General features: G+C 39.3%; 1 protein-coding gene across 1 annotated transcript; it reads right to left on the bottom strand.

Moving 5' to 3' along the window:
- Positions 1-29,856: 29,856 nt before the first annotated feature.
- LOC150079115 (NACHT and WD repeat domain-containing protein 2-like) lies at positions 29,857-59,090 on the bottom strand. Its single transcript, XM_090382956.1, has 9 exons — positions 58,695-59,090; positions 57,665-57,803; positions 47,194-47,367; positions 45,823-46,022; positions 44,334-44,649; positions 42,458-42,838; positions 36,122-36,462; positions 34,233-34,436; positions 29,857-31,395 (listed from the first exon to the last, which is right to left on the bottom strand). The coding sequence occupies exons 1-9, from the start codon at positions 59,088-59,090 to the stop codon at positions 29,857-29,859; spliced, it is 3,690 nt and encodes a 1,229-aa protein (XP_090239082.1).
- Positions 59,091-72,089: the final 12,999 nt, after the last annotated feature.

Genomic DNA, 72,089 nt, shown 5'->3' with positions numbered 1-72,089 from the left:
ATGACACCGCAGTAGAGTTTCTAGCCGCAAGTCTTTTCTTGAAAACTGCCGCAGAGAACTGTTGGAATGTAGTGAAGACATCAGAATTTTCGACGAGCAAATGTACATTATTTTCTGAGAGATTATTTATTTTACTCAGTAGTACCTGTCTTTCATTCGAATAATCGTTACATTCAAAGAGAACGTGCTGCCATGTCTCAGATGCTCCGCAGTGACAGAAAGGATCAGGCTCAAGGCTCCTTTCGAAAAGTTTAGCCCTGAGCGATCCGTGGCCAGTCATTAAATATGATGTAGTCATGCTAGGCACAAACCATTTTGAGACTGTGGGTACTGATGCGAATTCAACATTTGAAATGTATCTTCGTGTGACTTCACCATGTTCACTTTCAGCCCATCTTTGCTGCCAAACAGCGGTGAGTTCCTTCCAGAGTCTTCGTTTTTCCTCTTTTATTCTGTTCGTAGGGTCTGTTACAATGTTAAAAATATTTACAGAAATTCCTTTTTTGAGATTGTAGATTATACCCCTGTAGGAGATATAAAGGTCCAGAGGCAGGGTTCCTGCTAGAACTTGTAGGGCATTATTCGACACCGAGGAGCTTGTAGAAGTGTGAGCAACACCGAACGCTGTAATGAAAGAAGTTTAGTCCTGGTCTTAGTTTTTGAGACCCTCCAGAACCAAACACCTGCTGCGTACGCAGCAATTGGTAGGAAGATAGTCTTATAGTATAAAGACAACGTCTTTTTGCTGAGGCCCCATTCTTTTCTGGAAATCCTTGCAATTCCAGCCGTGAAGTTTTTAATTTTCTCAGAAATTTTGGATACGTGAGTATGAAAGTTTAGTTTGTCATCGATTGTAAGTCCCAAGTACTTGGTGCTGGATACGTAGGGGATTTGTGAGCCATTTAGGATAACTCTGGGAGGTCTGCCATAATTTAATTGCTTTCGAAAAACCATGAAATTAGTTTTTGTAGGGGAAATTTTGAGCTTATTTAGATTGGCCCAGTTGGATAAATCATCCAATATTGTTTGGATCTTTTGTTCTAAGATTGTTCTCGACATTCCAGTAACGCCAACCGCCAAGTCGTCTGCATATGCAATTTTTTTGCAATCTCCATTTTTCTTTGTCAGCCATTGGTCTAAGACTGCATTCCAGAGGAGAGGCCCCAGGACTGAACCCTGCAGGCACCCTCTGGAAGCAGTCGTGCTGTAAGTCAGGTGTTTGGCACAAACCTTGATCTGTCTGTCTTGAAAGTATGATCTCATAATTTGGTAGATATGATTATCACACATGGCTGATCGTAGCGACCCGAGGGCGCTCTCCCACCAGAGGGAGTCGAATGCGCCCTCGAAGTCCACGAACACCACCAAGACATACTTGCTGTGAGAATCCTGGATGTATTTCAGAAGAGAAATTATATCATCTTCGGTCGAGTGACCCTTTTTGAATCCGTGTTGATGATCTGAGCACAATTGCTGGTCCGATAACATGCTTGCAATTCTGGGAGAAATTAATCTCTCAAAAAGTTTCCCTAAGTTAGCCAGGAGGGATATTGGTCTGTACGCAGAGGCGGACTGGATCAAAATTCTTACCGGGAAAAATTTGCAGCTGCCTCATACTAGTGTTTATAACCATATTGTTCATGGCCAAACCTCCGGCTCACCGGGGTTTCTCTGGTAAGTCTTATGGCCAGTCTTCCTCTGCATGTACGGAGTTATTAGATTCCACCATAATAAAATAATTTTATCACTGACTAAATGTCTGGATTATTTTAACTTCAGACAGATTTGTCAGGGTTTAGAAGTGATAAACGACCATAAAAGTTCGTCGCGTGCTTTTTACACCAAGTATTGGGTGGGGGAAGAGTAATTATAACCAATGTGTTACGCAAGGTCGTCCACTTCCACATTAACGCGCACTCTCAGAGCGCTACTGCATTCTCAAAACTGAAACGTGCTTTGATCGCAATCATATGAGAAATATTAGTAATAATAATCGTCAACCAATGAATAATAATAAAAAAATGCGATATCTGTTTATTCAAAAATATAAAAAGAATGTCACGGTTTTGTGTGGTGGAAGAAAATGAACGTTAATTTTGAACTTGTTCACGAATTTCTGAAGTACACATAATTAACTAAACCTCAAAAACATTGCAGGCTGTGTAATGGAATCCCGATGCTTTTTATTTATTGAAAATTGCTGCTTTGGTATATTAGTAGATTTTAAGATGCTCTTTTAATTGAATTTTCTTATCTTTGTGACAACCGTCTCATGTGCGAAAGAAACTTGTCACAGAAGGAAACGAGAAGAGAGAGACTATGGATGTTTCCACTTCACGGTACTAGATCTTTTTTGATTCTGGTTCAGTATGGCGACATTATGCTTTGTTACTGGCCACAGTCTTCTACTGGAAATTATTCTTTTTTTATCTCATATAATGAACGTTAGAGTAAATGCAGCGGATGAAACCTGCCTCTCCCCCTAGCTGGTAAAGAAACTCTGACCTAGGGGAAGGGATTCTTTACCAGCAAGGATCCGGGCTAGGTGAGAACGCCTCCAAAATACATCAGTTTTTATATTTTTCTTTGTTTCGTCATTGCATTTCACGTTGTTGTAATGGCAATAAGTTCTTTTGAATTTTCCAACCATTTATTTCATTTACAAATTTTGAATTAGAATAAGAAAGATTGAATGGTGGTGACTGTAGTTAATATACAATTAATTCCCTGCATTAAACCATTAAGGTGTTTAATCAACAAAGCACAAGTAGTGTGCCTTGTTGGCAGATTAAATTGCGTGAGATGGCACAGTGTGTTGAATCTGTTTTATAATATCCCGTATCTTTTTCTTCCCGTTAGTGATACTTTTTCCGGGAGTAACAGGTGGGTTTGGTTTCAGAATAGCTTAATAAGTGAACAATAGCTGGTAACTTCATGCAAAATATGGAAGATGGCTGTATTTAGCGGCTTTGTAGACTGGGATGAAAGGAAGCTATTTAAATGTGCGTGATGGGATATAATACATTTGTAGAAAAATATGCCATCACAGACAGTATGACCACATTAAAGAAACATTGAAAGAACCAAGAGCTATAAAAATAAGCAATTTAATACATGAAAATACAATTACAGTGGAAGCTTTATTGAAGTGAAAATGTCTTCAGTTCTCTGCCATATCCGAGAATTATATTCCACAAAATGTAGATAATAAAATAATTCACTTTATAACTAACTAAATATATAGACTATTTTAACTTCGGACAATTTTGTCAGTGTTTAGGAACTAATTTTTTTTTTTTTTTTTTTTTTTTTTTTTCACATATCGCTGTTCTATTACTTCTTTTTGTCATCTTTGGTGCGATTCACTTCTCCTGAAATCTTAGTTTCTTTGAAGGAACAAAATTCAAAATTGTTCTTTTTTAATTGTTATAGTTGTCCTTTTAGAATTCACTACATCGGTAAAATCCATTATCCACTCCTGAATTACAGTAAGCATCTTTCAGTGGAAATTGGCACAATGTGGCCTATCATAGGTAGTAGTGTTTAATCCGAAAGATCTTTAATCTCAAATTGCTTAAGAGTTGTTCTCGCTTCATTAATAAATTACGAATTAACTGTTGTTGTTATCCCATATGATGCTCGGTTTAATAAATAAATTAATACCTGTAATTACCTCGGCAGACTAGAACGTTTTGTATCACGATTTAATTTACATATTTACAGTTATGATGTAATTCCATGCACCTCTATCTTTTAATGTATTGTAATTATAGGAAGTAATCATGGATATCATTTCACTACTTATATTTGTATTTTAATTTTTTGGTATTGTTTTAAATTATTCTGGCTCTTTAATTTTTAATCATTGCTTCTGTATTATTCATCTACTGCTGGCCAATTCCCATATTTGGAAATGTGTTTTCTTGTAAATTAATTTCACAGAAAAAAGAAAAAGAAGTTTACTGACGGCGTGTACTATTGATCCCACCCACCCACCCTCCCTTCCCACAGCTACAAAATGATAGCTGAATTGACTTTTCCCTAAATTTTCAGTGTATTATGAGTTTAAAACCATCGTAATGTGTTGGAATTGATTCTGGCATTTACCATAGCTGCGCTATAAAGTAGCAAGAAACCGTGACGCGTACTGGCAAATACCCTGAACGAAATGAGAGGAAATTCGAATCTCAGACTGTAAGAATTATCAACCTATAACCAAAACTTTCTGTTACATATAAATTTATTGTGCTCAGTGGGTTTTCAGATTATTAGCGAAAGAAACTCCATCATAACCCTCATAATCATAAGTAATCACGTGGACAAAACAAACTGGATTCCTTTTCGATGCAGTTTCTTGCATGTTTCGCGTGAAGAGACCTTTCGTTCATGACAAGATTCCACGTATTCCTTTTAGTCATTATCTGTTGCTGTGGGGGTCTCATAAGTCCGAGTACACTCAATGCAATGTCAATATATCTGTACTTTTTATTTTATTTATTTATTTTTTTATTATTTATTTATTTATTTTTTTTTTTTGAGTTGACGTTCGACCATTATGCATACTGCAGCAATAAACAAAAACCATTATGTATACCAGTCTATTTCAAGCAGAAGAACAGTTTATTGTTGCAGTATGGTATGGTACTGAGGTCGCCAAGAAAATCTGTATTCAGACGATCAGGTGAATTGCAAATATGCCACACATGGTTACATCGCGTTATGACAACAGTTTTCAGACTGAGTGAGTTCATACAGTCCAATTTATTACTTGTGAGTTGTCAGATGCAGACCCTAAAATGTTTCTCCTTGTGAAGCACTGCTACACTTTAATATGCTTCCATAGAAATCCCTAGTTCTCATCAGTGACGAATGCTGGGTATCCCATCCAATACCTCAGGAGCGATGACGGTGCTATTTCTGGAGTGATGCAAACCGTGATTATTGGAGAGAAATTCTTACTTTAGTCCTTCGCATGTTATGATGTGAGCTGTATTTTCAGCTCATCACTTTATCGGATCATTCTTCTTTGATAATTGGTGAATCAGTACAGCTATTTTTAGGTGCTGGAAAATTATTTAATGCTACATTGAACGGAGATTCAGTTACATACGCTTCAACACGACTTCTCATTCAAATGCTTCCCCCCAAGGCGGTGCATCGAGGGTCGTGAACGATATTGTGGTTTCCGGCTAGGTCGGATTTGACAACTTTCAATGATTCTGTGATTATATTAAAGAAAAAATTTCCTAGCAGCGTAGGGCTCTGCGAAACTTTGTGCATTCATGAAACCTTCAATGCAGTTACCAATTTTATGCTGTATGACGTACAGCACATGGATGATATCGACTTATGCAGTGCGAATCATGGCCTGTATAAAAATGGTCTAAATTATTATTCCCCTACAATAAGTAATAATGAACTAAAATAAAACAGAAATTACGTTGCATTGAACGTCCTCGGACTTACGAGATATTCTGTAGACCTGGTTCATCTTCAACTTTAGACCTGGTTCATCTTCAACTTTTTCTATTCTAGAAATGAAACGCCTTGTATCCCTCTATGAACTGTAGTTTCTTGCAAAGCTGCATCATCACACACCGACATGAGTTCATATTTCACCGCATTTGTTTCTTTTATGGACAAAGAATTGATGATCACACATTTTTAATTCTGCTGAATTCTGTAGTCTTCCGTTAATGTTGAAGCTCTCTCTATTCAGGCCATTATCTGAAACAGAATTATTTAATCCTTTGGCAATTTTATGCTATAACGAAAATTAGGGATCATTACTTTCCATCTATAGTCGCATCAGAAGTATGACCAGAGGTTTCAATATCTGAGATCAAACGGTAGAGAATATAGAACGGTTTTTCTAGATGCATCCGAACGGATCTCCATTACCTTTCGGAGGGATTTCTGAAATTAAATTATTTCGAAAATGCTCTTTGGGACACGCAAGAAGAACAAAGGTATGCTATTATCAGCAAAGCTGCTGTCTCTTGCCCACCTTGGGACACAATTTCTATTGTCATATTCAAGTTAAATAAGCCATTACACAGCATCAGAACAAAATATTAATGTTTTTTTTTTACATATTCAATAAGCCGTACTCTTGTAAAATGTTGCGCATACTCTTCCCGATCCTTGTACCACAACTCCTGTAAAGGGCTTACTGTTTGCAGTTAGATGGCAATATATATATATAGGAATTAGTCAACAACGTAAGATAAGTGCTCAAATTCCAATTAGGCCGTGAAGCATTTTAGCTAACCTTTCATGTTTCTATTGAAAACTACGAAAAGTATCCGATGTCTTATTTTCTACGGATATCACCCATTGAACACACTCAGAAAGACATGGGTCACATAGAACTTAGTAAAGAAAATAAAGGAAGTGTGGGTGCGCATACGTACTCATATTTCCATATGAGTTATCCCTGTTATATCTCAGTCCAGAGAGTTTCTAATTTTGTCGCATGGATTCTATCTCTATAAAATACAGTCATCTTGTGATAAAAAATAATTCCGATATTATCGATGCATCCTGTTGAAAGCTATCTAAAACTATCTCTCTTGTATAATTTTCCGACAGGCTAACACTTAATTTTCTTTAAAAAAAAAAAAAAAGAAGTGTGTTTCTCCCCTAGAATTCTTTGCTATACTAAATTGGACCGGTAAATATTAGTAATACAAAACATTACTAACACTTCAATTATGGCATTTCTTGTTGAGAAATCTCAACTGATATTTTTCCAGAGTATAAACTAGTGTAGAACGCAACTGTCTTCATGGAGTTTCTTCGGAGATGTCCACCACTTTTCCTGCCAACTCGGGATCACCATAAGTACCTTCTCTCTTCGCTTCCTCGTCTATTACAGTCTCTTGAAATAATACCATGCTCACGATATCGTCCCTGTTACTAAGAGCAGCAACGATTGTCTTACCGTCAGGGGTCAGAACACAGGATGTGACTTCTTTGTCGGGAGTGAATACGCCCAAACAACTTCCTACAAGCAAAGAAAGAAAAGTAAGATTAATTGTATGAACGTGAGTGCCCATCTAAACCCAAAAGAAATGCATGATACAGAAGTTCGAATTTTCATTTGCTGCGAGAGCAGATTATGAAGTTAAGTCATTCTTTTAGCCCCTTGTTTGCTTGTACTAGTATCAAAAATGTCAGTAAATTATAAAGTACGTGTATTAAAACATTACACTATTATAAGATTTAAAAAAAAAAACTTGAAACATTGCTATGACTCTAATATGTAAATGTAATCACCTGACTCAAGATCCCATAGGCGGAAACTGCGATCTCTGCCAGTAGAATCGTAAGTCAGACAACGAAAACCATCTTTGCTCATTTGAATCTTATCTACTGGAGCAGAATGTCCTCTGAGAATCTGTCTGAAAGATAATAAGATACGTTTTTTTTAAATTTTTTCTTTCCACTGTAATCAAAGATATCATCTGAATGGCTTATGAGAAAACAAACCGTTACAAATCCCAGTGCTTCTTTATTTATTTGCAAAAATTTAGCAGTTATCAAAGTACAAAAGATGATGGTCAAGTATTTCTGGCCGCACCCGATTTTAATGACTTAAATTACTTTTAATGATTTAATGACTTAATCGACGTGCATCTGATTTTAATAACTTGATTTTTCAACCTGGATAACTGGAATTGGGCAGCCTTGAAGATTTTTTTTGAAAGCATAACTTGGGGAAATTTTTGATTAGGTGCATGAACTAAAAAATCTTCAAGGCTGCCCAATTCCAATTATCGGGAATGCTAAAGTTTCTTATATAAGTATATTGTGACATAAATTACCCCTTCCTTCCCTATCGCAGCTGGGGCCGATGTTTCAGTCCCCCATTCCCTTAAATGGTCCCTGTAGAAAACATCTATATTGTTCTTGTCAAGCATAGCTAGAGTTAGTTTTAAAATTCAGTGAAGAAACACTTTCAAAAACTTGGCTTTCTTCTTGTGTATTTATTTATTTATTGTTTTTTTTTTCGAGTCCCAACGTGGCAAGCGAGTGAAAAAGGAAGTAAAAGTTTTTCAAAGTTCTCCAAATTATAATTAGCCCTGAAAATAACAACAGGCAAGTGCATAGCAAGGGTTCTGAGCGACAGTTGAAAAAAAATATTGTTGGTGATAATGCAAACATTCAGAAAAAATTTTAAGGAGTCTGGATTTTCTGTATAAATACAGGTATAATACACTGCTCGACCAAATTAACAGAACAAAATGGTTTTCGTGAATATTTTATTGTGAACAGTGTCGCCGATGGCGAATATTTGATATTATAGGCATCCTGACATGGAAATTCTGAGGATCCAATAGAAATCGATTGGAAAACCCTTACTGAGCCGCACATTATTGCAAATTATTCATACGTATAAAAACCCCAGTTGTGACCACAATTCATTCCCATTTGTTGGCTATCTAAGTGGGATATCCACATCTCCAGTACTCAGGATGGCAAAGCATCATCATTCGTTCAGATGATTCTTTGAAATGGCGGGCCGTTGGACGACTTGTAGCTGGGCACAGTCGCAGGCGGAGGTGGCAAGTTGGTTTAATGTGTCACGCAGTGTCTTCTCGGCACTACGAAAAGCAGAGATGGGGGAAACCCCTAGTGCCATTAGACATCAATACACTTTACACTATGAAAGTAGTTTCAGGAGAGAGGAATCATTACATGAAGAGGTGACGAGGGTTGCCCTAGGGCTACGTCATCCAGAACAGACCGCTATCTGGCTCTAACAGCAAGACAAAATACTACGATGTCCTGTCATCAATTGTTTCTTTAGGTTGCTGCGCCCACAGGTGAAAACATTTCCAACCAGACTGTTAAGAAGGCTCAATTCAAGTGGAGTCTAAGCAAGGAAGCCAGTGGTTTGTATCCCATTAAACTAAACCACCGCAGAGCTCGTCGAAACTGGTGCCAAGAACATGTGACTTGGAGCCCTGACAAATGGGGTACTGTTCTGTTCTCTGATGATTGCCGTTTTAGCCTACAAACAGATTCTAGACGTTATTTCATCTGGAGACAACGAGGAATGCGGTACCATTCGCCTAACATCAGAGAAAAAGAAACTTACGGTGGAGGCGGTGTTCTCTTGTGGGGCAGAATAATGATCAATGGCTGCGCCCCCTCTTCATGTTTTTGATAGATAGGGGTTCTGTAACTGCAGAAAGGTACAGAGAACTGATCCTCGAACACTACAAGCGACTTTTCAGGGATGTTGTTGTCCCAGATTTTCTTTTCATGCACAACAACGCCACTGCACATAGAGTGGCCAGTAAGATCATCAGACTTAAATCCAACCGAACATGTGTGGGACGCCCCTGGGCGTCGCAATGCACGCCGACGGCCAACTACTCAGTCATTTAGTAAGCTAAGGTTTGAGATGGTGGAAAAATTGGATTTGTTGCCACAGAATCTTATAGTCACCCTTATATCGAGCATGGTTCACCACTGTAAGGGTTGTTTAGCCGTTGGAGGGGATCATATGCCGCATTGATGTCATGTGACCATATTTTCGAGCATCTTGTATCGACTTCTGTAATGTGACCTTTCTCGTCATTCTCATACAACCCCTATCAATGTCCCTTGTACCTCTCCGAAGTTTCTTGCTGTCTCTTCATTTCGTCGTTATTCTATGGTACACCCTCATACCAAATTTTGTCCCGCTTCATCGCAAGCTGCATGAGTTACATCACGTTTTCTATGGGTTCTGTAAATTTCGTCGAGCAGTATTTATGAAATGCCAAAACAAAAAAAATTGTAAATTTGCGTGATGTCAGAATTACCTTACCAATAACGTACTAGATCGCACTGTATTATCAGTGACATAATTTCTGCCAGTTAAATGACCCCTTCATGGAACGCCCTCCGTACTCCTCTAATTTGTGTCCATCTGACGTGTTTCTTTTCCCAAGTACCAAAACATCGCTAAAAGGGACATATTTTGAATATTGCAGAAATAAGTTCAGTAACGAAAATCGACGGCACTAAAACTGTTTTCAGAAAATTAATTACTTCCAGTCGCAGCAGAAAAGAGAACGGCTTCACGTAGACCTGCCCAATGGAATTTGAAGTGGACAAAAGCAAATACGAAATTGGTCAATTTTAATTTATTATGAAATTATTCCTGTAAATTAGTTAATCTTCATAGAAAAGGAATAACAAACTGGACTGTGGTATATAAACCCAACTGCTCCATGACATTCCATCCATCTTCCCTGGACGTACTCATGTAACTACACGCGGATATAGATGAAATGAAGGATTACACCGCTCTTTGGAACCGCATTATTTGCGTTTGTGTACATAGATTTTTCTTCAACGAACAGATGAAGCTAGGGGTTCTTACACATTTAGCTAAAATAGCTGACGCATATTCAAGCGATCCAGAGTGAAGATCGTTTCCGACGCTTCATTAATTAATATATAATTAAACATTAAATTATTAAATAACTAATAAATATAACAAACTTATAATTTGATTTCAATTAACCTCTTTGTTTTTATTTTTGTTGTTACCTTGGATCACCGGCCACTAAATCCCACACAAATACCAGAGTACTTTCCACAGCAGCTAATATGCAGCAGCCCTGGGAGGAAATTCCAATACCTGTGACGTTAGACCCTGGTTTCCATTTACTGAAAATCGTCCCACTTAGGAGATCGTATACTACCACATACGTTGGTGAATCATCATTCAGCTCCTACAGGAAAAAAGTACATGAAGGTTATTATAGAATTGCATCAGATATATTATATCAAAGGGATCTTTGTACTTTCTATTATAAATAACAGAAATGAATAAACGGAAAGTACAAAGGAAATTTATTTTTGATTAGCATGCACACTAATCTACCAAAAGTTACGAGACACCTTTTTGATTTAATGATGGACATAATCAAATAATCGATTCCCTCATAATAGTCCCTCACATCGAGGGACTATTTGAGTACTATAACGGCGTGTATTGTAACGAAATTTTGATATTGTAAATGGGATGGAATTACATTAAAGTCATCGGATGAAATGTGTGGGAAAAGAAATTCCGACTGTTTAAATACTCAAGTTTCCTCAGCTTTCTAATGCTATGAGTTGAGTGTTTCATATAAATGGAAGTAAAGTGTAAGACTCCTTCAGGCAGATTGGTTCTTCGAGCGCTAGGTTCTAAAGGTTACAACTACAAAATCTTTACTTAAGGTACTCTTTACTGATGAGAGTAGATTCAGTCTCAGCAGCGATTCTGGACGTCAGCTAATCTGGTGAGAGGTTGGCACACGGTATCACCCCGCAAACATCACTGAAAGGGATCGATATGGCGGTCGAGGTGTTCTCGCCTGGGGAGGCGCTATCTTGGATGGACGTACACAACTCCAGACACTGTAACCGGTGCACGCTACTGCACTGGGGTAATCCTTCCCCATGTGCGTCTGTTCCAAGGTGCCATTGGCCCCGAGTTCGTGTTTATGGATGATAACGCCACACCCCATCGCACTGCAGCTGTTGATATGCTTTTGGAAAGTGAGGACATTGTTCGTATGGATTGGCCTGCCCGTTCTTCTCCCTCCCCCCTTCGATCTAAATACCATCGAACATATATGGGAAGCTCTGGGGAGACGCCCAGACCCAAACGTCCACACCCACCAGAAAATGTTCACCAGCTGAAGATGGCGCTGAAGAGGAATGGACGATGTTACCGCAAGAACTTATCAACAACATTGTTCTAAGTATGGACAGGTGGTGCAAAGCCTGCATCGACATTAGGGATGGCCATATCTACTACTGAGGACCACCTCTTTCCTTTGTTCCGTCTTTGGATGTGATGCATCTGTATCATGGCAGTCAGTGCTATGTTGCCATTTTTGAATAAAGTCCCTCTGTACCGTTTTGTTTCCTTCATCATTTCTGTACCTCACGAGGTTCCTATGGTATGCTTATCCCATATCCAGGCCACTCCTATGAGAAGCTACAGGTGAAAACCTAACTGGTCCTTAAACTTTGCACACCAGTGTAATAACATACTCTAATACATACAATCTAATTATTTCCAACAAGAGAATACAATACACTTATTTCGATACACTTATTAAAACTATCAATTATTATAATTATCGACCTCATAATTTACAAGAACATGAAATTTTAATACAACACAATTGAAACGTTAATTAGTCTTTTCATTAATTAATGCTTTAATCAACTGAAATTAATAATATTTCTCTTAATGTATCTTCTTCCTAGATTTCATGTCAGCAAAATTATTAATAATTTCTGACAAATCCAATTTTGCTACGGTGTCATTTTTGATAGACAGAATTTTCAGCAAATTCAACCTCGTCTCTGTCGTGGACGATCGCAGGCATGTTTCAATTAACTTTAGTTTACTGAAACCGCTCTTGCCACAGTTATAGGAATGGTTAGCATAATTCCAATGCAATCCATAAGTTTGCTAGCATATCTTCATTTTGTTTGAATTTATAAACTTCAAAATATCTAAAACATTATCAGGTGCACTGAAAGGACAGAATTCATGGGATACCTGGTTCCCGGGAAACGCGACGCTGTCACTCCTCTCGCAAGTGGACGAACCCACCGCTTGGCAGGTATATAGATACGCTGCATCATTGCTCATTGCATTCACGTAGACGGTAATTGGATCTCCGTATGGATAAACTTCGACTTTGAATGAGGGATGATAGCGGGTGCCCGACGCATGGGTCCCTCTATCGCGGAAGTGGTACAGAATTTGCACTATCCCCGTTTGATAGTTTCAAGAGTGTATCGGGAATACGCCATTTCCGGAATAACATCTCATCGTGGACAGCGCTGTGAGCAGAGAAAGGTGGTGGACGAACGTGGCCGTCGACATCTGTCTCGCATTGTTTCAGCCAACCGGAGAGCGACAGTGGCACAAATCACCGCCGACTTCAATGAGGGAGGTGCCAGAAACGTCTCCACCAATACCATCAGGCGATCATTAGCCGCAATCGGTTATGGAAGCTGCCGACCAGGGTCCACCAGAGTTCCATTGCTAACACCACGACACAGGACTCTATGCCTCAACTGGGCGAAAGAACATCGGCACTGGATTTTGGGTGATTGGAGACGGGTCTCCTGGTCTAATGAGTCATGTTTCCAGTTATTTTGAGCGTACGGGAGGGTGCCTATCTGGAGGAAACCGCACGAAGCTACGCACCCGTCATGCCAACAAGGAATTGTTCAGGCAGGTGGGCGCTCGGTAATGGTCTGGGGCGTGTTCAACTGGCATATGTTGGGACCTCTGGTTCGTCTAGACGCACCATCTCTGAACGGTCCAGGTTACGTGTCCATCTGCATCCATTCATGGTCACCGTACACCCACAGGGCAATTGACTCTTCCAGCAGGACAATGCGCCTCCCCACAGAGCTGTGGTGACTAGAACATGGTTTGATACCTGGTTTGAAGAGCATTCTGCAGATTTTACCACCATGGAATGGCCTCCACGTTCACCAGACATGAACCCTGTGGAGCATCTTTGGGGAGCTGTGGAAAGGTCCGTTCGAGCTTTGGATCCTCCACCCAAGGAATGCGACGGAATTATAGACAACAGTGCAGCACACATGGATGGAAATACCTGTGGAACGCTTTCGTGAACTGAATTCCTCGCCGTGTGACTGCCCTTACCCTGGAGAAAGGTGGACCTACCCGTTACTAGGTAGGTATCCCATGATTTCTGTCCACTCAGTGTATATTTTCAGGCAAAAGTACCACCAACGCCTCAATTTCTTGGCAGTGACTCTTCACCATTTACATCACATTCATTGATATCACTAAGTTTTATTTCAAGTTTTTTTGCACCTTTTTAATAATTCATCATGGCCCAAACCTTTTTTGATATTGTACCAAAAACCCAAATTATCATAGAACTCTTCCATCTGTTGAAGTCTTTCTTGTCAGGAACATGATTCCGTTGTCTAATATTACATTAAAAACATTATTTTGAAATCTTTTTCTTCGTTTTGTTGAAGTTATTGGCCATTAAAACCATTAAGTTGGGCGAATCCGATATTTCTAAATTCGCATTTTACATTTAACCTTTCTGCCAAACATTTTGCATTTAGAAATTCTGTACAATCCTTTACAAGCATGGCTGTAGTGCCTTCAAGTCCATGCCAGGACTCTGCACTGATTTGCTTATCATATTGCTTTTAAATAAAATATCATTCCACATGCCAAGGGTAATCAAAGATCTAAAATCTTCAATTTGTACTATTTTTTCACTGAAGCAAGATTGCATCAGCGAGAAACAGTTCAAGTGACAACATTGCCTTATACGATAGGCTTTCCGGATGCAATACTAAACCTCCTAAGATAAGACAGCCGCGGTTCGGAGATTTCCGAGAAGTACCGCGCTGGCGTACTCTACGACAGGGCCCGCCCGCTCATGGGTTAATTTTTAGACTTCAAATTAAACAGTCATATGGCGCCCAGTGCTCGGGCGATTACTATTGTGGATCATACCTTCATAAAACTTGGCTGGATTTCCATAAGCCTGCAGTTTATGGCAATCCTTGGGTGACCTCTTTTTCAACAGTGAAATAATATTGGTTCAGGATCTCTGGAGAAATGCCAGTATCTCCAGTGATTTATAGAAGCAGTGCAACAGTGGTTTGGCCAGCCCATCGGAGCAAATTTCGAGAATAATTGTAAGGATTCTACTAAAACCTGATGCCATCGAACTACTCCAACAGGGTAGTATCCGAGATAAGCAACAGATAACGTCATCATAACTGACTTTTAAATTTGCATTAGTGGGCAATGGATTGATTACAGCGACAGAACTGTTACTCAAGAATAATAACAAGTGAGAAACAAATTCCTGTTTTTATTAATTTAAACTGCCATGCTACCTTCACCTAAGACCGACTAACTCAGCCACATTATGAAAAAGGCCCATAAAAACTTACCTCATCATCGACGAGACTCCAACTGAGGTCTTTTCCACTGTGGGGAGGACGGTAATCCTACCAACTGTGCTACCCACGAGGGCTTTATGATATATAATGCTTCTTTAATAAAATACATTCAGAATTCGTGCTTGCTATTTCAAAATCGTAAATAGAAAACCTCACCCTCGTAGTTCTCGTACTCACCCTCGTATTTCTTTGTGTGTGGAATGCTATTGCCTTTCCCCCCTTCCCCGCCAACGACTATTTTCGTAGTTGTCTACCTCCCCCCGATACATCAATCAATTAGAGTACTAGACTTTTCTGTCGCTTTAGATGCTGGCTCATGTAAATAATACTGTTCCACCTTACTGTGGAAGTTGGACTGTCCCAATAGAGCCCACGAATCACTAATAAGAATAATTGCTTCATTTCACTTGTGAATAGTACTAGTCCGTTTACCTTTTTGTTCGTGCTCCATCATTCGTTTACTTCTACAGGAAGTTTTATGAAACAGAACAAAAAAATGAGAAGAAATATAAATCACAATTAATTCTTACCACCTTCAAGCTTCGCGCATCTGACTGACTTCCAGCCTTAGCTGAAGACTCAAACACGCCCATGGAGTTACTAAAACCCTACTTCATCGTCAACAATTCCAAATGACTTCTCTAAAAGGTGTAATCTAAAAGTTCTCTAAAAGGTGTAATCTTCAGATAAATTCATTCAGCACTTAGAGGTGAGTGTCTTCCATCATTATACGATTTCAGTTTAAAGTATTATATATATTTTGTCCTTTATATCACCTTATTGAGATTCACTTCAATCGCAATGTTTGTAAACTTGAACACCGAAAAGAAAAACAGTAAAAAAAAAAATAATAATAATAATTAATCTTATCCACTCTGCAACAAAATTACAAGTCAGACAAAGCAAAAAAAGAATCTGCTAGCCCAATTAGTATGTTACCACCTAGTTATAGCATTTAACTATTCTGAGAAAAGCTGTATTCTTTCGATCTGTGTAGAGTAACATTGGGTACGAATCCGTTCGAGAGGGGTGGAATGTTTTCGTCGCAAGTTCGAGGGTGAAAGTTATAGTTGGTTCCACTCGAAGTATGGATGCAACTAACCTCCTTTAGGGCCAGATTTCTTGTACGTACCCTTATTTCCGCCTAGATAAGCATTGAAATTCAATTTATCGGAAGATAAAAATATTAACTTTTATTCTTAGATTCTATATAAGTGACTGATCTAATTTTGCAATCCTACTTTCTCTTTTTGAAAACTTTCTCATTCTGCTTAATGAAAATCACCTTCAAGAATTCTGTTTTTCTTTAGAGGACTTTTGTGATAACCTCATTTAACAGTCAACATCAGCTACCAGTGCAACATTTGCAAGCTCCGTAGCAGGAAATGAACTGATAGAAAGAAGAGATGAGGAAAGAGTCGCCAGATGAAAAGTTCATAACGAAATTTTAACGCAAATCGAGGTGATTCTTAGAAGTTGATATTTGTGTGATCCGTAGTTAGGTTTAACGAGAGCCAATGTCAGATAATTAATAATTTTTGAGTACTGCAGGATATACAAGTAAATGGTAATTGAATAAATAGCATTTTGTTCCTTGAACTTAAGAGATTCTTAACGGACTTACCTTTGCTACGCAACCAAGGTAGCGACCATCATCTGTGATGGCACACATTTCTGTGCGAAATTCGTTGTGCGAGATGGACAGATGGAAGATTAGTTTCCTGTTTACAAAATCCCACACCAGTAATGGAAAAGGTTTGTGTGATTCGTCTCCAGAAACACCAATGGTTCCATCGTCGCTTATTAAGAAACTGTTAAGAAACCTGGAAAGAATAAATCCAAATGAGACAGACAAACCAGCCACAGTTTATGTTTATTATTTGGATTCATTAAATACTTCAATTTGTTATATTTTTTACGAATATTTGTTTGTTCTGTGCATTTGTTGTTTTCTATATTATTATTATTTTATTTACATTTTATTCTTGTATTTTGTTATTTAAAGCTGCTGTTAAGAAATGTGATGGATGAATGTTCAAAAGTCAAAAAAAAAAAAAAACAAACAAAAATCGCGTTACGTGCTTTGTTAATGGCCCCTTAGAGCTATTGTTTGAGAATTGCAAAAAAAAAAAAAACCTATTCTGATCGATGAAAGGATCTAAATCGAATACTTTTCCTGGGGATGTATATACATTTTCAAAAGGTCAGATGTACATACTTAGTCGACCGGTACATCTGAGGCCCCAGTCGTGAGATACTTTCTTCCAGTAACCCTTGTTCTTCTCACTAGTTTTGTCTTAGAGGAACCACTGGATAAAGACAATAGGTACTGTTTGTGCTGATGATAGATGAGCTAGCTCTGCTATGCCTAATGCTTCAGCTTGCAAACGTACCTAGTGTCATGTCTCTCATGAGATTGGTGACACCTTCAGGGTTAACACGGTAGTACGATCGCCGTTCTGCCATACTGCGTTGTGAAAGCTTGGGTTCAAAATCTGTATCAACGACGAGGAATTTTTATCGATTTTTTTTTATACAACGTGGCCAAATTAGTTGGTCTCGGGAAGGGTTGCATGGTTCATTCTCCGAAAACTCTTGTTTTTTTTTAATCGGTATACAGTCAAACCAATCACTGAGTGACAATATAGTGGTTATGCCACTTGTCACTCAATTGGAGATGTGCGAGTTCAAATCCCTGTTCCAAATCAATGATGCTGATGACCCACCTATATGCACTCATTGTTTATCACAACTGGCAGTTCGCCATATCCTCTTAGACTGTTCTTTTTACTCTCACATCAGAAATACTACTTTCTGCTCCCTGGCCCAAATTCTAGAATCCTTATCATTAACCCATCTTTTGGGAAAAAATGCTAATCTAGATGAGCTTTCACCTATCTCAAAAAAAACCAGACTGTATGAATATCTCTAATATCAAATAAAGCAAATTTCCAGCATCTATCCAAACACTGGATTAGGCACTTTTTGGCCTAAGTTGCCCTTGTGCCGTTAAACTTCTATACCAACCAACCAAATCGATGACTGTAGGAATTTATAAAGCTTTATTCAATCGGGGCTGTAGTTAGCCTGTTTCTTCCGGGTGTTTCAGCCAACACAGATTGCAATTCGGACCATGAACACGTAATTCCTCCGCACACAACGGGGCAATATGATGAAATCATTGATGCTCCTAAAAATCAACAACAACAGCAAACCTACCAAAGATACACTCCATTACAGACATAGTACACTGACGCTTCACTGCCTTAGTTGCTTTGGCATTTAAACACAGAACAACATCAACCCACGATACACTTCATCCTTAATGGCTTCCCCAAACCCTATTTATAGGTGTATATCTTGCCACGTAACACTGCACTCAACAGGTATTTCATCTGCCTACGTAAATTACAAGTTACTTTGGGAGGAGTGCGGATATTCAAACGCTGGATTCCATAATAAACTGGCATGCAATATTAAATTAATAATTAGAACCTTCGGTCTTCTTTGGGAAAAAAAGGAAAACTCACAACTAGGAGAGAATAAGAACGGCAGCTCTGAAAATATAATTTATGTAATTGCAGCAGGTTACTCCTCTTATCTCCCCACATGATTGTTAAAACTGTCTCTGCCGAGAACTACAAATGCTTAGCCATTATTAGTATAAGTAACGGCAAATGATTCGAGAAAGCAAGCTTATAAAACATCAGCCAAAAAAAAAAAAAAAAAAAAAACCTTCTCACATGACCTGTAAATCTCATTCTATAGCTTGTGAAGTTCATCCTTGAATTTATTCAAACAATCCACTTTCACAATAACGGATGGAAGCCTGTTCCAACAGTCAACCAACCACAGCAAACCATCCTTTCTCAGTTTGAATTTATGCCTCCTCATGTGAGTAAAGAAACAGGAAGAATCTCATCAGCATTGAGTTTACTCAATCCATTCAACGCCTTAAACATCCCAATCAGATTTCATCGCAGGTGCCTAGTTTCAAGGCGCTGAATTTGCAGAAGCCTTTCTTGATAAGACCACTCTTTTTTTTTGAGAGCATCCTTGGATTCAGGGGAGTTCCTTATGCATTGGAGAAGTGAAAATGTCTCTCTGATTCACAAAGGAGAAGTGAAGTAAGTATTACAGACCCCAAAGCTGGACTTTGTTTCAGAGAAGTAATGGGGAGGTCACTGGTTAAAAAGTAATCCAGGTGCTAGAAAGGAATGCAGTTGCACGACAGTCACAGCACTGATTTATTAAGTGGGTAACCTTGACTGACCAATCTGATTGGATACTATGATGCAGTTGCAAAGGAACTGGATGCAAAAAATTATTTTTATATCATATACTAGGATTTCAGGAAAGCTTTTAATACTATTGCACATGTAAGACTGCTGTACAAATTGGGGCGCTGTGTCATTAAGGGCAAGTTACTGCTTTGGATAAAGGGACAGTTGAGTGGCGGGGGGGGAGAGTGAGTCAATCAGTAGTTATCAATGGGCACCGCTCTTCTTCAATCACTGCACGGTGACCCCTATAGGACTCCACCCGCCAACGCATGGCCGGCCGTTACGACCGGACACGTTATTTCGCGCTCCTGAATTTGTGTGGAAATGAAGTGTTTAAAATGTTAAATCAGTCTAAAAAAGTGTTCCACCTGAAAGAGCTTATCTGGAGGATTCCGTAGGTGAGATTAGTTTTAATATCTATTGGGAATTTAGTAAATTACCAGCGTTTCTATCTGTGTCCTTTGTTGTCAGACTACAATGGTCACCATGTGGCTGGCAGAAGGGCCATAGAGAGGCACTGATGTAAAGCAGAAGCCACGTTGGTAGTTTACACTTGACTGGGGAGTTGCCCAAACTGTGTTTAAAACTGAGCTGAAAGACCGCTCCACCAAACTGTACCGTAAACCGGCGAATTTTATAAAATCGTGTGCTTCGAACATGTACTTAGTGTAGAGAACTATTTTTTACTGCGCCGTGCTACACTGGGACGGCCTGCGACGACACACAGTCTGCTTCACCCATTGTTCTTGAACTGGAGGGTGTGACTACAGTGATCTGCATTATTGAGTGGGGAGGGTGACCCCCATATGTGTAAATGCTTAAGCCTCTATTAGCAAGAGCTCCTGGTTGCCATCTACAGCCGTCGGCAGTAGCTTCGTCATCGCCACAAAAAGCAACGACCACCTGCTTTTCACAGCATTAACTTTCCCACCATACTTGGGTGAAACCCCCCCCCAATCATTGGTGGGGAATCAAAAGTTTAGATTGACCACTGCTAGGCCCGAAATTGTGCCAAGGACTTACGATCGGCAACATTTGTAAACATTCCTAGCCGGTTCTTGAGTGTGTGGATCCTATCTCGATAATCCGGATTAGTCTCGATAAACCGTACCTGAGACAAAATGATTAGCCATAGTCAGAAATTGACTGAACTTCAGCCAGAAGATGAACACCAGCGAAGAAGGCAACAACCTATCCTAGAGCAAAATGATGATTTGCAAATTATAGAGAAGAATGAACACGACGATGGAGCACAGCCACAACAAACTTCAAAAAAGAAATACAAGAAATATGTCGCCCCGAGTACGGGAATGGAGACAAGATCGCAAAGCGAATCGAAAGACCAGCAAAACAATGAGGACCCCCAACCAGAGAACAGCGAAGAATTAAGTAAGCAGCCCCAGCCTACCATAGACCCCAGATTGCCGGATGGAACGGTACTGGACCAGGTTTTGGCCCTCCGGGTGGAGCTTGAAAACAAACTGAAAGACTCCGCAAGTAGAATCTCAGAATCTCGATATCAGCCCCTTAGGGCTGATATTGTAGGAATATGGACCAAGCTGGACACGGTCTTCCACAAAGTTCGCAGTGAGGCAGAAAGAAATGCAGCCAAACGGGAGGCCTACCAGGAATGTAGGGTCACACAACAAATGCAACAGCGCATTCCTACCTATGCAAGTGTACTGAGTAATCCACCAACTGTGACACAGATGCCAAGAAATGAACAGCCAAAGAAAAAGACACTCCTCCCAACGCCAAACCTGGTAATACTAAGGCCCAAAAATGCCGAGGAAATAACAACAAGTGAAGAAATTAAGGCAAAACTAATAAGCACCATGAAGGAAGACCTCAAACAAACCCAAATCAGAGGAATACGCAAGATGAGGAGCAAGACTGGTAATAGAAACCGAGACAAAGAAAGAGATGCTAGGAATAATACAAAACCCGAAAATAGCCACTTTGGGTCTAACAGCTGAACCACCCAAAAGAAAAGGGCCAGCCATAATAATATACGACGTAGATAAAGACATCACACCGAACCAATTAGCGTACGAACTCTACCATAGAAACCTACAGGGTAAAATCCCTTACAAAAATCCACAAGAGATAGCAATGCCGAAATACTCCATTAAAGCGAGGGATGGAATAAACAAAAACTGGGTGGTAGAACTAACCCCGGAAGCCTGGCAAACCCTGAAGAACCAAACAAGGGTGTTTATAGAATGGGGCTGCTACCGATATCACGAACGTATGGTCGTTCCGAAGTGCTACCGCTGCTGCAAGTTCGGTCACACCACGCATACATGTGCACAAACCACCCCAACATGCGGCCACTGCTCAGAAAAAGGCCATGAATATAATGCCTGTCCCCACAAAGATGTGGGACCTACCTGCGTAAACTGTAAAAACTCGAAGCTAGAGTACAAGCATTCACTGAGAGACCCCATGTGTCCCACGTACCAACGAGCCAAGAGTTTATACCAAAGTAGGATTAACTATGGGGACGAAAATTAAAGCTTACAACACAAATATACTAAAAATAATTCAAATAAATGCGCAGAGGGCTAGAGCAGTAGCCGACCAGATCCGAGTTAAAGCTGAAGAGGAAAACGTCGATGTCATCATATTACAGGAGCCATACTCGCATGGGAAACGGGTTGTAGGCTACCCGCTCACCTATAAAGTGATACACACAGTTGAAGATACCCCATGGGCTGCTGTCCTGGTAAGGTACAGCAATATCACAGTGACTAAAATCACGCAGTTCTGCACGGAGTGGGCCGCCTGCGCCCAGCTAAATACAGCTTTAGGGAACCTGTACGTTGTGGCACTCTATTGTAGACCAGGACAACAGATAGATTTTGCAATCGAATATCTTCAATGCCTGCAGGACATCCTACCAAACCAAAAAATCATCATAGGAGATGACGTGAACTGTCCATCCCCGACATGGCACAGTACTACCCCTGGCAGGCGTGGGACCCAAAATGGTCAACTCCTTGAGGATTACTTGCCAGGATCACAGCTGACAGTGCTAAATCAACCTCACCACTTGCCAACCTTTTGCAACACCCTCTGGGAGGCTACAATCGATGTATCCCTAGCTACTAGGAACTTGGCGGGATTTGTGACTGACTGGAAGGTGGAGGAGGCATGGACTACCTCAGACCACCGTGCAATCACCTTTAAAATAATAAAATAATCAGACAACTGACAACAGTAACACGAACAAACCAACAGAAAAACAGATATGCAGTTGCCAAAGCAGACTGGATGTCATTCAAAAACCTGCTCATCACAGCCATAGAAAGCAACCCAGCCAGCATAAACCCACAAAATGACCCGGATGACCTTCTGAGGGGGACTACAGACCTAATACAAACCATTAGCGATCGAACAATCAAAAGAAAAAACCCAAAACCTGGTGCTGTTCCTTGGTGGACCCCAGAAATAGCCGTGCTTCGACGCCAGATGCAAAAAGCTAGGAAAGATTTCCAGAGAGCCCGTAGGACTTGGCCTGCACATGAAGTGGAGGCTTTAAGACAGCGCTATCGAGAAGTCAGAAATCACTATACGGACGCGATACAGAAAAGCAAGAAGCGTTTCTGGGAGCGTTTAGTATCCACGACAGGAAGAACTGACCCCTGGGGTGTAGTTTACAAGGTGACTACAAACTGCCCAGGGGGGAGGTGATCAGCACCACCAGGACCTCGCAAGGAGACTATACAACCACTTGGGAGCAATCAATGGGTAATATACTCGACACAATTTTCAAGGAACCCGCGACCCTAACTCTGCAAGAACAACATAAGATTTGCGAAGAAAATGAAAAATATATCACCCCTGCGCTCGAGCCCCCCTTCACCTATGAGGAACTCGGCGCGGCTGCTACCAGGATCAAAAACCGCAAATGCCCGGGACTTGATATGATCGAACCGGAGATACTGAAAAAAATAGTAGAAATTGCTCCGCAAATCCTACTCACCCTCTACAACAGATGTTTGGAAACAGGGAAATTCCCTGCAGCATAGAAAACTGCAAACACCAAGCTAATTCTGAAAAATCCTACTAAGAACCCAGAATGTCCATCATCATACAGACCCATCGCTCTGCTCTCAGTAGTCAGTAAATTATACGAGAGGCTACTCCACATGCGGATACAGAACCACTACGAAAGGGCAGGCCTGGCAGCTAAAAATCAGTTTGGCTTTAAGCCAGGATCCTCTACGGTGGATGCCCTTGGAGATCTGCTTAGGAAAGCACAAGAGTGCAGGAAAAAATATCTATTGGTCATTTCAGTCGATTTTGCCCGGGCGTTCGACTCACTTTGGTGGCCGAGCGTCCTGAACAGACTGAGAGAAGCTGCAGTATCAATCAACTTATACAAAGCAATGGAAGACTACCTTTCAGGCAGAAGAGTGGAAATAAATACAAATTATCAAAAAATCACAAGAAACATACATAGGGGATGTCCACAGGGGTCTGTCTTGGGTCCTCACATTTGGAACATGGTCTTGGACGATTTCCTGTGCCAGGACTTGGGGCTGGCTGAGGCCCAGGCCTTTGCGGACGATCTCATTGTTACTATTGAGGCAGATTCCAGAGTCCAACTGGAAAACATCGGCAATCAGGCAATGCAGAAATTACAATACTGGGCCACAAAAAACCAGCTAAAAATTGCACCGACGAAAACCATATCGATCTTGCTGAAAGGAACTCTTCAGGTACAGCGTCCGCCCCAAATAAAAATAAATGGCCTGACCATCAAACTCACCAAGCAAATGAAGTACTTAGGAGTTATCTTAGATAATAACCTATCCTTCATACCTCACCTGAAACACATAAGAATGAAAATAAGAAGATACTCAGCCCTAGTGGCTAGGATTACGAGGAAGGATTGGGGACTGAAAAAACGAACCCTAATGCTATATTATAAGTCAACCTTCATCCCAGCAATAATCTACGCAGCTGCAGTATGGTACACCAAAACATCACTGGTAACCAACAAGAAAATCCTGGATATGACACATAGGACCATCCTATTGACAACCACACGAGCTTGCCGCACGGTAAGCACACCTGCACTGCAGGTGCTTGCTGGTGCGCTACCCCTGGATTTAGAAGCTGTGAAAGCAGGACTGCTCCACTTGCACTCAAAGGGAGTGGCCGCAAATCATCAGGACTTCACAATCAACCCAGCAAGCAGTCAAAAAACGGAAAGAGCCCGACTACAGACCTACCTCCTTCAGGAGTGGCAGCAAAGATGGACAGAGACGACAAAGGGCGAGATCACTCGTAAATTCTTTCCAGAACTGAACAAACTATACCCAAGGCAACCGGGTTGGTTCTTCCCGGGCTTATTCACCTGACCTCGTTACTCACAGGACATGGACCCTTTAACCAGAAACTGTTCAGCTTCTGCCTCGTCGATGACCCAAATTGCACGTGCGGGGAGGTCGAAAGCTGGGACCACCTGCTTTACGACTGCCCACAATACGAAGACCTCAGATGCACCCTCATCACGAAAATCCGTTACCTCCCCAAAGGACTTGAACATCACTTCATTGACACGGAAGAGGAGTACCGAGCGCTCTCCCAGTATGCACAGGACCTCTTCACAAGTTGAAGGGTGTTAATTGCCATACATCGAGACTGATAGTACAGTAACATAAATCGCATAAGACAGAGACAATTCATGGAAAAGAAAACTGTGGAAGAAAAGAAAATGAATGGAAAAGAAAGGAATAAAGAAAAGAAGGAAAAAAGAAGAAAAGAGAATCAACGGAGAAAAAAAAAAAAAGGGGGGGGGATAGGGATTGCCTCATGAGTGTCCCAATCTGAATCAAGTGGACAAGAATAGAGACAACAAACTGCAGCCTAGCTCCCAAAGCCTCACGGCAGCCTGACGAGGGCACCCTATCCCCCTTCACCTTTAAACCCTACTCCCCCGGGGAGACGATTCTCTCATCGCCCCCCCCCCCCTCATTTCCACTCTGGTGGGGCATGGGCATGCCACACTGAAACTTGGGGCTGTCTTCCCTATTGGCTCCATACTTCTGTCTTTCTCCTCCCAGTATTCAGCCTACCCCCTCTCTCTATCTTCACGCTAGCGAAGCCCCACACACCTAAATTTAAATACATCCAAAATATCTTCACCCACGTTCTGACCCAACTCAAGCGACGTCAACCCCACGATTGACGTTTGTATGTGTATGCACGTTGTGTGTACATATGTGCATGTGTGTATATATGTACTTGTATGCACACATATATGCACCCAATTCAAGTGACGTCAACCCCACGATTAACGTTGGCACATGTATGCACGTTGTGTGTGCATATATGTGCTTGTATACATGCATATATGCATGCAATATAAATACTCTTTTTTTTTCTTATTATCATTTTATTTATTTATCTTTTTATTATTATTTTATTTCTTTATTTATTTTATTTTATTTATTTATTTTTTTTTTTTTTTTAGGTCCTAGCCACTGAAATCTCAGGAAATTAGGTGGCAGGACCTGCCAGAGTAACTTAAGTCTACTGGGTTCCTGGTCTGCCTCCACGGAGCTAAGGTGGGGCAACGTTGGGCCTCAGTAGGGGTCCAGCGGCTAAACGACCAGATGAACAACGGTACACAGCACTACACATATACAATATCCATACACTTTTAAATCTCTGGCATTTCCAGTGAACTGGTACACCCACAATGAAAACTACGCGGAGATGGGGGAAATCCCTGGTGCCGTCTGACACTAAATACACCTTACACCTTACACCTATAGGACTCCACTAATATTATTATTGTTGGGTACTGTAGGGTCCACAGTTCTTCATGGACAAGTGTTTTTAGTAGAGCTTCCCAGGTCCAGTGCTGGGCCCATTTTTGTTTTCAATATTTATTAATGATATTGATTAAGGCATATCAGACTTAATGGATGATACAAAACTTAGAAGGGTAGTGGATGACAGTAATCAGGGTATGCTGCTGCAACAAGATCTGGAAAAATCAGGCAGTGGATTCATAACTGGCAATTTAAGTTTAAAATTTACAAATGCGATGTACTGCATATGGGGAATAGTAGTCCTGGAATAATAAACCAGTTAGGCACTACGACAATGAGCATAGTGGAGAACGAAAAAGACCTGGTGTAACTGTTCAATCACACATCAAGTTCTTGAGCAGTGCAGACAGGCTGCTAGGACAGCTTATGGTGTTTTTGTCAATGATATCAAGGAATTTTTCCAGCAGGAATAAGGATTTAATTATTCCGTTGTACAAGACAGTGGTAAAGGCAACTTCTTGAGTATTGCGTCATGTTTATAGCTTTGTTTTAGGAAGGATGTAGATCTGCTGGAACGGGTGCGAAGGACAGCGAGATTGGTGAGAGAAGAGATCTGCAATATGCAGATCTCTTCTGTAAGTGTCCTTCTCGAAGGTGCCTATAAACTAGACACCTGTGAGGTGAATTGATTGAGGTGTTTAAGGCTTTGAATGGATTGAATAAGCTAAATGTTGATGATTCTTTACCCCTGCTTAGACAATACACATGAGAAGGAAAAAATTCAGATTGAGGAAGTGTGATTTCAGGATATAGGTGTCTGGAAATTTGCCTTCAGCCAGCGGGTTGTTGTTGAAACAAAATTCCGTATGGCGTTGGGTACTTTGAATAAATTCAAGGAAGAACTAGACACATTATTGGAGGGAATGGACTGGTGATATGGGAAGGTTTTTTTTCTTTTGTTTTGGGCACTGTATTGCGTCATGTTTGTAGCTTTGTTTTAGGAAGGATGTAGATCTGCTGGAACGGGTGCAGAGAAGGACAAGGAGATTGGTGAGAGAAGAAAGAGGCACTCTTACCAAGTCCAAAACAAAATAAAACAAGTGTGCTCCTTCCTTGCATCATTTGTCAATACTAATAGTGTTTTTGATGATAAATTACAAGTTGCTAGAAATTAAGACTAAGCTTGGAGCGAATCTGAGAAATATCAATTTGTAACACTGTTGTCTCGCGTTTAAGAAGGGGCAAGAACTACTGCTAAAATAAATTGTGTAATATAACACATTATCAAATACAGAGTCGGTCCCAAGGTAGAAGCACTCTGTTTTTAATACGTAAGCATCGATTCAATAGAATACATAATATAACTATGATAGCATTATAAAATATGTATTAAACTTTTATAAAAATTTAAAGTTAGTATAACTTGAGGGGTAAAAATGAACATAACGCTGTTTTTCTATAATTATATAAATTTTAGTACATAGGTCTGGATTGATTTTTTAAAGCTACTCAATAATTATCGCCTTACTACGCCTGCATTCCTAGGTTTGACAATACATATTGTCCTTTAGATAACACAGCAGAAATAAAAGAAGTTACAGAGTTCAAATCTGTGATTTCAGCGATTTTTAGTTAGTTCTGCTGTGGGCTATCCACTTTATGGGGAATTTTAGTGTTAGCATCAGTTTAGTAATGGAAAATGATGCAATAAAAACAAAAAAAACTTGCCACATCACTTGTTCATACCTTTTTTAATAATTTTTCTAATCCTTCCTTAAATTTATTTAAACTGAATTGTTGGAAAACATTTCCACTGCTCTAGGAGTATGTTTGTTGGAGCCAATTATCCTTTGTCTGAAAGCAATTTTCCTTACATCTATTCTGCCTACTGTCCTTCCATAATTTACATTCATGCCACCTTATGTGCCACTTGTCTGAGTAAGATGCCATCAACATTTAGCTTACTGAGTCTATTAAAAGCCTTAACACTCAGTCAGATCTCCTCACAGGTGCCTAATCTCCACACAGTGCAATTTGCAGAACTGAAACCTTCTCGGTAAGAGCACCCTTCTATTCTCCTCACTAATTTCGATGTCCTTCTCTGCACATCCGTTCTAACAGATCCATATCCTTTCTAAAATGAAGACTCAAGACCTGTAAGTACTTACGATTCGGCTTGATCACCTCCTTACCCCGATTGACAAAACACCATGAGCTGTCCTAGCAGTCCATCTGCACTACTCACTGAACATGCCTGACTGCATAATTATTCCCTCCCTAAAGTCTTTTTCGTTCTCTACTACCCTGAGTAAAGAACGAAACATACCACAGTAACATACCACACAGTTGGTATGTTACTCTGGGATTACTGCTACCCATATGCACTACCTTGCACTTGCATTTGTCCTCGTTAAACTGCAATTGCCGCTTCTCAGCCCATCTGCCTGATTCATCTAGATCTTGTTGCAGTAGCATACCCTAATTACTGTCATTAACCACCCTGCCAATCTTTGTGTCATTTGCAGACTTAGACATTAGGACTGATATGCCTTCATCAATATCATTAATAAATATAGAAAACAGCAGTCAGTTCAGAATTAAACCCTAGGCGACTCCACTAATATGAGTTGTTTTGTCAAAGAAGAGCGTGGTCCATTGATAACCACCCTTTGCTTTCTCATGCTCAACCATCCCTTTATCTAAGCAGTAACTTGCCCTTCATCCCGCACTGCTACAATTTGTCAGCAGCTTTTCATGTGAAACAGTATCAAAAACGTTTTTGAAATTTAAGTATAGTATGTAAAAATTATTTTTTGCATCCAGTGTCTTTGTTGCTGTTTCATGCTATTGAATCATACTAGTTAGACAAAACCTCCCTTTAAGAAATCAATGCTGTGCCTGCAGTATAACTGCATTCCCATCTAGATGGTTCTACATTACTTCTTTAAGCAATAATTCCATTATTTTCCCTGGAACAGAAGTCAGGCTTATTACAGGTCTATAATTATTCACTTTGCTCTTTGATCCTCTTTTAGGAATTGGGGTACATTCACACAGTACAATCCATGGTGACTGGCCCCGAATCCAAGGGTGCTCTCATAATTGTAGCTAAAAGTTTTCTTGCCTCTTTTCATGCCCCTTTCGGGTAATACAGCTGATATAATCACCGCTCCCCACAAAGGACATTAAAAAAGACCTGAGTTATTAAATCCTGTCAATGTCGCGAGGATTTCTTTATGGGCCTTTATCACAAATGCCTCGCAGAGGCAATTGCTGTTGCTTCGGTCATTCTACGAAACGTTTTTTGAAAATTCCATATGCTTGATAAAATAATTTTTATCGACAGTTTGACTTAATTCGGATGCATAGTCCTTGAATCGAGTTCGTTTTCCGATCTTTGTAGACCCTTGTTATTCCTTCACCGGAAAGTTTGTAACTTGACTTTTGAAAATTTCTTTGATTGGGTTGATTGTCTGGAATTTGCGCTGTGGTAAATTAAAGGGGTGACCAATAAATATATTGGATTTTTAAACTGGGTATATTCTGTAGCCTGTTTTTTGTTTTTCCAAGATAAAACGCCGAGTTTCTGATAGAACATAATTTCGTTTATACTGTCTGTCAATCTAGTACGTAGGAACCCATAAAAGTTCTTCCAGAAAGGAGGAATTCTCATTGGGTTTTTCAGACTTAATTTTCTTTTGTTTTCCGATTATTACTCGGAAAATTTAATTTAAACGAAACATTTAGTGTTTTTTTTTTTTATCGCCAATTAAAAAAAAAAAAAAAAAAAAGAATATTTGGACTCACCTTCCGTCACCTGCTTTATATATGGCCACAACCTCTCCAGTTTCCAAGTTTATTGTATGGAGGTACATTCTGTTCCTGGATAACGCTACCGCATGGTTTTCATCACATGTTCCGAAAAACGGCATTTGCTGGTTCATCACTCCTTGTAATTTTTTTAAAAATCGTCCTTCATTTAGGTCGTACACCTTAAGCTCCCTTCCACACAAAATTACCGCGCGATAGGAGTCCGCCATCTGCACATCTTTCGGTTGATGGAGACCTGTTATCGTCCTCACTGGGATCTGTTCATAAATGTCCCACACCGTGAGTTCCCCTTTGCTTTCTGCCAACGACAGCAAATAAGTGGGATCATTTTTCACGAATCTCAGACATGTAACGGGCGATGTGATTTCCATGGAATAGCTGGTCAAATGTTCGAAGCCGGCATTCCGGAAACATGGAGTCAGCGGAAGAAATCCAAAAGCTGGTGGGGATTTGGAGCAGGTATCGAATAAAGCCTTGACAGAAGGATAACGAATACAGTTTTCTTCCTCAAGAAAGAAATCAGACAACCTGGAGAATATGTGGGTGAAAAACTGACGGCCGTCGTATCTTAATGCGTAGCTGGACAACTGGATGACCTCTCTTAAAATATCCAATTCCGTGTCGTCTGGACTTTGTCGGCGGTACATAGTAATGTCCTCCAGTACGCTGTACGGATCAGAACCCCAAACTTTGTGAAGGAGCCATTCAGCATTTAAGAGGAATTTCTTTCTCACTGGAAGGTTCATCTGGATGTAAAAGGAAGGAAGTTCATCCAACTTACGGCGATTGGGATAATTACCAAACACCAGCTGCTGGTCGAGAACGCAACGAAGTACCTGGTTATCGTTTTTTGTTAAGACATGAGTTTCTGGAATTACCTCCTTCATTTCACTACCCTGGAAGTAATTTATTAGACTAGTGTAGCATGATTCTGTGATCTTCTCTCCTATATGTTCCCTAGACAGCGTCCTATAGACTTCACTTCTCCAAGTGAGTAACTTTCTACCCCCTATTACTCTGGGCTGCAGAAAGGCATCGAGTTCTGTTTTGATAAGAATCCAGATAACTGAAGGAAATCGCTTTATTTTGCGAGATCCATGAGAATACACCCGGTCTAGGACACTATCTTCGCAGGACAATAAGTCAAGCATTTCGCTGTCTGATAGTCCTTGTTTTGATGCCATAAGCAAACCTAGAACAAACTTCAGAACTCCGCTGCCAACATATCCATCAAGGATGTTCAACATATTCATCACTAATCCATCCACGTCTCGCATTACCTTGAGTTCAGCGGGAGTTTTAATGCTGTGCCAATGGAGAGCCAAATGACCCAGCATTCTAGCATATCTAGGAAAAGGCGATTCTAAGACGCAGAATTTCACAAGTCCTAACTGGGCCTCTGTAATTTTCCGATGGTGTGGATCCATAATGTTCTCTACAACAGTGACGGCTTCATCTTGGTCGAAGTCAACAACTCCCATGATGCATTCTTCGTAATGGCCATATTCATCCTGAAAAAATCATAAATAATTAAAAAAAGAACAATTAAGTGTATCGCAAAGCAGCTTGAATAGCCAATTAGTTTAGTCTTTAAAAGCTTTATACCAGAGGCCGGAAAATGATCGATTACAAAGCATATTTTGGTCTCTGGCAGTGCACAGAAATAAAAATACACTTTTCCGAAGAATATCAATTCGAAACATCTTATTAATTACTTTCTTGATTTAGGTTTTAATAAGATAAAATTAGCTGACGTAAGACTTCTGGCAAAATTATTAAGAACACACGATGTCTCTGAATTCCTCCATAAAGTGAACTTCGTGTGTGTGTGTGTGTGTCATCAAGAAACGTTCGAAATACAACTACATTTCATGTATCATCTTCCACTTCTGATATCATAAAGCAGATAGTCCTGTCCTTTTAACAAGCTCTTCATAAATGCCAAAGAATTCAATATAGACTTGTCCAAAGATCCTCACACAGTGAAAGTCTATCAGGAAATGTGCCGACAGCTGCGTCTATTTTAATTCTTTTATTTATTCTTTAGAATTTTATTTAATTCTCTTTCTATTCCCGGTAAGCTGTTTTTCATTTTTAAATGTACTTTTAGAAATATGAAACTGTATTGAATTTTCTTGAACATACCTTGTAATTTGTTTCACTATTGTTTTTAAATAAATAGTTGTCTGCGGTTTGACAATGTAAGCAGGGCCGGCAGAACCTGGTAAAAGTGTAAAGTATTTGATGTCTAACGGCAGCAGGGGTTCCCCCATCTCCGCGTTGTATGCATTGTAGGTGTAACGCACAATTCTGTGGAAGCCAGAGATTTACAAAACGTATATGGGCAGTGTCCTGTTGTGTAATGTCATGGGATGTTATATCTCTGACCATTTAGCCGTTGGGCCCCTAGTGGGGCCACCCGTTGCCCACAATTTCCCCCTGGAGGCTAGTAAGGGTACCCAGTAGATTTATATCAGCACTCTGGGATGGGAAGAAAAGTGAGCCAGCAAGGGTGCTAGGCTCAGATCGCCAATAGGCGGGAGGCCGAAGCCTCAGCAGTAGTTCCGGTGCTGGGACTAGGTTCTTCAACTGTCATCTTGATTAAGATTTGGTCTGTCTCCAGGCGGCTTCTTTTTGTTTCTTATGGTAGTTATGGTTGTTTGAGTTGTTGTGTCATCAGGCTGCGCCTTCTCTTGTAGAGGTTTCTGCAAATTTGGAGAAGGTCATGTATTCTTGCTGGCTGTCAAGAAGATGGTTTTCTCGGTCACTAAGCAGAAATGTGATGCTGATAATAAGCTGGCAGCGGAGGTTGTCATAGAGCCAGCATTCATGCATAAGGTGGTGCCAGCTCTCTAAGTCTCCACAGCAGCGGTAGGGTCATCTATGATGCCGAGTGCAGTGAGTTTGGCTCGGAAAGCTCCATGCCCGGTGAGCAATAAGATTGTATGTAGTCCCGGTGAGAACCATGGCGGCCTTTTCGGGTATAGCTTGTCCTCGTTTGGGAGGATTTTTTTTTTTTTTTTTTTAATTTCATTTTTGGGGGAGTTGTCCCATCTGGATTGCCAGATTTGTGTGAGCTGGGCGGTAAGTCTTTTCTTTTCATTCAGACGACCAGTGGCAGGGTCCGCATTGAATCCCATGAAGGAACAAGTTTGGACAGTTCATAAAGGATTCCACAGCCAACGTCTAGGGGCGCCGAAATGTAAAATTTTTATTATAATAATATATAATAAAAGTATCTCAGAGACGTCAAATACATTTCTATCTATGGGAGGTAAAAACCCTAGGGCCGAGCCTGAATGCAAGAAGTATTTGAGTAAAGGTTTTTATGCGAACACTCTTCTGGGAAGATATTAAGAGGGTTATGTATATCTGCGCATTTTGCTGGTTAATTAATACAAAATATATGTTCGGACAACTACAACTACTTAATTCATTATCAAGAGTTCGTTCAAGAAAACATTCTTATCCTTGCACAGTTCATTAGCACAAACCGTAAATGGACCACAGAGGTACATTGAATCATCACTTTCATCAGAGGCACCAAACTTTACCCCCCCCCCCTCCTCGCACAACGGGTATACCCGCCGGTCACAGTGGTAACTTTGATCACTTGCAGAACCTTGAATGTTTTTAGAGAATACTCCATTCGATGCAATTGAACTCTGCAATACCATGAAACTGATATAAAGAAATTACCAGTAATAAGAAATATGGGTGCCACCTTTGTGGAGACTCGCAAAAGTGAATTTTAATGTTGGCTGAAGCACCTATACAGTCCGTATGAATTCGGCGACTTCAGCAGGAGCCTTTAAACAACTGAAGTTGTAATGCAGTACCGAGAGCACCACTTATGATCGATAGAGACTGAAAGGACACGGTCATTTCTTAAGGGATAGAAAAGGCCCGGGTTCGAATCCCTCATGATGCGAGGAACTTTTATGAGCTTTTTTACTCCGTGACTCAATTGTTCGGTCTCAGGAGTAGATGGAAAAGATTTTTACCCGGGAAACTGGGGTTCTTCGTTCAGGAAAACAGGCTTATCGATCAGCGAACACAAGCAATTCACGAAAACATAATGCGCTTGGGTAGATGAATTAATATTCCGGGTGACCCTAGTATGACATAAAAAAAAATTATTATCTTTTCTTCTGAGAACCCGCCCACCGTTTGCTAATTTGTACTCTTCGCCCCCATTTTATTTTTGGCGAGTCAATCCCAGGAACGAGTACCTGAATTTTTGAAATTTTATTTTATTCTATTTATTTATTGGACTAGTGCAGCAAAAGCCTGTGGCTCCTTTGCACAATGTGGCTAATACTAACCCTCTAGAGAAAAGAAGACTCACCTTTAATTCGTGCAGTTCTTTTGTACCCTCACGAGAGGTTAAAATGAGTTTCACATTCGGTGGTAATTCTGCAGGAATCCATGCAATAGTTCTTGTGCTGTAAGGTGCGACTTGGTCTATGCCATCAATCATCATGATTAAAGGACGTTGAGGACATGCTTTCCTTAAGAGAAGAATCAACGATGTGGTATGTTCTTGGATGCTCTGCAAAGTAATCGAAGAGATCGTAGTTAATATGTGTCACTTGAGAATGTGTAACTGAAAATCGGTTGGTTGCTGACAACCAATGCATCAAATAATGTTAATTTCGGAACACGTTCAACATCACTGCTTAGTTACGTTTATCCTTAAACTTGAAGTTGATCTCTCTCTCTCTCTCTCTCTCTCTCATTGTGGGAAACCGAAAGATCGGTTATAAAAATTGTAATTCAGAGGATAAATCTCCTTGAGATTTATCCTCTGAATGATTTTATTTTATTCTTATTTTGAATACATTCAATTTAGCTTACAGTATTCAGCGCTAAACCTTCTATAAAAACTTTGAATGATTTTATCTCGGCGGGGATGTTCAAAGGATATTGACTTTTATTACATAGATGTATCTCCTCCTCAATAAAACATTTCTGGCGATGTTTATTGGCTTCGGTTCACTTTTTTTTATTTCATTTATTCTTTTGGAATGATTTTAATGACGATTCAGAATTGACATGGGTAAGTGACCGAACAGAGCAGAATTGTGGTCAGAGAAGATAACTATCATGAGAGAATTACGAATTAAGAAGAGATCAATTTTAAAAAAACAAAATTATTTTTTTTATACTCTGGGATGGCAGCATAAGATCGGGAGGTATTTATAAGATAGAGAATGCAAATAAATTACAGTATTTGAGATCACATGGGCTCAAACCACTGGAGTTCAAACGCCTGGAGTACTGCACTTTCGAACTGATCACTCAGTACGTCACGCTCTTATATACGGTACCCAAAGGTTTCTTTCTTATCATGATTTGTAAAATTTGGTGCCCCTTAAAGAATGGCTCGCCGGACAAGGGCCCTGCTAGTCCGTACCTTAATCTGGCACTGGCAGCCAGTTAACAGATCTAGTCGTAGCCAGTCAATTTAGTCATATTATATAGTCTCATAGCAAGAATTATTGAAGGCCTAAACATGAGCACAGAAGGGTAAGAAATCAAGTTGACTCCAAAGTAAAAAATCCATTAGGCTCTATCTTAACTGCTATAAACAGAAATGAAGATTTGATCGAAAAACCAGTTAATTCGGAGTTATATTGGTAAGTAAATGCAATAAATAAATGAAATGCATTGAGAACATCACAATCGAGCTAAAAAAAAAACAGTTTATCGGTTGCTGAAGCATCCCAGTCTTTTATCCTTTTCTTCAGAGACTTCCATTCACAGAAAACTTCCTGCAAATTTTCTGCCTATAATATACAGCATACATACATAACGACACTGCAGTCGGTTATCGTTGTAAAGTGTTATAAGTTGGTCTTACTAGTGATTTCACTGTCCGCGGATTAAACCAAAGAGAATTCTCTGTGTGAATATATATATATACAGGTTGATGATCATTTAATTCGCGGAATGGATTTAATTTCAATCTTCCTTGCCTGAGGCCTGCCAGGGCGTTGTCTTTTCAAAAAATCTGTTGCGACGTGAATACACGTCGCAACAGATTTTTTCACCTTCGATGAACCCACTCATTGATGTACATACAGTCTCCTACCATCTACCGGCAGTTTGCTGAAATCTAAGTGATTGCACGGTGGCGCTGCTGCCATTCCGCGAATTAAATTATCAGCTTGTGTATTTAATGAGAAACAGAATAACTCTTTATTCATTCAACATAGCTGTACACTAAATACCTACCCTAGACGCCACGCTGGGATGTTCTCCATAGACAACACATAATTGTTCACCAACGCTCCTTAGTAGCTGTTCCAGGGTATTCGACTCTTGAGTCGTGCCAACAGCTCGATATATAACCGCTGATCTTGGAAACCATTCGGCACATTTAGCACTGGCGGCACTAATTAAAGCAGTTTTCCCACATCCTGGAAGACCATGAAGGACTAAAGGTAAGGAAGATGGTCCCTCAATGTACTGCTTAATTTTTTCCAGCATATCCTGTCGGCCTACGAAACGGAGAGCATGCATTCGACATTCGTGCGACTGCTCGGTTAATTCATCATAAAGGCTTTCTTCAATACCTGAGAAGAGAATTCCACAAAAACGCACTAAGTGTGATTAATCCACTTACAATTAGCAATTTTGTTTAATGAAGTGAGGTATTTATTGTACCTCAAAGCAAGATAACCTTTCTTCGTAAATTTGTTAAAATACATTATTCAGTTTTATTGATTAATCTTCAATATTAAATATGAATCAATACGAACTCAATCTAAATACTGTATAATGATTTTTGTATAACATAATCGTGGTAAAGTGACGCATACTAACAAGATAATGAAGGTCTCTTGATCGCTGAGTTAAATGGACAAGTAGTCTTTAATTTAAACAAATGTTATAACTCGGTTCAGAAAAGAGAGAGTGATTCTGTACGTGGGGGTCCATTGATACGCATTGCAAATGTTAGGCCATTGCTGATCCTTTGGGCCTTTAGTTTTAGTAATACCTATAAGTGGAAACTGATTAGTGGCAATGACTTTATGCCATTATTCGTATTAGTGAGTAGTCTGTCGCTGGATAGGCGGCAGAGGCCACTGACTGCCTTCCGCCGATCAATAACTCAAACTTAAGGACAGGAGTACGTGAACTTTGGAGGTCACAACGTTGATCTATATTTTATTTGTTTCTGGAAAATGTTCTCCTAAAGTGTGATCACAAGCTGAGGTCGCTTTTGTTTTTAATGGTTATTTCCCCTTTCATTAACCTCGTTTTCCCAAAGGTATCTTATCTTTAAGAGATGAGAAATCCAAACAAAGAATAATTCACCATAAACCAAATATCCATTTCTGCTTGTCTTTTTGCTTTGCAATAAAATTGACCTGAAATAGAATCTTCTGCTCGAGGCGAGAGGGTGATCTAATATATATTTGGATGAGCAATCATACAAGACGTATTACTTGTATGTATATGTATGGCTAAGCATACGATTCTTGGATCTATTTTATAAACTGGACAGACGCCGTGAAACCTGTGACTGTAAAGAATCAGTTACAGTAAGAACATAATTAATTCGCAATTAGCATAATCTTTTTCATATGGTTGTAAGCCAGATTCTTTGTGACAAACAAAAGGAAAAATTAGCGCTCTCCCACACGAAATAAATAACATTTAAACTTATCGCTTGGTTGCTTAGAAGTCCATTGTACCGGTGGGTGAGGAAGATTCAAATTTCATTTGAGCATTATTTTTTAAAACGTACAGTTCCAGCTGCTTTTCTCCTTCCACCATCCTGGGAAATGTGTCTCGGCTGTTGTCGACACGACTTTTGAACCGTATTACATACTCAGTCCACATCCATTCATCCATATGACAACCGGGTGACGATTTAGATAAACACTTTTTTTGGGCAGAAGATCTGTTCGCTGGTTTTAGATTTGTTTTATGAGATCACAGCGTAATCAGCATTAGTTGTTCGTTTGTTTTTGCTGTAAAGAAACTCGAGCTTTGAATATCGGTGTTAGTCTCTGGTAGTGGCTTTATCTTCTGGTTTGCCTGTTTTTTCGGAGAAAAAATCGGAGTTTGCGCGATAAAAAAATGTGCAAATACTAGCCTGAGGATTTGCATTCAGTAAAGTAACCGTAAAAGCTCCTAAAGGCTTTTCATATCAACCGAGAGAAATACCGTTCCGTGCTTAGGTCTAAATGGATGTCCGATGATCTGATGAGACTTGTGGCTGAGAAGAAACATATATGGGGCGCATATAAATTATCAGGCGATACAGATGCCTACGGTAGTTATAATCTTATCTGTAGATGTAATCCTAGACAATACAGTCAGTGCATTGGAAAATGAGAAAGACCTGGGGATAATTGTGTAGTCAGATATGAAGTTCTCTAAGCAAATGCAGACATACTGCCAGGAAAACTCATGGGATTTTGGCTATGGTATACAAGAACTTTGTTAGCAGGGATAAGGAAATGATTATTCGATTAAGACCATGATTAGGCTCCATCCTGGGTACTACATACAGTTCTGAAGGCCTCATTTTATGAAGAATGTAGATCTGCTGAAATGGATGCAGCAAGGCAACGAGATTGGTGAAGGAACGAAAGGGTGGTCTTAGCAAGACAGACTTCAGTTCGACAAATTGTAGCGTGTGGAGAATAGGCACCTGCGATGTGGTCTGATTGAAACGTTTAATGCTTTTAATGAAGAACATGCCATTGACACTGAACAAGCTCAATGCCGATGACATTCTTTGTCTTGATCAAACTACGCATCAGTGGGCATAAATTCAAATTGAGTCAGGATGGTTGCAGGACAGATGTGGGGAGGTTTACCTTCAGTCAGAGGATGACCGATTGTAGGAAACTTCCATCTGTTTCTTTTTTTTTTTCGTGGCTGAATAAAAAAAATAATAAAATTCTTTAATAAATTAACTGGTATACATTTTTGATTCCCTGCGCAGATAACCAGAGGAATCTTACAAAACATTCAGTATACAAATGACCAATCACAAAAATACAAAGTTCAGCTACAATGTAACCATTAAAGAAAAATATCTCAACAGGAAATTAATCTTAATAAAAACAGGACTACAAATTAAGCATAATATAAAATAACATCGGCATACTATACCGGCACTTGCACACCAGTCCTTTACATATAGTAAGATAGCCCAAGATGTCATTTCGATATGACTTGTCAATCGACCATAGGTCCAAGTCGATGTTGAGCGAGTTGAGAGTGTCCAAAGTCACATTTGGGAAGTCTATTGAAACTCTGAAGCCTCTGGAGCCTTGAGCATAAAGAGGGGGTTCTGTGGAGGTGTCTTCCTGGCAAACGCCAACCAACTGTTCCAGATGTTCATATGATCATGCTTAGATGAACACAGATGAAGGAACGTCTTTATTTTCCGCACATGGGCTCTATGGACTGCGGGCGTGTATTGCAGGTTGAAGCATTGTACAGATTTGGATGTCGTGTAGATCTGGTGAGACCACCCGTTGGCCCACTTCAGCACCCAGAATTCTAGACCCCGTAGTTTCTTGAGGCTGGTGGGAGGTGCGACCGACCAAACTTCCACGCATAGGAAAATCACGCTACTGAAGTACGTTTCAAGGTATTTCCTGATTATTTGTTGCTGGTAGTTGAAGAAAGGTTGAGCGCTTCATTCCAAGGATATAATACCTCAGACACTCTGTGATCTCTCTTAAAACGCAGCACGTGGTCACACCGTTCCCGGACATCCAAAGCTATGGGGGTGCGGTGCAGGTATGACTTGTTGACCACACACGTTTGCCTCTGGATAGCCGGCCGTTCATGAAAGTGTCAATAGCTGATTGATATTCTGGATATTCATCCTTGCTTTGCAGAATTTGGCATATGACTCTTCTGAAGGCGACTTCTTGTAGGAGGCATGGGCTGCCTGTTTTTTCTTGAAGGCCTTAGTTAGGTCATTCCACCATGGCGTTGAGTGAGGACTAAGTATGCAAGTTTTGGATATTGCAGACCTGGCAATGAATTCCATCCATCTCGAATGCTGTATAAGCTTGCTTTCTTGCATCATATGCCACTACTAATAATACTACCCTGACGACCCATAGATTTAGTAACTTTGGTGCTCAGTGATGGTTACGATGTCATTAAAAAGTCATCCCCCCCCCTACTGTTTGAAATTGTTCATTCCGAACTGGTAAAATGTGAACTACTGTTGCCTTTTGTTTTTGAAATTACGAAACATTGTGATTCATGAATTACGTGCTCAGGAATTATTTGAAATGAGTTGTGTTCATACATTTGTAAAACATTATAACCAAATGATTATAATGTTTGACTTACTTCATGAATAAACTGCTCCTTACGTTGTAATTTTAAGTTTTTTCTTTATTAGGAAGGTATCGACTGTTTACGGACATAATTGAGAGGGCGTAATCCATTCGTTCAATTGCGGCAAATCATTCGATTATACTCATAATTTGAATGATTAGTAGTTATTAAAGATAGTCTCCTTGCTTAGGATTTTGCAATGCAGACCTAATAGCTGACAGGACTTAATGGGATTCAGTCAGTGGTCTACTGGTTGGGAAAACGAGGTGATTATCCCATTATACTGGATGAGGCAATAGTTAAAGCGCATCTTGAGTACTGGGCCAAGTTTGGAAGCGTAATTTTAAGAAGTATGTGGCTCTGTTGGACCAAGTCCAAAAAAAAGCAACAAGATTGGTCAAGAGCAAACAAAAGGGTGCTCTTACCAAGAAAGACTTCAATTCTGCAAATTGCAGGGCCTGCAAACTAGTCACCTGAGAGGAGATCTGATTGTTGATCTGTTTAGGTCTCCAAATGAATTGAGTATACACTTCTCGTCATATGAAAAGGTCAGGACGGCGGTACGTGAATGACTCCAAGACCAGCCAGAAAAATTCGTTTTTAGAAACGCTTTCGTTAGTTCAGCTCTGAAGGAAATGTGTAAAACTTATTGTGGAATTCAATCGAAATTCAGTAAACTTCCATTGAACGAAATATATAGAGTAGGACCTGTCCATGAAATCTGATTGACCGCTAAGCTCAAACGGAGTACACACATTTACTGAAGTTGCCAGAACACCATGAAAAAGTGCTACACTTTGTAATGAAAACCATTAAAATTGGTGAGTAAAATTGAGGAAGCTGATGGCATCCTTGCCATTTCTCGGATACATTAGGATATTAATTGGAAAAAGGTTGATTGCAAGATAGATGTGCAGAAATTGTCTTTCTTTCAGCTAAAGAGTAAACTGATTGTTGGAACAGACTTTGAGCAGGTATTGTGGAAGTGGGTATTTTGAATAAATTTGAAGAAAGATTAGACAAGTTAATAGAAGTGATGGGCAAATGAAGTGGTAGTATTTTTTTCCCGTTTTTTTCTGATGCTGTATCATAAATTTACCACGACTGATACTAATTCAAATGAAAATCGCACAAGTCATATAAAGACTACTTTAATCGCAAAATAAGCAAAATATTACAGTGAGTCTTCGATAGGACATAAATTAAAGACGGATTCGAAATAATGGACGGCGTCCTCTAAAACCAGGCTTATATTCCGTACGAAACTGAGTGATGTATCTACCTCAGTCTGATAGTATTTATCAGTTAATATATTTTCAATAAAGCAGATTGCCAGCTAAGCAAGATTTTTCTCACCGTCACCTTCCATCAGTCTGCCGAACGTGAAGGACATCGGTAAGGAATCATCTGAACCTCCAGCAAAAGCGCTTGAGATTTCTTCAGATTCTGAATAAGCTTTAGTCAGAGATTTCACGCTTTTTCACTCCATACAATAAGTGCAATATTACAAATATTTAATGGTTTTCATTTCAAAATGCAGCACATTTTTATATTTTGGTAATGTCAGTGAATATATGTATTTCTTTTGAGTTTTAACAGACATTTGGATTTAAGGACAGGCCCTATCTGTATAATTCGTTAATTGGGTGTTTTACTGAATTTCACTTGAAGGTACTCCACAGTACGTTTTTCACATTTCCTTTTTCCATTTTTCACGTCAATTTCGAAAAAATAAATTCTTTTAGCTGGTCTTAGAGTCATTCACGTACCGTTGTTCTTGATCTTTCCATCTGACGAGGAGTGACATCTTTTGAATGTCTCTTTCTTTCACCAGAGAAGGCGAAAATTACTAGTGTAAACCCTGGTGATCATGGAAACACTTGAAACCGAATCTCCTGTGTCATCTCCAGTACAGAAAGAGAGACGTGATTATGATGGGAGTTTCCGTCCATCATACTTGTTGTTGGCCCATACACACTTAACCATAAATCGACACTTTATCAGTGTCAATTCTAATTTTTCTCCATTCTGCAATCAAGGAACAAAATATTTTCTTTTGAAGGGTTACGTCCGAGAAAGGAGCAGTGCATGCACTCGGTTATAATACAGTATACGTTAAAGAAAACGTGTTATAAGATTTTCATAACTTTTTATTTGCGATGATTTATGGAACCTTTCCATTTTCACTTTCTGATGCAACTTGACCATAAATTAATACACCTAACAAAGTGAACAAATGTACCTCACCTACATAACCACGAGTGGCATCTTCCTCTAAGTCGTTGTCTATTATTGCATCTATTCTTCTTTTCACTTCTGTGTAAACTGTATCACAGATGTCAGTGATGTAGACTTGATGGTCAAAACTCTCCTTGGGGACGATCCCTTTCTCATGCCACTTCACGTCAAATAGGAACTTTCTAGACTCAGGAAGACGTCTGTCTAGTTGAGACTTGAGATGAGTAAGATACCGAGCTTGGACCACGGAAAAGTCAGCTTCGTTCGCCACCCTTGTAGTAATTCGGAACTTCGAAGGTTGTTCGGTAAATTTTCGGTGTATCCATATACAGTTTTGTAGGATGGTAGGAGAATCGTAGTCCAGGATGCTGTCAATCTCTGCCTGGAGGACTGAATAAGAAATTCATTAAATGAATAACGCGATAATTTTAATAAATTATTAAACAGTACATTCAACCGAGAAATTAGAAAGGATATAGAAATTTGAGAACTTTTTTTCTGGTGATTATGACATGATAGGTAAATATGAATTTTACTTTTTAAAAATCACATTGATAGTAGTTCATAATCGGACATCGTTTTATTTGAACACATGTAGCATAGGTAGTGTTAAGGTATGTTAATGTAAGTAGCCGAATTATGAAACAAAATAAAGAAAAAAATTTGTGTTTCGCTTATTCTTTGAGGATTTCACAGTATGCTAGTGATCAAAACCTAAGTGGCACATTAAGCAATCGAGATATTAATACCAACTATAATCCTGGTATTTTATAGCAGGTAGAACCATAGACGCGCCTTCATGGCTTTCTTTAAGTCCAGCTGAATGAAACACATGAACTGATGGAAATTCTTTGTCATTATGAAGCAAAACTGCTTTTAAACTTAATTTTGAGGCATCTATGAGGCATTCATCTGACTTATGCACGACATCTAGTTCTTTCAGAAGTCCAATAATATCTTTGCAAAAATGCATACTGTCCTCCGTAGCAAAACATTTCGAAAACTTTTCCTAGCAAGGGTTGCGGGCCTCATTCTACTACTCTCGAGGGGCTGTTTATGTTTGGAGGATAGATTTGCGATCCTGAGAACATATCACGATCAGTTAATACTTGGAAAACCTTGGCACAGCCTACAAATATCCTCACCAAAAACGCTAAGTGTGCTCTCTTCAAATTGTAAATTGTTGCATCGGAATTTGAACCTAAGAACCATAGGCAGAAATCTGATTGTTTATCACAAGAAAACCGAGGCCAGAATCGATTGCTAAAATTAATAGAATTAGCTTATATCTGTTAAAATAAATCAGTACGTCATACATTACTGGCTACATATTTAATAACTAGACGTGATGTGAAACTATACGGTATATGGATAGCCTTAGTGATATGTATGAAAAATAAATAATAATTATCGATTTCTGTTGATTCGATTTAATGAAATTTGTAAAGGAGATTGACACACCTTTCCAAAAGACCTAAATTTAAAATTTCATGAAAATGAAAAGGTACTAACTCGATTGAGAATCGAGTTATTACATGCGGACGAACGGACAGATAGACATGATGAAAACAATAGGTGCTTTACGAATTTACGCAAACGCACTTAAAAACAGTATGGGTACGTGTATTTCCTACTGCGCATCACCTTGAAACAAGGTGGCAGATAAAGCTAATTTGGTACAACGTTAGATGCAACAATCTGGGATGAGGACTGGTTAATTAGGATAATATAAGAATCAATACGATAAATAAAAGTGATTATGACGAATTCCTCTAATAATAAATATTTACGTACAACTTATTTTATTATAAAAGATGCCAAAAAATCGTGGTTAACCCTTTTATTACAGAACAATTTCAATTACCGAGACGTCGCGCACACTTACCTGTGTACAAATATTTTGTCCTTCTCATGTCATCGAGAACGTCTTTAAGAACCTGGACTATCTCTGCCATTTCATAGCGCCATTTGTCCAGAGCTTCGTGGCGCGCGTTTGTATTTTCGCTTGTGATACCAGGGATGTACTCCGTGATTGGCTGTAACACGTACGAAGAAGGAGTGTAGTTTTCGTCTATCAGGTACCATTTGTGGAAGAGTTCCCGTTGGTCAGTGAATTGCATCCTTTGGACAGCGTAGTCGAAGTCCATTTCGGAGATCACACGAGGCGGAAGGAGAGCGTCGAATTTCTCATTCAGGAATATCTGAAAATAAATATAAAAGATCAAGAAGGGGTCAATGCGTGCCAAAATTATGGATTTTATTTCATTTACATATTTTAAAACGGACCGTTATCTTTAACACGAAAGGTTAATACCCGAAATGTACTTGCTCTAATGGATACTCATAATAGAAGGGATCTGCCATCTAAACAGTGGCGTATCATCCTATGGCGCAGCTGTACCACGGTCTTGAGCTCGGTGTGGGCGGGGGGGGGGGGTCCCAAAGGAAAAGAGCAACTTGGCCTCGACGGTTAATAAACAAATGATAACTCGTGATAATACGTCAGCGATTTCATTCTTTCAGATATTTGTATCAACACAATGAATACCGAATTTACCAATTTTGTGGGCTTGAATCACGATCAACTCAAATGCGTGTGCTATTGCACTCTCGCGCTAACCGCCAACTACGTCAGCTAATTGTATTTGCTCACGTAGGGCGAAGGGAAAAAGAAAATACTTTGAAACTCGCTGCAATTTTCGTATCTCATCTCGTGATCATTCACAAACCTTGTTTAGCTAACAATAAAAATACACCTTACTGAGAGCTCATACGTCTATCTTAAAATACAGTATCATAAAAATATGAGTAAAATGCAATGAGTGGCCACTTTATTAGGTACACCTACCCTTTTCATGAAACTGAGCGTTCCTTCAGTAAGATCAATGCTTAGAAATTCTGTTCAATTTGAGTGCAAAAATGGGCAACGCTAAAGATTTAAGTAACTTTGAAGGTGGCATGGCAGTCTGCGCAAAATGCGCCGGTATTGGTCCAAAACAATATCCAACCAACGGCAACCTGTGGTCAGAAACAGCTCATTGATGGAAAGGCCAAAAAAAAAAAAAAAAAAAAAAAGCTAACGAGATTTGTGCAGGGTAATAGAAAGGCTACAATCAGCCAAATAAATAACCTAGTAGTACAAAAGTGGTTAGCAAAGAGGCATTTCAAAATGTAAAACTCGTCATACCTTGTTATGGATGGATACCAAACGAATCCAGGCTGTTCTGAGGGATAAAGAGAATTCTACTCGCTATTAGATATGTGTACTTAATAAAGTAGCCGCTCAGTGTATGTGAGTCACTCAAATTATAGTGTGCAAATCGAGACTACATTCTGAACAGTTCATACAAAATGCCCAGTGAAGTCAGACTTACCAATGAGATGAAACGACCTTGGCGCATGAGATTGTCCAAAGTTTTGAGGCAGATCTCTCTGAAAGCATGGGTGTCCAAAGAATCCCCCGGTACACCAAAATGGAGATCGATCACGTTAAGATCGTAATCCAGATTAGCGCAGTATCGTCTTAGTTCTGGAAACACCTTTTCAGTAAGGGCATCCCGTTCCACTTCTGTGTCTGCAGAAATTCGAAATAAAATTTAGCACATTTAAATAACTTCAACACATGGCAACAGAGTCTGAGTACATTTACTATTAAGTGCATGAGAAATAAATAGTAAGCTGTATTTTGATAGAAGTGAGTAGAATATTAAAGAAAAATTGTATTGGTTGGGGTCAATACGACAGGGTATCAAAAGTTCGTACCCTTACCTAGAAATAATAGCCCTAGAAAGGCCCTTCACAAGAACTTTAATCCTTTTCTATATACTCTCCATGTATAATAATACATCTCTCCCATCTATGTATCAGTTGTTTAATGACTTGATCATACAATCCGCACTTTTTGCCTGAAACCACGATTCGACTTCATTATTGCTTCCTGTGGAGGTGTGCTTCCACTGCTTTGACATGTTTTTAGTCTCCGGATCATACTGGTACACCGAGCATTCGTCACTTGTCACCAACCGATCAAAAAAGTTCTCATCGTCCGCATTACACAAACCGAACAGTTGGCGAGAACATTGCATTCGACATTGCTTCTGCAAAGGCTTTAGCAATCTTGGAACCCATCGTGCTGAGACTTTAGACATGTGCAGATGATCGTGTAAAATGCTGTGGGCAGTCCCATAACTAATTCCCACTGTATTTGCGATGAAACGAATTGTCACGCGTCTGTCACTCAGCACCAGCTGCCCAACCTTTGAAACTATCTCACTGTCTGTGGATGTTGATGGCCTTCTTTCTTTTGGATCGTTAAAGACACTTATACGACCGCACTAGAACTCCCGTTTCCACTTTTTTACAGTGCCTTAGGATGGAAAATTCTGCACATACACAGCTTTAATTTCTTCGTCAATTTCCTGAGCTTTCTTGCCCTGCAAATGCAGGAACTTGATCACTGCTCGATACTCCACTTTGTCAACCATAGAGTCCTTCCTCAGATCCCTGGCTCCACCTCTGGTGTACGATCACCTACGGGAATGATATTTCACACGTTGTTATTGAATACGTAGACAACTTATCTTAAAAACGGCATCTTACTACTGATGTTTTATCTATCTTGATACCCCCTCGTATTCATGAGAAATAAATATTTGTTCTCTCTTTTATTCTCTCCATTTTATTGCAACATAAATTTCGGCTGCTTTTATAAAATCAAAAGAAATGGAGAGATTATGCTTTTTTACCTTCATAGTCTGCGCAGATGTATACGGATATCTCCTTGAGATGAGATGATTGCATGATTACTTCGTCTATTCGGCCCATGATGAGATTTCGGATTTTTTCAGGAAATGACCGGAGATCAGGAAGATCTACTGCCTGGGATGTTAGCTGGAAAGATAAACATAACATAAACATTCCTAAGAGAAAATAAAATACATAAGCATACATACAACTAATTGTAATTAAACACCTAAAAAGTGCCATTCCTTTCATCACATTCACCCAATTCTGGTCTCTGCTGCTGATATGCATCGTACTTGGAGAATAACCTACGTGCGCAATTGTCCAGTTTCATTAATGAGGCCAACCAGCACCTCTTAGGGAACCATGTGTACGTCGCCATGTTGCATTTTTCCCTGACAGAAACGGGATCTTCCACGACGATATTGCGATGTGTCACCAGTGGTTCGAGGAACACAGTAAAGGTATCACCCATCTTGACTGGCCTCCAAATACGCCTGACTCAATCCAATTGAATTCGTGTGGGATGTTTAGGAACGGGAAGTGAGGCGTGTGGACACGCAACCGTAATCTATACCGACACTGTGGAGAGCCTTGCAGGCAACATGGCACCAGACCCTAACGGACGTCTTGAGGCACCTAGTGGAGTGGAATACCTGGGTTAATAGCGGCTGTTATCAAAACGATATTAGATAGGTGCTCATAATTCAGTGATCACTCGGTGTATATTAATGATCTTCAGTTCGTGAAATGAGTTAGCAAGGAAGGCCTATTGATGATTTATCGAACATTTGCTACAAGAGATGAGGACGTCATAAACCCATTATAAAAGGCTGTTGTTAGACCATATTGGAATACTGTGTTCAAGTCTGGCAACCGCACCTAAAGAAAGACACTGTGCTTCTTGAAAGGGTCCAAAGACGGATAGTTCGCCTGGTGAGATCGGCAAAACGGCGTCCATATGAGGAAAGACTTCGAATATGTGGGTTGCAGAGCTTGGAAACGAGGCACCGTAGAGGAGACTTGACTGAGGTGTTTAAAGCGAAATGATTGATTGTATTGTGAGAGGCATAAGCAAAATGAACGAGGGCGAAATTTTAACGGTTAGAAATGATTCTAGAACTAGTGGGCCATAATTTCAAGTTACGGGGGGGGGAGATGTTTACACTGGACTGCAGGAAGTTTTATTTTAGCCAGTTATAAACTGTTTCCAATAGTTTAGTTATAAAATACTGGAATAAGTTACCTACATGGGTGGTAGAGACTGATAGTTTATTCAAAGGTCAACTGGATAATCAGCTACGGGAGGAGAGAAACGAATAGGCTGTCTATTTCCTTTTCTCTTATTAATTATTTATTATTTTTTTTAAATTTTCTTCCTGTTATTATTTTCTTCTTATCTCTGGATACATTAAAAAAGTTTTCCTCCTAGTGATATTTGGCCTCAGGTGCCAAGCGATTGTGACTGAGCGATTTCTCTGTGCTTTCACTGCGATTTTCAAAAGGTGAATTCTAGTTCTCTCTTACGTTTTTCTCCTTAATACATCATTTTATTTAATAGCAGCTCTTTCATCAAAAGTACTGATTAATATCTTTATTGCAGACGGTGATTGGTTACATGATTGCCTGATGCAATAATACCCACAACAGCGACAATGCTAGGGGTTTAACATTAAATAACTTATACAGGAAAAATTACATAAAACATATTAGAACATAAAACGTATAATTACATATTTTATATATAAAATTAATATTAACATGGGAAATGAAATAACATGAAAAGCGATGAAAAGACAATGGCCGTCACTCGGCTGAAGACGAAAGCTGTTCCCTCATGATGCGTCTTCTGTACGATTTGTCCTCTATGAAATTTTTGTAGTCCACATCCATCTCCTGGACGTTGTGGAGCAGCTCCATGGGCAGGAATCTATCCCCTATTCTGAGCCTCCACGCCACAGACTGCAGCGAGGGGAGGGCTCTTAAGGGTTTTGGGGGGATCCTCCAAAAATTTGGCGTATTGACTTCACCCGCTATCATTTTAATTGACACAAGCAAGCGGAGGGCGAATATCCGTTTGGATACTTTTCTGTAATTTAGAAGTTGGGTGATATCTGAAGTATGTATGAGTGGTGGCAGTTTATGCTTGAAGAGGACCCACCAAAGAAGCCAGTACTCATCAGATGCAATGGTTTTTAGCGTGGTTTTCGTTGCCGACGCCCAGATTTCTGACCCGTAGGTGAAGGCTGGCTGCAGAAACCGGTATATGTATTGGAGCGGTACGCAGGCTCTGTGACGTGAAGGAGGTGTTGTTTGGCAAGCCATCTTGATCTGCAGACCTTGTTGTGAATGTTTGCAACATGGTGTTTGAAACTGAGTTTAGGTTCGAATATAACGCCGAGATCTTTGTGCTTGGTGATTGGGGTGATGGGGTTTCCCTGGATTCCCAGGTTTAGTTGCATTGGGCTTGATTTGAGTGAAAATACCATTTGTGCATATTTGTTTGCATTTATCTTAAGAGAAAACTGTGCCAAGTATGTAATCAGATTCTTAAAGCTGTTGATAATGGTTTTAGAAACAAAATCAGGTCGGGCGGTCCCGTTGATCCGATAGAGGAGCTTCAAGTCGTCTGCATAACTGATAAATTCTGTTTGCTGGCACAGGAATGGGTGGATGGCAGCCGTAAAGAGGAGCCCTGAAAGAACTCCGCCCTGGGGAACACCTACACAAACTTTCCTTGTGAAAGATTTTTTTTATTCACAGTCAAGTGAAGGACCCTGGTCGTAAGTAGCGACTTCAAGAATTCCAGTATATTGCCTTTTATCTGATATCCGTCCTCACAAAGTTGCAGGAGGGGCTGGATATCTATACTGTCGAATGCAGACTGGATATCCTTATAAACAATTGCCATCTCAGACCTATCTTGTAGAGCCCACAGGTTTGCAGTAGGTTGGTAATGGTGGACCTGCATTTCAAGGCATAGTGAATGTATGGTGATTCATATGGCGGAACCTGGTTGGTTAGGATGGGAAGAAGGCACTTCTCCATGACTTTGTGGAGACATGAGGCTTTCATTATTGGCCTGAATTTTGAAATTGACGTCGCTCCTTGTGTTTTGGGGATTGGTTGGACAATATATTGATTCCAGGCTGTTGGGAAACTTTGCGTTGTGAGGATTCCGAGAGCAAGAAAGGAAAGTAACCTTTCCTTTTTTCATATTTAATAGACTAACTCCTAATTTCGCTTGGTGACACCAGGCACTGCTACTGCCTCCCCGTGGCGGGGCCGCTAACCTTGGCAGAAAAGTTCATCTTCAAGGGGCTAAAAGGAGCCAACATGGAACACAATACGTTTCCATCTTTAGAGCCGACAAGCTGTCGGCCAGAGATAGAAAATTACCATGATTCGTCGCAACCAAAGAGGTTGAAAACCAATCCCTCGGCGACAGACTTACCTGCATTTTTAATAATGCACTCTCTATCAGAACAGCCTTTCAGTAAGCTATCCCCTTTCTAAACCAAAAACATCTGGAAAGTATTGCAGGGTCTCCCAAGACGGTTAAGAGACTGCAATCAGGGGGCTTATTGTTGAAACTCTAAACAGCAGGCTTTCTGAAAAACTGCTAAAAATGACAAATTTTGCTGGTATCCCAGTGAAAGTAGCCCCACATGCAACCCTATATACATCAAAGGGTGTAATATCTAGTTGGGACCTGATGAACGTGACGGAAGAAGAAATTAAAGAAGAGCTTCAGGAACAAAATGTAATTGCTATAAAAAGAATTATGGTCAAAAGAGACAATATACTCATACCTACCAGAAATATAATTCTCACCTTTAATAGTCCAAACCTACCCTCATCAGTAAAAGCAGGATATCTACTTTGCCGCTCTCGTCCTTTCATACCCAATCCGTTGAGATGTTATAAATGCCAAAAGTATGGCCACTCTCAAACGGCATGCAGAGGGAACCCAGTTTGTCCCAACTGTGGATCCTCCGAACACGGTCAAAGTGATTGTTCCGCGAAAGAAATGGATGCAAAGGCGACCATCCTGCCTACTCTAAAACATGTGAGAGATGGAAAATGGAGAAAAAAAATGTCAAATATAAAGTTGAAAACAAAGTTAGTTATCGGGAGGCAAGAAAATTAATTGAACCCAGTATACCAAACCGTACCTGTGCCACTATTACAAAAAAATATCAAGCCATTGCCACTCAAACTGATGTTACCGTTCCATCAAACATATTAATCTCTGACTGGGCTCGGACTGTCCTCTCACAGCAACAATCCATTGCCCTTAAGCACTCAGACCAAGCAAGTAACACGCCTCTTACGATAACAGCGAAATCTTCTCCTCCGCCAGTGATTGCTACTACTTCAAATAATCATAGTTCGACTTCAAAAAAAGTCGAATTGTTCAGGACACATCGATGGATGCAGAGAACCCATCAAAGCAGGAAGATCCTATTCTGGAAATATTTGCAGAAGAAGACATGGACACTGGTCGCCCTACCTTTCCAAAAAAAGAGACAAACCGAAGCCTGAACGCCATAAGACAGCCACGCCAGGTACAGCTTCTTCTAAATTTTAGTAATGCCTAATTTTTTTGCAATGAAATTGCAGAGGCTTTCGTTGTAACATCGACGACATTCAGTATTTAATTAACTGCTACTCTCCAGTTGGTCTCTGTCTACAGGAAACCTATTTAACCCCTGAAATTTCCATTTCCTTAAGAAACTACTCAATTTATCGAAGAGGTCGGAATATTTTCGATTCTGCTCGTGGTGGTGTAGCTATTTTAATTAACTCAAAGATTCCGGCTAAGCAAATCACTCTCCAAACCCAAATCGAAGCCGTTGCTGTGCATCTGATTACTCAGATTGCATTAATACTAGTCTCAATCTATCTCATACGTATTCCTATAATGATCTTGAAGAACTTTTAAGACAGCTACCCTCCCCTGTCTGCTTGCTAGGAGATTTCAATGGCCATCACCCTTTATGGGGATCATCTAAATTAGACAAACGCGGCCGACTGCTTGAAACTCTATTGGAAAAACAAAACCTCACTCTTCTTAATAGTGGCTCGCACACCCATATACAGTTACCTACTGGACAGACGTCTGCAATTGACCTATCGATTTGCTCCCCGATACTGTCTTCAGTCATGCAGTGGTCCGCTCTGGATGATCCCATGGGCAGCGATCATTTTCCAATTGTTTGTAATCTGATGACTACACAACAACCATTTACAACAACCCTGCAGGAAATGGAAATTCTCTAAAGCCAATTGGGCCAAATTTCAGTCAGCAATCACTCTTGGCAAAAAAAACTATTCAACTACAGCCCATAGATGAAGTTACTGATTATATTACCTCCCGTCTTTTAGTTGCAGCTAAGTACTCAATTATCAAATCCCGCGACCCGACGGCATTTCAACTACTGGTGGAACGAAGAGTGGACAAAAGCGAAGAAGGCAAAAAATAAAGCATTTAATTTATTCCGTCGATCTCCAACAACTGCTAATCTAATTAATTACAATAAAACGAAGGGCAAAAGCGCGTTACATTCAAAAGCAAACCAAGAAAGAATCTTGGACTCAGTTCGCTTTTACTATCAATAGAAACACTGACTTCAGACTAATATGGAAGAAAATTAGGCAGCTTTCTGGGAAGTTTCCAACTTTTTATTCCCCAATTCTTTCCTGCAATGGGCACGAACTCTCTGCTCCTCTATATATAGCCAATGCCTTGGGCAAAACCTTTGCTCAAGTCTCAACTGCATCAAACTACACTCCAAAATTCCAGAAAATTAAGGCCGCCACCGAACAGAGACCTAATAACTTTCGAACCTCACTATCACTTCCATATAATCAGCCTCTGCAATATTGTCAACTTTTACAGGCCATCAAAACAACACAAAACAGTGCCTCTGGGCCAGATGGCATATATTATGTCATGCTGCAGCATCTCGATGACAAAAATTTACAACTGCTTCTAGTCTTTTTTAACCGGATCTTCCTGGAAAATATTTATCCAACCTCTTGGCACCATGCTACAGTTTTGGCGTTTTTGAAACCTGGAAAAGATCCCTCCAGTCCTAATAGTTACAGGCCAATCTCTCTGTCAAGTTGCCTTGGTAAAATTCTTGAAAAAATGATCCACAGTCGACTCACTTGGATCATTGAAACTCAGCATCTACTGAGTAATTGTCAACATGGCTTTCGCAAAAACAGGTCCTCCTTAGATGTGATGATCAAGGCTGAATCTGAAATTCGCAATGCCTTTGTGAAAAACGAACACCTTGTTATGGTCTCCATCGATATAGAAAAGGCATTTGATACTACCTGGCGGTATAGCATTCTCAGTGACCTTCATACGCTTGGTCTACGAGGCAATCTGCCCATATTTATTAGGAACTTCCTCAAGAGCCGATCTTTCCAGGTCAGATATCAAAATTCCCTTTCTGCTACATTCTCGCAGGAAGGCGCACCGCAAGGATCAGTATTGAGTGCAACCCTGTTTGCCCTTAGAATTGATTCCATTACAAAAGAACTCCCAAATACTGTAGAGGCGTACCTTTACGCTGACGATCTCTATTTCTTGCCATTCTCAGAACATGAGATCTATCGAAAGACAATTACAGATGTCCCTCAATAAAGTACAAAAGTGGGCTGAAATCAATGGATATCGTCTTTCCCAACAGAAAACAGTTGCGATCCACTTTTGCAATCAACGCAAATTGCAAACAGATCCTGAACTTCGGATTTCAAATTCCACCATTCCGATTTCCAGCAATATCAAATTCTTGGGACTAATCCTGGAGAGTAAGCTAAACTTCTTCGAGCATGTTAAATTAATATGTACTACCTGTCTTAAAAAGATCAATATGCTAAGAACTTTATCTGCCCTGTCTTGGGTAGTAGATCGTACAATTTTGCTGCTCTTATATAAAGCACTGATTAGATCCCGTTTAGATTATGATGCTCCAGTTTATGATTCTGCCCGAAGGAGTGTACTACACTGGCTGGATCTTATTCGACATAATGCACTGGGGATTGCAATTGGCAGTGCATTATGTGTACGTGCATATAGAATATAGAAACTCAGTCTATACATTGAAGCTCATGAGCTCCCCTCTGCATCTCCTCAGAAAAATGCTATTACTTAAATATGCAGCCAAAATACAGACTTTCTCTTCGCATCCTATTCAGCCAAACCTTTTTAATCAACCTCTACAGAAATAAACCAAGTTTGAAATACGGCCTTTTTATAATCTTGAAATATCACAGAATTGGAATGTTGCTCTCCACAATAGGCAACAGATAAAGAATTCTTCTCGTCCACCATGGACCACCTTTCCTCAACTGACCTGAAAAGGGAATGAAGTGGCTGATATATCTGCCAAAAGTCCATCAACTTTAAACCTAACCTCTGTCCCTGTTCCAGCGCCTGATTATAATATCTTAATTCAAGCAGCATGCCATGCACAGTGGAGAGTTAGGGAATAGCCAAACGAATAACAAACTTTTCCAGTTGAAACAAGACCCAAAGTTCTGGCACTCGAGCAATCAGACAGTGCGGCGGGAAGAAGTGGTACTCGCACGAATGAGAATAGGACACACCCAACTGACTCACTTCCATCTACTAATGGGCGATGATCCTTCTCAGTGTCCACATTGCTTAGAACATATAACAGTCAAACATATTCTGATTGACCGTCCTCACTATCAACAACATCGAGCTTCAATACTTCAAAATCTGGCTAATCTTCGAGAACCATTGACATTACATCATATCATTGGAGAGGACGCAAATGTTAACGAACTTTTCTGCTTTTTAAAACAAACTGGAATGTATCATCGTTTATGAATAGGTGTCAGAACTGAAATTAGTTTAAACTGGCTTCACTGTTAATTATTTTCTAATATTCCTACGAATAGGCGCACTATAGCCGTAGCAGCTAATGCGCCAATAAACATCCATACCACACACACACACACACAACTAGTGATATTTATTCGAGCTAATGGGAGAAGAGAGCGGGGCAATTACATCACTACAAATGCACAGGTAAATAATTACACAGGTCACTTACTGATTAGATATCGATCAGTGCGTTTAGACAGGTGTGTCGTTTATGTAGAAAAGATTTGACTTACTCAGTCATACCTCTTCATTTTACGTAGAAAAGCGTGGGCGAGCAAAGCGAACAGGGGCTGAAGCCCCCTAGTTATAATTATTTTTTTAATTTTTGGCTGGTGTAACGTAAGCCATAGGCTTCCTTGCACCATGTGGCCATTGCTAATACTAAATCAGAGTATAAAATAAATAAATAAAAATTGTTAAGCCAATGTTTTCTAAACTAAAAAAAAAAGTTTATGAAAATTCCTCACTCCTTCACGGGATTCGAACTCGGGCCTTTTCCTCTCGGTGTGGTCTGGAAGGACTGAGGCTATGACCACCTGCTACCCACAAGGGCCCATAATTAATCTTCATACTAAGTGTACTGAAATTCCCTTTAAAAAATTAATTCAAAAAGTATGTTAATTTTACCTGATACTCCAGAAAGATATTAAACTTACACTTCCTGTTCTCCTTGATAGGGCACTGTCCTCGAAAAGCTCTGTTACTAGCTTATTTCTGTCGCTTTCTCTCAGAAACACCGAAGACGCTCTAGACGATTTATCTTCCGACAAATCGGACTGTAGAAATGGCGACCTGTTTAAAAAATATATTATTATTTATTGAACTCAGCTAGTGTTGCCTTTTTATAGCAATTTCTAGTAGAGCACATAGTTAAAAAAAACCTTTTTCATAACAGAAATGTTCATTGGAAATTCACTATGGCTTTTTTCTCATATTGTAATACAAATAATCAACTACATTTGTGAACTAAAATGTAATGTAAGCCTTAAAATACGAGAGAAAATACTTCAGTTTTTAAACACCTTTTACGTTAATTGTATTTTAAAAAATCGACAGATTACTGAAGTGATGCACAAAGGCCCGTGCAATGTAATGCACTCTTAATTAACACTTGGGGGTTCATTTAAAGTGGAATCCACGGAATTTAAATGGGTTTGGAAGTTTCGTTGTATTCGGCTCTCGAACAAGTTAAAACACTGAGATCGCAATGTCAAAAAGGCGGATCCACAAGAAAGTGGGATATTGGGACAATCAATCCCCCCCCCCTGGTTATTTCAAAAGCATGTTCTGCTATGTTATATTTCCGTATTATCTATGAACAGAGCAATTTTCATATTTCTCTTCCATCTAAGGTTGGACCACTATTGTTTTCCTATGCTGTTGCTGCTACAGCCACCCCACTAACATTGGTTCACACTTGATTTTCGTTTCTGTTAATTCCCCCCTCCCCAAAAGACTAAGGCTGGATCCGTCCCTGATGTGAAAAGGGTTTGGACAGTATCCCAAATCTTTATTTGTGCTAGAGAAGTCTCCAAGAACGAATTATTTTTCATTTTCCAGGGTCCTCGTGGTAGCACAGTTGGTAGAACCGCCGTCCTCTCCACCGCCGGGTGGAAAAGACCTGAGTTCGAATCCCGTCGATGACCTGAACAAATTTTATGGTCAGTTTTAATCTCCCAGAAACTTGTTGAGGTTTTCGTCCAGCAAACAGAAAATCGACCACAGAACACGCAATTTGCAGACAGTATACACGAAGCAATATGACCTTAGTCGCTGATGCTCCTAAACTAAAGAAAAATGCACGGGATGCACATAAAGTATGGGAGGGTTAAACAGAAGCTTATGGTAAATATAAACTGGACAGCAGTCAAGTTACAAAGTAGGTTAGACAAGCTAAGGTAGCCTATGAGAAGTCTCTGGCAAAGAATGAAAAGAAAATCAGCATAAAATCTTCCTTATATTAATAGTAGAAGAAAGGGGCGGAATCACGTCGTTACACGTGATATTAATAGTTTAAGGACTGATGATCTTGCACAGGTTTCTGACAAACTAAATAAGTATCTTGAATCTGAATTCACACATAAGGAATTCTTTATGGAGGAGGATGCCAGAAGTTTATTAAACTCTAATAATTATTTTGTGATATCTAAAAGTGGAAGAGAAATTGTTGAAGCTGAACATAAAAAAGGAGCCTGGGTTGGATGGGATCTCTGCAGTTATGGTATGGGAGGCAGCAGAAGAGTTAAGCAAACCATCAGACATAATTATGAAAACATTCCTGGATTCAGGAGAGGTCCCTGCGGATTGGAGATTGGCGAATGTATCCCCAGTTCATAATAGGGACCTGAGGGTGCCATAAATAATTACAACCTGTTAACTTAATGCCTGTTCCATGGAACATAATGGAGTCACTTCGGTCTGAAGAACTGATTTTGTGGTGTAAGTTCGTATGATATAGTGCATAGGGGTGGGGCGCATTTTTAAATAACTGCCTTCGAGATGAAATACATCATCCGGGCTGTGCTACTGAAATATTCAATACTTACCCTCTGGCTTCTGATATAGCGACGCCATCTTTCTGGGCAGCAGAACAACTAATCCCCATTTTAGGCAAAAGCGTAATGTTTCTATCCAAAATGCCTGTAACTTGCTACCATGTGGTACTGCATACTCCGAAATTATTATCTGAAATGAAAAAAAATCATATAATTAAAGAGAGAAGTTCATGTTTAATTCTTAGTAAATTGCTAATTTTAAGGAAAACGTAATATATTAATATTATCAGAAAGTGTGTCACAGATCATTCATCGTAAGGCCTGACGTAGCCGTGTGTCAATAAGAGAGTACACGCGTTTGAGTTGGTTCGAGCCACATGACTGCTAAATAAGGTAATGTTTTATTATTATTATCAACTTTGCTGACACCTCTGACCTTATATTTTGTTTATTTATTATTAAAATTGCATTGCGAGGCTAGTGGTATTTTAGGAGTAGCAATGAAGAAACACTATTCATGAATTTAAATAAATATAATCTTTATTGTAAGGTTCCTAGGTACACGCAAGTACAGGGCCGGCCTTACAGTTTTGGAGACCCTAGGCAAAAGTTATTTTTGGGCCCTAGATAAAATATTTTTATATGAGATCTATGAGTTGTAACATTTTTTTATATTTGCACTTGTTGTATAAAATAAATAATATAGTTAGGATTGAATTTATTAAAAATTTACTGAAAAGTTTTATAAAAAACAATTCTATAATGTATATAATTATAATTAATGTCTGTCAATATAATTAATTTTAAATAGACAGCTTTCTTGCTTTTTTGTTTGAAATTCTGCTATTATTTCACTATAGTCTAAAAATTGACAAATTTCACTTTCAATTGAAATGACTGATAGGTCTACCAATCTTTCTTGAGTCATTGTAGACCTCAGAACTGATTTTATTAATTTTAATTTAGAAAAACTACGCTCACCAGAAGCTACTGTCATAGGAATGGTCAATAGAATTCGTAGAGCGATAGAGGTATTTGGCAATACTTCATTCAATCTATTGTTATGTATGTATTTCAGTACCTCTAAAGGTGATAATTGTGAAGGTAAAACATTTGACAGGGTCCTAAGCTCAGTAAGAAGATTTTGGCCATCCAAATCACTCTCAGCTCCGTTTTCTGGATCAGATAGAAACAATTGCAAATGATTACAAAACTTTAGCAGTTCTTCGTCGCCTAAAACTTTTAAATTATGAATATCAAATAAAAATCCGAATGATTTTTTAAATTTTTTCAGCTCTTGAACTCGTTCAGTAATTGACATTATTGCTTGATCTAACAGTACATTAAAGAATTCTACCTGAAACCGTTTTTTAGGATCACAGATTATTTCATCTTCTGCCTCAAAAGAGAATTGCTTTTTGATACGTCTACATGGGACTGACTCGACAGAAGGAAAAACAGCTTCTTCAGGAGACATTTCTAATTCATTAGCTATTCTCTATTCTCTGTGAAGTTTTGAAACCCATTTTCCTTATGATACATTAAACATTTCGTTTTCCTTTCCAAAAGTACCAACACTGTCTCTAATTGCACGTGCTCCCCTTGAAAAACTTTGCTCACCTGAGATTCACAAAAGATTCACCTGAGTTAGAATATCATACCAAATGCATAGCATCACGAGAAATTTAAAACTTTTAAGTTCTCTTGCCAGGGAAAGAGCTTCTGATCGGCTTTTGAAATCAACGGTTGTTTCAGAAACATCAATTAGTGCGTCATAAATGTCACCTATTTGGAATCTAAGAGCTTTGACACTTTTAACCCAGCATTCCCATCTTGTTTCCGATAGTTCCATTCCCATCTTGTTCCTTGATTGTAAGATGTTTTACATGTACCTTTAAAAGATTCCATCTTTGTGTAGATGAGGAAAATAATACGTACATTTGTTGTATAACACCAAATAATGACTTCGCAGAATTTGATCAAATTCAAATTGTGGCATCCACAAGAAATATAAAATGCCCTCCGATCGATTTTTCTTACCCTTGCTTGTACCCCTTTGTTACAACCTTTCATATTAGAACCATTATCATGAGCTTGACCGCGACAATCGGAAATTGGTAAACCTAGTTTTTTCAACTTTTCCATGAAAACTTCTGTTAAGACAGATCCCGTTGTCTCATTAACAGGTAAAAATCCTACAAACCGTTCAACGATTTCTACAGATTTCCCAATTATTTCAACGAAACGTATTACTACAGTCATCTGCTCTTGATGGATCCGGTCATCTGCATCCGGAGTGCAGTCTAAAATCACGGAGTAATATTTTGATTTATTTATACTAGCTGTTATTTTTTCTAAGACGTTCTTGCTAATTAGACGAATAAATTCATTTTGCATTCTTTTACCTAAGTAATGATCATGAATTTCAGAACTGTTGATTCTCCGAATGTGTTCACCTAAAACAGGATCAAACTTCGCAACTAATTGCACCAGTCCCAAAAAATTCCCGTTGTTATGAGCATGCTGCTTTTCCTCGCTACCACGGAAAGCCATGTTTTTCTGTGCCAGAAACTGTACGATAGCTAAAATACGTTCTAGTACACCGCGCCAATGTAATTTTTCTTTCGCGATCGATTTTTGCAATTCCTTATCAAGTGTTTGATTTTTATTTAAACGATTTTCAAACTCAATCCATTTCCTTTGTGACTCTGTGTTTCGTTGAAAATTCATGTTCTCTTATCAGTGTAGAAAGGTTCTTCCAGTCTTTAAATCTAATACTTGAAAATTTTTTTTTTTGAATCAGAAAACAACTTGCAACAGAAGCAAAAAACACAGTCAAGATTTTTAGAATAAACCAGCCAACGACGGTCGATTAATTCACCATTTAAAAGTTTCCGAGTGTAGTATGACAGAAAAGTGTCTATTATTCTCATCCAGAGGAAAATCAAAGTTAACAACCCTATTTGGACCTTTATCAATCACAAAGACTAGTTGACTATCATTCAGAGGTACTGGCCACATACCAATATCACTCCAGTCAAGTGCACATGATTCTGATTTTTCAAACTGAGTTTCTGTTTAAGAATGTAGATGGAACTAATGTCATTACTGGTGGTTTTGTAAGTGGAGTTGTTTTCAAGCGTTCTTCAAATCGTGAAGCTTCAATGGTGTTTTTTTCGGATCCAATATCTTCTGTTGTTGGGGCAAATACTTCAAAATAGCGCCTTTTTGTCTTGAAATCAATGCTTCCTGCAACATTTTTCTCTTTCGTTTCTGTGCACCCGATTCAAACTTTCTTCCTCTGATGTAAGACATTTAAGGATATGTTAAATCAAATAAATTAAAGGAATCCTGCAAAGAAAGCATGTTTAATCTAATAAAATTAAAATTAAAATATACTCTTGTTAAAATTTATATAATAAAAACATTTCATCAAATACCAATGTTTACTTGCAAGAAGTCTTGTTTATAATTATTTTATCCCCATTTTTTATTAAATATTATTGAAATATTTCTTTAATTTTCCTTGCTAATAAACTTAATTCATTTCAAAATCCAGTAAAATTGTTTTAAAACAGGATATTATAAGAATATGTTGAATTCCTAACCTTTTTCCGAGCTCGTCATTCCTAGATGATTGTATCATCTCGAATTACCAACAGAGCCACATTTACCGTAAGGCGCAAGCTGGGGTCCTCACTCTCGACGGGGCCTCGCTTTAAAGCGCTCAATAACATCTTTATGAAACACAGTCTAGTTACCAGTGGCGTAACTATCGCTGTGCAGGGGGTGCAATGTACCCTGGCCCATGAAAGGGTAGTTACGCCACTGCTAATTACAGTTTCGGTTAAGATACTTAATGAATTAATTTACTACGAATTTTTATATTCTTAGAAATGTATTTCTGAGAAACTCTTACACAAGCCTTTTTATACATTGTTTCACACATCCGAAAAGTGCAAAACAATGTATCTGTGACAACTGGAAACTATTAAACGGACCTATCCTCTTACCCTTCATGCGGCGAAAAGGGAAAAGTTCTAAAGAGCCCTTAAAGCAACTCGAGATCCTCTCTCTCTCTCTATACCTACGGTCACCATTTTTGTGAATTTGGAAAGGAGGCAGTAAAACAAACGAGGGAACGTGAGAGAAAAGAAACATTAGGATTTTTGTGAAAAGAAAGTGTGGCAGAGTTAACAGTAGTTCCATTCATCCGAACACTGTTATTACCCGGTCATCATTATTTAACCCAAGAACTTGCATTTGCCTCTGTGACTGGGGGCCCCTTTGAATTGGAGGCCCTAGGCAGCTGCCTAGCTGGCCTATGCCTAAGGCCGGGCCTGCGGCAGGTACTCTACCTTTAGAAACCCTTCACGGCACTAAGCCAGGGGTTAACAAGCGGCAGAGATATCATCTCGCAGGAAATGTAATAAATACATAATAGGATAAATAAATAGCAGATTGAATTTAGTTTAAAAAATATATAATAATAATAATACATCAGATTAAAATAATAAAATAAATTAAAATAACACATGACAGTTTTCTAGAATTCAAGTTTCCCTGAAATTCTTGCCGAACCGGAGCGATCTCACATCAGTTGATGGTTGTGGAACACACGTGCAGATCCAGGATGTACTTTTTGTCATCGACGATTTTGCACAGGTCGGCGTCCAAGGACTGAGCTAGATGGAGCTTCTGATGAGGGTGGAACTGATCTTTAAAATGTAACCTCGACGAAAGAGCAAGAAGCTTGGGAGTGGAGCGGAGTGCTCCACTCCCAAGGAGGGATTCTCCAGCACACGGTGTCCCAAATATTGGGCGTCGAGATTCTTCCAGCGATCATTTTGATAGTGAAGATTAGTCTTCTTTCGTTCATTAAGGCTGCGAATATGGTTAAATTCAGTGCTTTGGCCATCGGTGTTGTGTGAAGTTGTGGTGGGAGATGACACTTCCATGTAGCCCACTTCAGGAGCCAGTATTCCGCGGCGGTCAATAGTTTGATTGTTGTGTCTGCGGCCGAGCTCAACAACTGTACCCCATACAGTATACCTCCGAAGATCACCGTCCTTATCAGATTGGTGTTATGAATATGTAGCAAGTGCTGCTTGGCAATCCACCGTTTCCTGTTGAATGTTGCACAGAGTTCTTCAATGTGATGATGGAATCTTAATTTTCGATCAAAGGTCACACTCAGGTCTTTCTGCTTTTCGACACAGGGGACCAAGACTCCGTCTATCGCAGGTTGAATTAGTGTTGGTGTGGGTTTCAGCGAGAAGACCATGATGGCTGATTTTGCAGGATTGACTTGCAGGTCAAATCTCATGAGGTACTGCTTTATTTCTGATGAAGTCTTGTTGATGGTTGCTGTTGTGTCTATTGCTTTATCGGTTGATTTTATTTTTGTTAAGAGCTTCAAGTCATCCGCATACGATGACATAAAAATAAATAAATTTTCTGCTTATACTCCTGGACGACCACACGGTCAGAGGAGTTTACAAGATACACAGAATACAAGAAACAGCACCGTATTCAGCAGTCACGGGCTTGAACCCCGGTCACTCAAGGCACGTGCACTTATGCACCCGCGCGCCTGACCACTAGGTTACGGCGGCCTTATGTGGTCTGTTGTGTGCTAGCGGATTAATTATGGCCGTGAAAAGAATTCTAGACAGAATCCCCCCCATTGTGGCACGCCTGCTTGTATTTGCCTAGTATACGTCTGCTTTCCTATGGACATTTTGATGGTTCTATTTTGCAGAAGAGATGTCAGAAACTTCAATACTTGGCCTGTGATATGATAGAAATTTTGAAGGAGCTTAACAAGGCAGGGATGTCGACACTATCGAACGCTGCTTGTAGGTCCAGGTATGTGATAGCAATTTCTTCTTTCTCCTCAAACGATCCAAGGATGGCATAGGTGGTCATAAGCAGATTGCTAATTGTTGATCTGTCCTGCAACGCATAATGAATTTGATGTGGCCTATGAGGGAGGATGTGTGTAGTAAGCGTTTTCAGTACTGTTTTCTCAAGCAGCTTCAGTAAACACGAGGAGCGAGAGATGGGTCTAAAGTGCTTGGCTTCAGTTGGCTGGGAGACCTCATCAATATCTTTTCAGAAAAGATATTGATGAAGGTATATCAGGCTTAATGTCGAAGTTTGCAGATGATACAAAGGTTGGCAGGGTTGTTAATGGCAGTGTGCTACTGCAACAGGATCCAGATAATTTGGGCAGATGGGCTAAGAAGTGGCAACTGAAGTTTAACCTTGACAAATGCAAAGTACTGCATATGGGTAGAAGTAACCCCAGAGAAACGTACCAACTGTGTGGTACTACACTTAAGGTGGTAGAAAATGAAAAAGACATGGGAGTAATTGTGCAGTCAGATATGAAGTTTTCTGAGCAATGCAGACAGGCTGCGAGGGCAGGTCATGGGGTTTTGTCAATGATATATAGGAATTTTGCTAGCAGGGAGATGGAGGTGATTGTCCCTCTGTATAAGGCAATGGTCAGGCCACGCCTTGAGTACTGCGTACAGGTCTGGAGGCCTCATTTTAGGAAGGATGTAGATTTACTTGAGCGTGTACAGAGAAGGGCAACAAGATTGGTGAGGGGAATGAAGGGATCCTCTTACCAAGAGAGGCTTAAGTTCTGCAAATTGCAGTGGCTGAAGACTAGGCACCTGTGCGGTGATCTGATTGAGGTATATAAGGCCTTGAATGGGTTGAGCACGCTGAATTCTGATGGGATCCTTCCACTTGTTCAGATTACGAACCTAAGGGGACATAAATTCAAATTAAGGAAGGACAGATGTAGAATAGATGTGCGGAAATTTGCCTTTAGCCAGCGGGTGGTTAATTGCTGGAACAAACTTCCATCTGTCGTTGAGGAAGTTGATAGGTTGAATAAATTTAAGGATCAACTGGACAAGCATTTGGAGGGAATGGTGTGCTTTTTTTTTTTTTTTTTTTTTTTTGGCTGATGCTGCATAAGCTCATACACTTGCTTTCTTGCATCACATGCCACTACTACTACTACCTTTGGAAGTGGCCTGACGGAGTACACATTCTAAGCTGGAGGGAAAAATTCTCCTTTTAATATGTTATTAAAAATTGTTAAGAGGGGATCAATTAGATATGGACTCAAACATTTTATTATAAACTGTGGAACTTCGTCAATCCCTGCAGTACCAGTTGCAGGCCATTGATTAATTACAGATATAAGGTCGTGTCTTGTGATTAAGATGGTTGCAAGTGCATCTCTGGGCACATCATGATCAAGCAGAGGAATATCACTGGACTCATGGTTACCACGCTGAAACCGTGCAATAAAGTCCATCCAGACATCAGGATCGAGCTGTGAGGAGAGATCACAATGTTTCTGTCGGTATGATGGGGCACCCTTACATAGTGTGACTTCAACGTGGTGTTTTATGGCTTGAGACTTGAGTCGATTGAAGCGTGCTCGTACTTTAGAGTAAGCAATTCGGTCTGGGATTTGTCCAGTTCTTTTATCTTTATTTTCCATGGATGTTTTGTTAATTATTATTCACCTTTGGAATGCTGAATTCCAAAAAATAAACGTGGAAATGTGTTGCTTAAAGGGACATCCTCCTCATTATAATTCCTCTTCCAAGTATCATCATAATAAATAGAAAAAAAAAATCCTTTTCAGAAATTCTATTTATTTGAAAGTAGTATAACATCGAGGTAATTCACTATGAAATCAGGGTAGGCACCGTACGAGAGAACTAAGAACACTTGATAAGACTTTAATCTTTTCATATTTCTTTAGTTGGTGTCTTCTGGAATCTTCATGCACATTCCTTGAGAGAAATCTGAATCCAACATTGTGTGTGTTTGCGTGCGTATTTGAACGAGTGGGAGATTTTTAATTAAAAAAGTGTCACCAAAGCTACACTTGTTAGAGGCAGTTGATATTGTTTCAACAAACTCATCACGGCACTTAGCGTGAGGTATATAAAGTTTTGACCATCGATTAAAATGTACTAGTGCTTTTTTTTTTAAACCTAAAAAAACAGTTGGCAGTAAAATCCAAAGTATCAAAAAGATACTTTCTCTTGGTGACATAACTCAACGTACTTTATTCAAGGCAATTCCACGCGTGATAGTAACCGATGCAAATTATAGTCCGCTTTAGGAAAATGGCCACCAAATATTGATCACCACTCACATAGAATATTTCGGATCTCACTGAAAGTGCATTTACTCCAGCTTCTCATCGCTTATGTGGATAGACGCCTCTTCATCTCATCGCCATTTTCAACAGCATAAATGTTTAACTTCTTCCTAGATTCTGAAATTAATTTTCTGGTTACTTTCTGCCGAAGAAAATAAATGATCTTATGCGATCCCCAAATTGACTGCACCAATCCAATAATTATTGTGCCACTCTAATACTTCTTATTATAACTGTAATTTAATTTTACAGCTGATTAATTAGGTATTAATATTTTGATTATTACTTAAAGTTGCTGCTTAATTCTGGGACTGCCAAAGGAGTTTACAGCATTTGAAATCGAAATCAATGCAGACCGTGCACTTTGTGGCACCATTTATACTCGAACAGTCTGCGTCTGTGTGTACCTACCCCTCGACCACTTGGTCACAGCCGGCATTAGGAAGTTCCGCAATAATAATAATAATAATTTTATCTATTTATAATAATAAATAGATAAAAAGGAAATATTATCTGTTACCTCATTCTGGTAGATCGATCAATGGGCAATATAATCGAGTCACTTCTGAGCCATGCCAAGCGTGAAGGCTGTATCATTATATCTGGCTGATATACAGTACCGATCGTCAGTAAAGCGAGTCTCACTACAGATGGACGGTAACCAATTCATCTCGAGGTTATTAACACGCGGAAGTCACAATGAGCAAATAATAGGGCATCCCAAAGGGATAATGAAAGCGGCTAGAGAATGTCTAGCATTAGAATTAAATCAGTAAACATTAGATGTAATTTGGCGAGGTTTAAAGATCGATTAAAGCAGTACAAATTCCTGGAACGGGAAAAAACTACAAAATTCATTGAATTGGCGGTTAATTGCATAAGCTGGAGCAGATAGCGAGGAAAGAATATAGCCGAATTAAGTAGTACGCAATATGATTTAAATCGTACTACTCATGGGTTATCGGAAAGATGATTTCTCTTAGAGTACGGGATAAATGTTTAATGGAAGGGACACAGGTGCTTTTGGGTGATTATAATTTAGGTATGTATGATTTAACAGAAATATTGCTTTATTTGCCTATTTCAGATATAACGAAATGGTTGAACATCACTTATGCAATATGCTGATAATCTGTTTGTAAAAAATAAAATAAAATTAAATTAAATTCGCAGATGAGGGCTTTACATTCACCATTCTCTGTATCCCTACTAGATGATTCAGAACTAAATGTTGTCAAAGGGAAAATGAAAATATGTGCCCACCCATGAGAAAATATGATTAGTATCAGCCATACAGTGCAAGAAAGAGCAGGCTTTTTATGTATTAACTAAAAAATAAAATAAAAGTAGGTACTATTTAACTGGCCTTCAGATTTTTCTAACAATTCGCTGAATGAGAAGAATTCCAACATTCCAGCCTAAACTGCTTCCCCCGTAATTTGAATTTATGGTTCCTACTTCTGGAATCATTTGTAACAGCAAAAAGTTCCCCGTCTTGTCCTCGATCCAGCTCTCTAGCCTACATAGTTGAAGGTTTTCCTTTTATGGACGCTTTTTTGCCGATTATACGAAAGATTTGCCTATTTTTGAACACTTTCAAGAAGCGTGGTGTTTTTTTTTTTTCCTTAGGTGGGATACTTGGACAAAGTATTCCGTATTCCAAATGCCGTTTTGGAGCTGCTTTATGCAGCGGGATTATGACTTCCCTATCCATACTCAACAGGGTTAACTTCAAATCCGCCTATCGCAAGTCCCAAATCATTTTTTGATCCTCTACTATTTTTAATTCACCCTCATGAAAAGTAGAAGTTATTTTGGGGTTGTCATTACCCAGGTGACCTTGCACTTTGCTACATTAAAAACAGCTGCCACCTTTCTGATATTCTTTGAAGCCTATCGAAGTCATCCTGAAAGAGCGTTGCTTGGCGCTGACCATTAATCACTCCCCCAAACTTCACATTTGACATTACGCCTTGTATCCCGTCGTCGATGACATTTAAGAAACAACAATGGTTCCAAAGCCGATCCATAGAAACCCCACTTCTAACGTTTAGTCCACTCTGAAGGGTAACCGTGAATCACCCTCTGCCTCCTGCCCCGCAACCATTTGCGATCCAGCTAACAATATTGCTCGTGTTCCAACATGATTCAACTTGCAGAGTAACCTCTGTTCGGGACAGAGTCAAATGCTTTGCTGAAATTGCAAATGTACAATGCTGAAATTATATCCTGCATCAGAAATTATTTTCTGAATATAATAATGTTTTATGTCACGTGTCTTTGTATCATCGACTCTATAAGGTTTCGAGACGTGCAGTTTATTTTTCAGAAATGAGGGATTACGTATTACTAACTAGTAAGGAAATCGAGGAGACATATGTCCATGGAATGCTCACAATACTGGACACTCTTTGGACGGATGTTATTTTAATGGTGGAATGTCGCATAAGTTCATGAGATGTGCAGTTATCTTTGTAAATAATAAATGAATGTTTAAAAATACTGTAATTATCTTTAAAGAAACCTTAAATGCGAAACATTTTTATGTACAACCCCGTACATTATGCCAAAATTAGATCTGAAGTCTTAACTTAATTCAGAAGCATTAATAAAACCAGGAAAAGACGAAATCTATATTAACTTCCAATAGAGTAAAACAAATTCAGAATTATACTCATAGAAAGGAATGGAAAGAACTTCCATTAAAGCATGAAGTAAAAGGGTTGAGAAAGTTGTGGGGAAAATATTACTGCCAGACTGTTGGCCAACGAGAAGATGGAGGGATTTTTGTTAAACTCCAGATGCACGCAAAATATGAATCTACCACGACTACGAAGAAGTAGTAAAAAAAAAGTATGAAGAATTTCATTGGTTGTCGATATTTCCTTCCAGTCTTTCTTTAACTTGTTTTTTTCCCCCATGCGTGATCACACGAATCTGTTCATCGCATCTGCAGTAGTCGGCTCTTTCACCAGACAGATCCACGATTGTTCAAAAAGGTGTGATTTGTATAGAAAGTTCAATATGCATCTGTGGTGGATACGTGAACAAATAGTTTCAATAAACCAATAAACCTGAATATTGATTTAATAAAGACTTTGAGAAGTTTTCCAAGTAATGTGAAAATGTCACGAATATCTCCGTGCTTTATTACGGGTGCACACATCGATTCCAGCGCCATCGTACCGGTTAGGTTATCATTAATAGCTGTCAAGTTTTGCTCCAAGAAACGCATTGTCAATTCTGCCCTAAAGGTGATGTTTTTGAGAGAATATCCTTAAGAAAAGAACGCGCTCTATTGAATAAAGATGTATCGTTTTAACAAACAACGAAATCTTTACTCGAAAAAAAAAGGCTCAGTCCCTTCTTTCAAGAAAAAACAGTTATGTATATCCAGAAAATCGGACCAACCTTCAGACAAATAATTTGACTCAGTCCCCGTCCATGGAAGTTAACGGCGTCAAATGTTAGGACCAGGTATGTGTTAAACGCAAAAGCAACTAAAGCTACGAGGCATCGGTATATTGTATCTGTAATTTCGTGTATTATTCGGTTGGTTTGCTGGACCAAAAACACAATATTTTGGTATAAATAAACCATGCAAACCTCGCCTGAGAACCACTAGCCTATCCACGTTGTGAAAAAAAGCCTATAAAACTGCCTCTTCTGATTGACTGGGATTCGAACACAGATATTTCCAATCTCTTACATTTGTGGGAGGGCACCCGCGAGAGCCAGGCAGTGTCAAATTTCAATTAAAACAAATTAATATCTTCTTCAATTTTTCGGATCCTCTTTTGTACTCCAATGCACTAGAACAGTTGATCTTTGAAAAACCAGTTAATTCTCAATTTTTTTTATAATATATCTCTTATGATTAATAATATAGCTGATAAATAAATAAATAAATTATAGAACAGCTTATTTGTCATATTTATCGTTAGATATTGTACAAAACCACATTTGGTTTGGGTTAACTGAAAACGTGACTACAATGTTTGCAACTTACGTCTCAAAGTCTCCGACCAGAATGCCAAAAGCGAAGAATAACCTCCATTAAGTGTTCATTACACATGTGACTATGATATCCGCGTGCCTTGAAGATTATACATCGTTAATCATATACAGCCATATGACGTCAGATTGGTGAAGCGAGCTTAGTGGTCTTTCAATGTGCGCGGCGTACAAACTGAAATAAACAAAAATTCATAAATATTTTTGGCTGGTCTTATAAATGCTGCACATTGCAAAGTTAAATCTCCTTATTGATAATTTATTTCCTCACAAGCGATGACCTTAAATCTTCAGTTGACCGAACAGTTATCATGCAGGGGCTGGAATATGTAAATTTTTCAAAAGTACAGTCGGAAAGGAATAAAAATTCTCTGTAGTTAAATCATGCTTTGACTATTCTACTATACACACTCTTGCGACAGAGTGGACTTGTATCTGCCGATAGAGTATTTTATTTAAACGATTTATCTCTCCTCGCTGCATATTCCGGAAAGATTGGCAAATGAAAAGGGGCCCCCCTTTGGACAAGCTGTAGAACAACAGTCGTTCATAGCGGAAGAGGTGGAGAGCGATGAAATTCAGCTTCTGGCACATCCTCCACAAGATTCACAATTCTGAGAAGCAAGAAAGGAAATTTAGTTAGTTATAGAATTGAGGATAACTCCCACTCATTCATAAAGCTCCCATCCGAAACACCATTTGCATGTAACTAATGTTTCAACGGAAACGAATTTTAGAAAATTTCCGTCCTAAATGGATCACAGTGGGAGTATTTGAAGTGGCAGATGTTTTGCCGGTCTTTGTACAACGCCAATAGAAGTAGTGCACCTTTATCGATACACAGTTGGTGGGTACACGTAGAATAATCTTCATTCAAAAGCACCTGCCTGTATCCGAAATCACTTATTCACCAAAGAGCGATCGGTATATTTATAAAAAGGATCACTTCTACTCAAATTTAAAATGTTTCGAAGTTCTAGAATGTTTCGATCCGCCATTTGAAACAACAAGATGGAAGCAAGCACCACTTGTTTAGACCTCGCGTATTTATTGTTCGATACAAACAAGAATAGGAGTGGTTCCAATGATAAACACGTTTTCATTGCAGCATTGAAAATAGCCTTACATAGTCAAACTACAATATTTCGTTTGACAGTCAAAGACCACAAGATTAACAAGGGAAAAAAAGATGAACCCTGCTTCCAAGGCACCCATTTATCAAAAGCTAGTATTACATGGGAGGGCAGAAATGTTTTCAACCAAATAAGTTAAAACAACTAAAGTTAAACAAAGATATAGGGCCAGTGGCGTAACTACCGTGTAGGCAGGCAAGGCAATTACTTCAGGGCCCCGGGCTGTTTAGGGGCCCCGGCGTCTTTGGCTAATTTTATTTAATTGTTTTCATATTAATATGTGACCTCCTTAGTTATGTGTTTGTGTGTGGAAAACAAATAGGAAAGGTATTTAACAGAAAATCAAATATTTCATCTACTGGAAACGGAAAAAAACTGGTGTAAAACTGATAACACTGCAATGCGCATTTGATCAAAAAAAAAAAAAAAATGATTTCAATTATTATTATTCACCCTTTTGAAGCTGTTCTCGAAACACCTCACGCTTAAAGAGGCCTGTGCGCTCTGGATTCATTATCAAAACTAAAATTACTGTAACACAGACCGAAAACGGAAACAAAAATAGATTGTGACAAGTTTAATAATAGGAAATATACATATATTAGATTAGATACATACAAACAAAAAGCTTTCGGTTGTTTTGTCAACCTTCTTCAGTTAAACTGACAGTTAATCCGTCCCTGGGTACTATACAGTACTTGCAATTGTCCTGTAAATGTGGATCTTGTCCGGTAGTTAATCTTCTGGTTAGTTGCTTTGTAATCCACATTGTTATATTTTAAGGTGTTTGCTTTGTGCAAGTTTGTATCTCATAGATTGTCTTAAAAATATATTTACGAAAAGCTGAAAATGTCATGTATTTTGGTCTCACATTGATCTATTGTTATCTGGTTGTACCAAATGGATTTCTATACTGTATTCAATTATTTATAATAACATCCTCTACCATACAGCCTTCTTCTTAGATTCACCGATAAAACCTTTAAGCACACTAATCTAGGAGTTGCATCTTACCCCAGGCTTCGTTTCCACCATCTCGAAATTCTTCTTGCTCATGCTAGTCGCCTCAGGCAGATTGCTCGATAGCGCCTTCAATATGTCAACAAAAAGAAAATACAATATACAAAAT

This window comes from Mastigoproctus giganteus, chromosome 10 (assembly GCF_048544385.1).
Source record: "Mastigoproctus giganteus isolate SK-2022 chromosome 10, ASM4854438v1, whole genome shotgun sequence".
In the NCBI taxonomy this organism is placed as follows: domain Eukaryota; kingdom Metazoa; phylum Arthropoda; class Arachnida; order Uropygi; family Thelyphonidae; genus Mastigoproctus; species Mastigoproctus giganteus.
This window is presented reverse-complemented; position numbering and strand designations above follow the sequence as displayed.

What these genes read in the sequence shown, in the direction of transcription:
- LOC150079115 (XM_090382956.1), bottom strand. Translation starts at nt 59,090, where the DNA reads ATGTCTCCTGAAGAAGCTGTTTTTCCTTCTGTCGAGTCAGTCCCATGT. An exon ending in CATCTGCGCAGACTATGAAG is followed by an intron (nt 46,023 to 47,193) that starts GTAAAAAAGCAT and finishes GAATTTCTGCAG; the next exon opens with ACACAGAAGTGGAACGGGAT. An exon ending in GACAAAATATTTGTACACAG is followed by an intron (nt 42,839 to 44,333) that starts GTAAGTGTGCGC and finishes TTTCTTATTCAG; the next exon opens with TCCTCCAGGCAGAGATTGAC.